Source organism: Camelus bactrianus, chromosome 10, assembly GCF_048773025.1.
Source record: "Camelus bactrianus isolate YW-2024 breed Bactrian camel chromosome 10, ASM4877302v1, whole genome shotgun sequence".
Lineage (NCBI taxonomy): Eukaryota > Metazoa > Chordata > Mammalia > Artiodactyla > Camelidae > Camelus > Camelus bactrianus.
Window position 1 is genome coordinate 46,307,513 of NC_133548.1, and position 72,089 is coordinate 46,379,601.

A 72,089-nucleotide genomic window follows, 5' to 3' on the forward strand; every position below is an offset into this window, starting at 1 on the left:
CCCAATGGAAGCAGCGTTGGTGCTCACAGCTCTGCCCCTTAGCTAGCATCATCTTGGAGAACTATTTCCCACCCCAGGTTTTCCAAGAGCCCAAAGGAGCCAAGTAAAGGCAGCAGGTATAGGAGGAGAGAACTCCCTCAAGAGGTAGTTTCTAGTATTTGATCAGCCTCAAGGGTTTCCTTTACTCAGTACCAACTTTTCCTGTTTTCATTATTGGAAGGAAAGCCCAAGACTTGACTTCTTGTAAATGTTTTGTGAAGAGTGAGATGAAAGAAAAGGGACTAAAATCTAGGGGCCTTATTCATTTTGTCTGTCTTCCCAGGCCCTCTCCCTGAAGCCAAGTAGCAGGAAATTGTTGTTCAAAGAAGGCAGAAGCACAAAAGCAGAGAGAAACAGACCCTGACAGAAAAGAGAATCTAAATTCGGTAACTCCCATGTCTTCAGGTAACTCTTAGGATCACCCGTCTCTTCAGTTCATTCTGTCTGTCCTCCCCCTCCCCGAAGCCAAGCAGCAGGAAATTCACTGTTTTTCAAAGAAGGCAGAGAAAAACAGACCCTGACAGAAAAGAGCACCTAAGTTTGAAAACTCCTTTCTCTTCAGCGAACACTTAGCATCAACCCGCCCCTCAGCTCAGTGCACAGCAGGGAAGGAGGCAAGCTGGCCAGGCTCACCTAAGAGGAAGCTGAGGGAGCCTAATTGGTCAGAGCGGGGAGGCCGGACATGATTGGTCAGGCTGGAGCCAATGAGCTTCCTGGATCTGTTAAACTAGAGGTAAAGTGGCAGCTGAAGACGGGTGCTTACCTTTTTTTTTTTTTTAATTGGGAGACTTCTGAGTATGTCCATCTGTAACTACAGTATAATTCACTAGCCAACAAGGGGGGAAAAAGCTGCAGCTTTTGTTGGAAATGGCCTAGAATCTTAAATTTGATATGAATGAAAATAAACTCAAGAAACAGTGATATTACACCATTCCACCTGAAACGTAGTAAATATTTCTTTCCTTAATTATTATAGAAGAAGAGGCATATCCCTTATCTCTGAGCAGAAAACATCGCTAACTCCCTCAGTTGCATGGCTTCCACGTACAGGTCCATCCCCCTTCCTCCAGAAACCTGTTTGGGCAAAACCAGACTGTGTAACTGGTGGGCATTCAGTCACTTCAGGGTCTCAAACTGTTCCTCTAGATGACGGCACTTGATATCAAAACCCACTTTCCATGGCTTAGAGTTTTTCTCATCAATGCGTCCTCATCCTGATCCTCAGCTGTGAGCTTAGGAAAACTGCTGACATCTCTAATGAGGACAGCTGGAGCGCAGTTACTATTTTTACTCTGACGCCTTAGTACAGGGGTGCTTATGCTGCCAGGAGAGTACTCCTAAGTTCACGAATCTCTCCAGCAGCTGCATCAGCAGCATCACCTGAGAAGTATTAGAAATGCAAATTCTTAATCTTCTGACTCAGCAACTCTTGGGATAGTGATTAGCAACTGTGGTTTAACAAGCCCTCCAGGCGATTCCAATGCAGGCTGGAGTCTGAGAACCACTGCTCTCTACCAGTTCCCTCAGAATCTTGTGGGGGGTGGGCAGGGGTTGTGTTGCTTTTCTAAACACCAAGAGTAGCTTCTGTAAAGTCCTCTGGGTGATTTCTATGTACAGCCCAGGTTGTTAACCACTGCCTTCATCATTCACAAATTCAGTTACCATCTCAGTGCAAACCGAAGGTGATTACCAAATCTTTACCTCAGGTCCTGACCTCCCTTCATCACCCTCAGGCCAATATATCCAGCTGATTTATAGAGAACTAACTTCATGTAGGGCCAAGTGCTGAGTGCTTTACAATTTACCATTTTATTTCATCTCTGTGACGTACCTATTTTCATATCCCTGTAATATTTGAAGAACTGGGGCTTTTAGATATTAAATAACCTACTCAAAAATAAACATTTAACACATGTCCAAGCCCAGATTCAAGAAGGTGACTTGCTTGATGATAACCACACTCTGTTATTGTCCCCGCCACTGCCAGCAGTTCATCACTAAACAGAATCAGCCGACTTGAAGTGTGACATGACTGGTGATTTAAAGTAACTTATGGACTGCTGGAAATTATAGAGGAGCTAGGATTCACACAATATAGAAAATTCTGAAAGGAGAGTGTCATAGAACATAAGCACAATTCTACATGTAGGAGACCACAGTTGAGGCATTTCTTTGTCGTGTGAAGAAAAGACCTTCTCTCTGGACCACTTCTACTTCCCTAGCTAAACAAGGAAGATTTTAAACTATATTAACCCGAGGTAGCCTCCTAGCACTGTTTTGTTTTTTATTTTCCTAAGATTATCTAATTTGCTAGAGATAAAAGGAGCAGGCCAGCAGCTCAACAGCAGCACTGCAGAATTTCTTGTTCAATTAGTTATTACATCAATGAATGATAAGTAGACATTCAAACATCTATGTAGCAAAAACTACTAAGCATAGACAAAAGGTAATTTCTATGGAAAAATTTTGATAGAAATTCAAAGGGAGCCACCTGTAGAATATGTTAAATATAGAAAGCTTCACAATTCACTTTATGAAGGTAACATCATCCTAAAGTCGAAACAGAACAATAGCATAGAAAAGAAACAAACAAAATTATACACTGTTCACTTATGACAAAGGATACAAAAGTACCCCAAAATAAAAATCAGTAAACCCAACCAAAGGTGCATTATAAAGATAATATATACATAACAAAGATTCTAATCCAAAAATGCAAAAATAGGTTAACATTAGTTAACTTATTAATGCAATCCATTTTTCAAAGCATTCCTGACAGGTCACAGATTAGAAAAAATGAGATCGCATATGTATTTACTATAAATCTATTTGAAACCATGATTTCCCCCTACCTTGGAAGTAGAAATTTATCACAGATTAAGCGTCTGGATTAAGAGTATCCAGAGAAGAAGTGGATACCCATATCTCAGAAGGGTTCCTATTTCGGGAAGGAGGGAATCACACTTAGAATACCCCTGGATCTGGAAGCTCAAAACTTGTTGCACTGGAACTTTTGATTCGGACATTATATCACCACTCAAGAAAAATCTTCAGCAACAAACACTAATTTATGTACATCATTGAAAGGAATGTTTGTAAAATCAGGCCCTCTGGCTTGCTGAAGCAGACTCAATGTCAACAAGGCAACAATTTCATCAAGGGCTAGAAAGCAGGGTTAGTGCCCCTGGATCTTCCGATATTTCTACCTTCAGCCTCTTTCATTCTTGAAATACCTCTTCTTTTAAATTACATCAATAGAATTAATGCAACATTAATATTTGTTGAACTTATGCTTATGTTGAACAACTAATATTTAACTTTTTGCTACACAAGCCAAATTTCACTGGGGAAAAAGGGCAGAAACCAGAAAGACACAGTCCCTACCTGCATAGAAGAACATTCTAGAGTAAAAGCTTGAGAAATGAAACTGATTATTTTTGCCTGGGTTCCTCTGAAAGGCGAGCCTGAGTGAAAAGCTTATTTACTGGTACTTAATTAAGGATTGTAATTCAGGAAAGCAGGAGTGAGGAAAAGGTAAAGCAATGTACAGAAGAAAGGCAAGCCAATGTAACAGTGTTTCACCAAGCTGATCACCATTTTGTAACAAGTGTGACTGAATGCTTAGCAGCATGGCAGCATCATGTAGAAGTGCACATGAACGATGTCATATTATAAAAACCTGATTGGAGTAGGGATAGGGCGAGGCGAATTTATCTTCTAGCTTCCATGTCCTGTTGATAAAGGCTGACTGCATTAAGTGTTAACTTGTCCTATTTCTCGGTTGCCCATACATGAGTACCAAGTAGGTTCTACAGGACCCTAAGACAGGGTCAACAAGGAAGCCTAGAGTGGGGATGTAGAGATGAGCCTTTTGGGCATGAGGTGAAGGACTGTGTGCAACTGCCCAGCCCACATGAATTTGAGCAGACCCCACACAGAGCCGTTGCCACAGCAGTGGCTGGAATGAAACAAATGGACAAAGGTCCAGGGAACAGATGACGATGAGAAGAGCCAGAGTGGTGTGTACAAAGTGTTCAATATATTTCTCTCCTTACACCACGCATATCTACCCACGCCATCCATTATATCCAGCGCTCACACCACAGTATGTAGCTTTTCTGTCAAAACAAGATGCTTTCACTTCTTCCTAGAAATAGAAGGTGTGAATTCGGTCACTTATATATTCCCCTTCGAGGTAGTAGGCAGCTGCAATCTCTGGTGGGATTTATGGCTTGAGAATGAGTAAAACAAGCTATAATCTCTAATGTCATAGCTGACCCTAAGGTTGTATTTGATATTCATCTCCTCTTCCTCCACCACTCGTAGATTTCTCTTATTCTTATCTAACCTTTCAACTAGTATAGGTTGCTTGCATGGCGGGTAAACTAGATCTTTACTCCCACGGAGACTGAACTCTTCTATGTCTTGTCCTTGTCAGGCTAGTTGCTTCCTTTGCCCATACAGTATTACCACTGAGCATGGAAAAATCAAGACATGCTGGTTAACCCCCTGGGTTCCAGGTGTGCTCCTCTCTGCCTGCACTGTGCAGCAACAGCCCTAGCTCATCGTGGTGACCAGGGTCAAGTAAGCTTATCAGTAGAGATACACGTTTTACCTGCTCGTGCACTGACATGAAAAAGACAAAGAGACCAGGTGGTAGTTGAGGCTTCAAGCTCAATAGAAGTTTAACCAGAATTCTAGTAGAAATATTCCCTCAAACCAAACAGATCCTCAGACTGCGAGGACAGGAAGTTTAAATACCAAAACTGGAACTCTGGGAGTGATGATGAGAAAATTTAAACCCATTCCCATTTCTTGGTTACTGGAATATGAGTTCTAGTCATTAGGGACATGGTTCCATATGCTGGATGTTGGTTTAGAAAATATTTCATTCTGGAGCACAGCTCCCCAGCTCCGCAAGGCCTTCCCAAACTAACATCTTGGCTAAACCATTGATAAAGCCATTCAAGCATTCAATTCGACCAGCTCCTTCTAAGGAGGTATATGTAAGTTCAGTAAACTCTATAGCCATTAAACTGTCATTGCACCTCCTTTCAGCCACTTAGCCTAAAGATGACGTTATATAGCACGCCATGTTGATGGGTCAAGAACACTGAGGTACACTGATGGTGGTACTGGAGAAGGTACTCTGAGTAAAGAAGGCAAATCCATATGTAGAGAAAGAATATACTTAGCAAGGGCGGATCATTGCCCACTTAAGCCTGGAAGGTGTCTGATGTATTTGCTCTACTGCTTGGAGGCATGGGGTGGGGTGAGGGTATGACACCCGCCTCTGCAGCTGACAGGCTGGGCATTCAACAGCGGCCATAACTGGACCAGCCTTGATGAGGAGCAGCCCATGTTGTTAGGCCCGTGAATAGTCTCCACCTCTGTGACTATGGCCACCCTGTTCATGGACATACTGAGCCAGCATTAGGGGGCCAGAGAGGGAAGCTGGCAGACATTCATTAGGTAAGTCATCTGCCCCTGTAGATGAGATCCCAAGTAGGTGAGAGCCTACTTAAGAGCGGGCGCTCTCTGGTGGGCACTAGGTGAGAAGAAAAAGGCCTGAATGCTCTGCGCCCACTGCCATGGCCCCATTAACAGATCTATTCCCTGACATGCTTGTCCTTAATCCTCCAACCTTATTGTTTCAGGTCCCGGACAAACTATTCAGCCTGTGCTACCGCTGGGTAGTTAGTGTGTGTTTGAACCTTAGGTTACTTCTCCCTCCATGAGATATTGGTGACTGAACGCAGTGCCAAGCTTACTTCCAGCACTTAGGAGCGGCACGTGGGGATATCGTGACGGCGACTGTAACGCAGCGGCAGTCCATTTTCAGCTAGCACCAGCACGTCTCCCAACCCATTTGTGAACCAAGCCTTAGTTCTTTTTCCCGCTGCCCGTTAGTCATAGGAAACACCTCACAAGGCCGTAAGCCTGAGGGAGAAACTCTGCTGTCAGAACATGGCTTCTGATGCTTTGAGTAACTATTTCTACCCGTACGTCTCGGTTTCTGTCTGGATCATTTTCCTTCTGCCTCAAGAACTACATTTACATTTTTAGTGCAGGCCTAATAGTGACACACTCCATCAATTTTTGTTATTACGACCCATCCTTTCATCTTCTTTGTTGAAAGACATTTTCACAGGTACTAGAATTCTAAAGTGGTAGTTCTTATTTATTCCAAGATAGAATTCCACTGCATTCTGTCCTCCACTGCTTATGTTGAAGTCAAATGTCAATCTAATTGTGGATCCCTTGACTATAATGAACCCACCATCCCTAGCTATTAAAACTTTTTTAACTTTCTGCACTTTTTCAATGTGTCTAGGTATAGTTTTATTTCTATTTAGCCTTCCTGGGGTTACCAGAACTTCTTGATCACACAAGGCCTTGTAAGTACCACTGTAAGGACTTTTCAAGGTTCGACCTTTCTCTCAGAATAAAAACCAGAGTTTTAATTCAATAGATAACATAAGTGGACATGTATTTTTAAAAGTTTTTTATGTCTTCTATGATGGGAATAGCACAAACGGTTGAGGGACGTAATAAGGAAATAAGTAAGGAGAAACTACAGTAATCCAGAAAAGAGAAGATGACGGCTCATAACCAAGGTGGTGGCATGTATGTGCTGAGAAGTCATCAGATTTTGTGTGTGTTTGTAAAATGTGCCAATGGCATTTCTTATCAGATTAGATACACAGTGTGAGAGAAAAGAGATTCAAAGGTAACACAAGACTTTTGAGTGGCAGGAAGGAAGGAGTTGTGGGATCACTGAGCTGAACTGGGTCCTACACTTAAGCACTGTCCCTGCTACTTCATGGATGACATGCAGCCCTGCACCCTCATTTAGGATGCTGGGAAGTCCTCGTTAGGTGACTGGAAATGTTGTCACTAGGCCCAGACTACAGCACCAGGTTTCCTAATTTCATATTCCCTGTGTGATGGGAAAATTTTGTGCCTATGGGCTGCATGTGTTCGTGCTTTGTTGGAATGCTAAACTCAAATGAGTGAATACATCAGGTAACAAAATTTCCTTTCATGTTTGTGACTAATCATGGTTGCTCTGGTGTTAGAGGTATCATCTGGCTAGGTGAGCCTTAGAATATTGGACTCGTACTGGAAGCAAAGCCATTCCTTCTTTATGAGTGATATGTGACTTATTGGCTGGTGACATTCCTTGTGTAAGAATAAAGATAAGCAGATGTTTGTTTTGGAAACAGCTTCTTTTAAGGCATGCTACACTCTATGTTTATGTGTTTTAGTATTTACTATTATTTTTAAGGTTTCCATCTATCCCAATTATACTCAAAACAAACAAGCAAAAGGTTTTGACCATATACGAACTAAACGTAGAACATTATTTCTATGTGTGTATGTGTATGCACACGCTTGCTTATAAACTAACTAAACACAAGGCAACTCTGGAGCCCTCTACTTACTATCATTCCCTCACCCCGACTCCAGCATTCAGTCTGTCCCACTCTCTCTCCGCCTGTCCCTCACTGTCCACTTACACATCCTTTCTCAGGAATAGTCCTAAGACTCGCTCACGAATCTGCTTGGTCTTGACCCCATAGATGATGGGATTGACCACGGGCGGGAAGAGCAGATAGAAATTGGCAAGGAGAATGTGTACATGTGGGGCGGCCCGGCGAGCTACACGGTGCATGACCGAGGAGATGACCACAGGTGTGTAAAAGGCTAAAATGGCACCTATGTGGGACACACATGTCCCACAGGCCTTGTAGCGGGCCTCCTGAGAGGCAAGCTGCAGAACTGCACGAAGGATGAAGACGTAAGACAGGACAACAAACAGCAGGTCCAACACCACTATAAACATGGCCACAGCAATGCCATAGATACTACTGAAGCGAGTGTCCCCACAGGCCAGCCTTACCACGGCCATGTGCTCACAGTAGCAGTGGGCAATCACAGGGCCTCGGCAGTAGTGGAAGCGTCTGAGCAGAAACGGGAGTGGAGTCATTCGTGTCACAGCCCGAGTCACAACAGCCATGCCAATCTTGGTGATAAGGGGCCCAGTCAGGACTGTGGTGTAGTGCAGTGGCTTGCAGATGGCCACATAGCGGTCAAAGGCCGTGGCCAGCAGCACTGCCGACTCCACGATAGAGAAGGAGTGGAGAAAGAACATCTGGACCAGACAGGCATAGAAGTTGATCTCCCGATGTCTGAACCAAAAAACAGCCAGCATTTTGGGAAGCGTTGTAGATGAGACGACCGGGTCGATGGCTGCCAACACGGCCAGAAAGAGGTACATGGGCTTGTGGAGGGCTGTATCGGCCTGAATGATGAAGAGGAGGGTGCAGCTGCCAAGAAGGGCCAGTGTATAGGCTGAGCAAAAGGGAATGGATATCCAGATATGCAAGTGCACCAGGCCAGGGATCCCCATCAAAAAGAAGACTGCCGGATGAGTTGAGGTGATGTTGGAGGCTGACATGGCCACTGGGAATTCTTTCTCTTGTCTAATTCCACAGGGCCCCTCCAGGGAGTATCCAACGTCAGCAGAATTACAGTGTTCAAGTTAAAACTCGGATCATTTATGTGGAAGAATTAACCCTTGATCCTATTTCTGGACCTTAAAAGAGATTAGACAATAATCCTAATATACACTGTAGAACATTATACATCATCTCTGCCCTCAAGATGCTTATAAAACTGTTGGGTGGTCAGGACATTACATAGAAATGAGCTGGAAGGCAGCCTTCATAAACGAACTGAGTGGATGAAGAGCTTTCTGTGGTCTTTGTGTGGCCAAGGACAGCTTTATAAAGGATATAGGCACCTGTCTAATTCAAATCTTACCCCAGAACACTCACTGTCTTCCTTCTTCCTCCCATCTCAGCCTCAATTATGAAAGGGGAGTCTCTGTCCTGAAATGTCACGCTTGGTTGTATAAAAAACAATTAAGCCCAGGACCTTCTAATAATTTACTTCCCTCCAAGTTCTATAGATTCTAGGAGAGGTTAAATAGGTCCCTAGTTGATACTCAGAAATCTCGCCATAAAGCCCCACCTCCAGCTAACTTGAGAACGTGAGAAGTCCTATTGTTCTTCTTCAAGCAACTTTAACTTTCATCTCTATAGACTTCCAACTTCACCTACTTTTCTTTCTAGCATTCATGACATTCAGAAGAAGAGATGCTCCACTCTCACCTTTTTGCAAGACTGACCCCTGAATTTCTTGGAATTTCACATTATTCTTTTTCCTTCTGGGGTCCCTTTGTCTCCTTTTCCCCTCTTCTATCATCATTTACTTTGAAAATGCATAGTCATTTGTTTCCCCAATTTTGACCTGTGTCCCTTCTCTTTTCTTCTCAGTTCCTACATAAAAAGATTCTTCTGAGGATTTTTTGAGATAATGTTTTAAAACACTTAGCACAATGGATGAGTGGATAAAGAAAATGTGGTATGTACACAATGGAATACTATATAGCCGCAACAAATAAGAAAATCCTGCCATCTGTGACAATGTGGAGGGACACTGAGGGCATCATGCTAAGTGAAATAAGTCAGACAGAAAAAAAAATGCTGTGTGATCTCACTTATACGTGGAATCTAAAAAAATGAACTCATGAAAATAAAGATTGGTGGTTGCAGAGGTGGGAGTTGGGGGAAATGGGTGAAGGTGGTCAAAAGGAATAAAATTCCAGTTATCAGATAAATAAGTTCTGGGGATGTAAATACAGCATAGTCACTATAGTTAACCATGCTGTATTGCATATTTGAAAGCTGCTATGAGAGTAGCTCTTGAAGTTCTCATCACCAGAAAAAAAATTATAACTATGTGAGGTGACAGATGTTAACTAGTGGCAATCATTCTGCAATATATACATGTATATCAAATCAATGTGTTTACTATTACAATGTCATTGTCAACTATATCTCTATAAGACGGGAAATTTTTTAACTAAAAAAACATAGTGCAAATCTAGAACATTAAAAAGGGCTCAGTAAATGTGAGCATATTTTTTTTAATTGAGAAAACTAAAGGTTAATTTACCTCCTGACCATCACATGGTTGGTAAACTTGAATTTGGAGAATTCTGCTTCCCTGCCTTCAAATTCAGTGTCTTCAATCACTATACTCTTCTGCTTCCACCTTGTTGCTCCACAAACAGTTCAAATCCAGAGTGATCATGTTAAATAAATAAAACTCTAACTCATTACCAGAATACAGGGAAAAGCTTTAGAATCTAAGGACTTGGGCCCATGTAAGGCCATCAGCAGAAACTTACATTAATCATTGATATTTTTGAAGTTGTAGCTTCCTCACCTATAAATAAAGGCAATAACTATACCTCCCATGACCACCTTACTGACTTTCATCATGAGGAAAGGTGCCATCACGCGTGAGAACAGACCCTGAAAACTGTGCGGCACTGCACACATGCTCTCTGTCCTTACTCTTTTCCTTCCTAGCACAAGTCTGCCTGTTTTCTAAAAGGCTTATCTTGATTAACACCAGCACAGTCCTGTATCCCTTGGCTTCAAATCTTCCTCCATCTAACACCCTTTATTTCTGTTCCTCTTCACAGCACAACTTGCTTAAAAGTTTGACTGTATTAAATCTCTGCTTCCTCGTCTCATTTAATTTCCAGTCATTTCCAACCTGGCTTCCATCTCTATTACTTCCTTTCCGTCCACTGTCATCACTTCCTTTCCCCCCAACTCTCTCCTTCTCCCTCCTTCTCTTTTTATTCTCACACTTCTCTAGGTGTTCTCTTTCATTCCTCTTGGCATCTTTACCATCTCTGTTCAGGGAATTCCCAAGTGCACAGCTTCTACTCTCTCTTTCAGACTAGTACATCCTACTGCCTATGCGATATCCCCACCTGGATGTTCTTCAGGCATCTCAAACAAAGCTCAGCCAAAACAAATCTTTTTATCTCCCCACAAACTATTTCCTCCCAATGACTTGCCCATCTTAGTAAGTGTTACTGCCATCCATCCTGTAGCAGGTCAGAAACCCAGGGATAATCCTTAATTTAATCCTTTCCTCTTCATACCTGGTTCATTAGCAAATCCTATCAATCTGCAAAATGTGTTTCCCTCCCTACTCTTTTCCTTTTCTCCTGCCATCATCTTTATTGACTCACCATCACCTTTCATCCAGACTGCAAAAGCCTCCTCACTAGCCTCCCTGGTCTGAATCTTGGGCAAGCTATAATCCATTCTCCGTGCTGCAGCTGAAGAGACTACTAAAAAGGCAAATTTATATTATGCCAGGCCTTGCCTAAGACCTTCTTGGAATTACCACTGCACTAAGGATGCAATCCACACTCCTAGCCCCGGTTTACAAGTCTCTGCCTGGTCTGGTACCTAACCACTTTTCAGCTTCAATCCCTTCCACCTCTCCCTTCTCTGTTATGCTCCAGTCACACAGCCTTTGGCCAGCTCTTTCTCAATAATGATGCCCTTTTATCCTTACCCTGAATTCTCTCACACTGCTTCTCTCTGTGCCATTTTGTCTTCCCAAAGCCACATAGTCTCTTGCCTGTGTCATTGTAAAGTCTTCCCCTATAGTTTTCTACCCCCACTCAATCTATCCACCACAGTGTGACAGACCTACTGAAAACCACCTGAGATCTCATTACTACGAGGAATATTTAAGACTATTCAACGTATTTATAAATTTGTTCTTGCCTAAATTATTAGCCTGAATTCTAGTACATTCTAAATATTCATCCTAGGTTCAGCCACATTGGATTGTCTGCCACTTGCTGAAATAAGTCATGCTTGTAAGCTCACAGTTATTTCTCTGGAATATTTCCTTCTGCCCACTTCCACACCAGGCCAAGATCCTGCCACCTGCTCGGTGAAGCCGTCTCAGACTCCTCCCGGCAGATTTTCTCCGTGTTTTCGGTGAGGACTCATTAATAGGCTGAATTAACTAACACAAGGAGACTATGATCTATGACACCAACGCACTTACCTGTCCATTCACTGGACTGTGAGAGTTTTACAAGGACTGTGACTTATTCATGTCTACTTTCACAGAACATGGTTGGTGCTCAGTAAGTGCTTTTTAAATAAATGCATGAATGACTCCCTTCCTGGAGAAACTGCCTTCTTTCTGCTGTTGTACAGTTCATCACCATCTAATCCAAACTGAGACTCACTGGGTATCTCGCAATTTTAATTCCCTCCACAGATGGAAGTTCTATGAAATCTTCCATCAGTTTTGATTAACTAGATTACGAAGAAAGCCCACTTTTTATTAGAAACTCCTCCTCCAAGTCTAATGGATATCTTCATTTTCTCTAGGACTCAGCATTGGCATGGACAGCATGGAAGCCCCATGACAATGGGGCTGTGTTTACATTTACTGCCACTATATCCATCACATGGATATAGGCACTTCCTAAATACTTCCTAAATGAATAAAGGAATAGCATTTTATACATGTTGTCACCCTTATCCTAAATGAATGTGCTTTCTCCAATTCCAGACAGGGCTCTCTTCCTCCCTGAGTGCCCCTGTCTCCCTTGCAACCTGAGTGTTTCTGCTGACCATCACTGGCCCTCCAGTTCATCTGCCCACACCTCAGTCTCACAGTTCCCTATTCTGCTTAGAATGCCTAATAATCCACAAGCTTCCCTCTTTCCAGATGCAACAAAGATATACCTATAATTTCATTCACAATTCAACTCTGCTTATCTGGTCTCCTCTCAGAGTCCCAACACTTGTCACCCTGCTTGGCATGAGTGTTTTGTCTGGTCCTTACATGTTCTTGTCTTTCATTTCCTGCCCCCACAGCCAAGATGTCAGCAAATGACATACGAAAGCCCCTGTCATTTCTTCCCCAAAGTGGATGTGGCTCCCTACCTAGAGACTATTCAGTCAGAGCTGTAAACCACTTGGTGGGCTGCACCTCGGTCCTGAGAGAACTTTACAATGGCATATTTGGAAAACTGAGTCCCCAAATGATCATGGTGGAAGTAAGTAGTAGATAAAGGACTAAATTCCACATCTTCTGACTCCTATGCCAGGATTCTGTCTATAGGACCGTAATGAAAAGATACAGCTGGTTGTTGCTGAAATCTTCAATAAGCAAGATAACTAACCTGTCTCTTCTATCTCCTTATTTTGGATTTCTCTCCCCCCCCCCCCCCCCCCGCCCCAGACTATTACAGCAGCTATGGCGGAGGTGGGGCAAGACTGTGAAACAGGAGGAGAGCAGGTAGCCCTAACAGGAAGGATGCGACTACCCTGGTCCAGGTTATTTAGAGAAGGTCTTCTTGAGCTGCTCCCTAACACACAGTACAGGAGAACAGACCTGGGAGACAGAAAAGTGTTTCTTCTAATAGTGGTGGGATGGAAGGATCTGAGGCTTGTAGAAGATAAAGCACTTGAGGAGGCTAAAGAGAAAATATCCTGTTAGATGGAGACAGACTTACAAGGATAAGGATGACAGAAGACAAGAAAATCAGGAGATGAGGTGGTGCCAAAGACAAGGGTAAACGATCTGTCTGGGCATGAATGGTACACGAGAGATGCCTCTGCCCTGTGCATTCCACAGCTCATGCCCTGACCGAGCCTACTCCCCTCAACCATTAAGCATTCTTCCTTCTATGGGCCCTTCACTCAGCCTTTGGGGACTCCCTCTAGTGACTACTATTTTCAGCCTGATTTCTGCCATTATCCTGGTTGTCCTAGTTTTTCTTGCTGGCTGCAGCTCACACAGCCTCTCTCCCTGCCCTGGGCCCCTTAGGTCTCCTGCTCCAGCCCTCTAGCAGCCAGCAGACCCCAGCATAAGTCCCCCTCCCTGGTCTGCTTGCCTCTCACCCGAGTTGAGCCAGCTCCCTCCCTGTGCCCTGTGTACCCCTGGTCTTCCCCGACCACTGCAGACCCAGCATGCTCTCCCCCTGCAGCATGAGGCTCAGGTCATTTTCTGCAGCTTCAGGACAAGCTGATGCCGTTCTCCTCTCTTTGTGAGAGAAGGGTGGGGAAAACGGAGTTATAAAGCGGTCTGGCTGCGTCCCCATAATCAGTTACTCTTTTCCCAAAAGAAAAAGGAAACAGCAGGCCTGTCCCCAAAGCACATCCTGAAAGGGACCCACGATGGGCCTGGTGTCCTCCTGGGGGTGGCTCTGGGGACTTTCTCTGTCCCAGTCCCTAGTCTTCCGGGGCTCTTGCTCCTGCCCTCCCTCACCATTCTACTGCGTCAGTCACGACTCCCTTGAGGCACAGCGTAGTCTCCTTTCAGCAACCGCTGAGCCTCCCTCCACCCTCACCCTCCTTCCCTGCAGTGCCTGCTGAGAAACAGAGCCTCCTCAGAACACGCAAACGGACGCCTGCTGTGGGGGCTTTCTGAGTGCGACTTATAAAATGGGGTGCAGGCACAGCTAGCTCAGGGTTTCCACTCACTTTTTTTATTTGATTTGGACAGAGCTGTGGGCTAAGGTTGTGAGTGACAAATTAAGTGTGAGTCAAGTATCAGGGAAATGATACAGTATTGGTAACTACAAATAATCAGTTCTTAAACCCCATCTTACCCAGCTCTCTGGCAACATGTGGCAGACACACACACTCCCTACTTCCTTGTTTCCTAAATGACTGTCTGCTAAAGTTTTCTTCTTACCTCACTATGTCGTCTGAATACTCTTTACTGTCTAGTTCTCGTCCCAGCCTCTTATGTTGGAGTCTCTTCTCTCACTATATTCATTCTTTTGGTGCTTTATTCATTTCTCATGGCTCTATTGATTCTTTGATGACTCTCAAATGTAGAGCTTCAACTCAGGTATCTCCCCTGAACTGCAAGTTGGTAAATGCACTTGCTTACTTGAAATCTATTCTTCATAGACGAGTGTATATTTCCAAGCTTACATGTCCAAAGCAGAACTCTGATTCCTTTCTTCCTCCATCTTTGTAAACCTACTTTAATCTCACTGTTTCCCATTGTGCTAAAGCCCTCCGATTCACCCAGTTCTTCAGGCTGGAAGTCCCCAGTCTGAAGTTCAGCATATTCTCATACCCCTACATCCAATCAATCCATCAATAAGTCCTATCCACTGCCTCTTCAGAGGATATTCCAAATATAATCGATTTTTATTGTCTTTACCATTGCTTCGCTGGCTCAGACCATCATTTCACTCTTTGAGTATAATAATAACTTTTGAATTAGCTTCTCTCTTACATCCTTGTCCCCCATATAGAACTCAGAGTAGACCTTTTAAAACTTCAGTCACAGCATAACAGAATCCTGTTCAAAACTGTCCAACAGCTTTCCACTATACTTCAAACAAATTCTAGTTTTCACCATGGCTTACGATACCCCTTCTTATCTGAATCTTGGCTGCCTCTCCAGTTTCATCTCCTACCTTCTCCTCTCAGTCGCTTCACTCAGTAACTGGACTGATACTGTCCCTCAAATTCACCAAACACAGACCTCAAGGCCTTTGCATCTGCTGGTCCCTCCACCTGGCACATTGTCCTTCATTCAGCTGTATGTCTTGCTCATGTGTTTCATCAAAATCTCTACTCAAATGTCACCTCCTCAGAAAGGCTGCCCATGACCAATCTGCCTAAAAACGTGTTCCATGTCATTTTCTATCTTCATCTCCTATTTTCTTTCTTACCCTGTCTCAATACTTTTTTATTCAATACTTATTAATGTGATGCATCTTTTTAAATAAAACTCTCTTACTAACCTGGAAGTTCCAAGGATTTTGCCTTCTCTGTTCACTACTACATTCCTAGTACTTAGAAAGACGCTGACACATAATAGGTGCTCAATAATATTCTGTAGAACAAATATCATTAGTTGAATAAAGATCTGCCCGGTCAAATCCCAAGTTAACAATGAGTAGCCATGCCTATCCCCGAGCCCCATCAAGATAATGGAGATCCTAGGCTCAGCTCTGAGTACTGTGATGCTCACGTAAAATTTAAGAGTCATCTCATTTATCTCCCATTGCCACGTATCCCTTTTATTAGAATCAGTTGTATTTCTGAAGGAACTAAGTGGGAGAATGGCCAAAACTCAGGATACCTGAAAGTTAATTCTTGAAGGATGAGCTCCTCTCTATCATCTGGGCCATGCTGACCCCCACTAGCTTTTCCCTCCACCACCTACATGAAAGCTCCTTAAATCAGGAATCGTTTCAATCCTTTGTATCTCCAAGACAATGTCAGATACATACTGAGTCATCATTATATATCTGTTGACTTAATGATTGTCTGAAATCAAGCTTCATGTCCGCCTGGCCTACATCTGATTAGAATCCCATCTGTTCATTCAGCAGTCTTCTCCCAAAACCTAACTTCATCATGATCTTCTTTCAAGCACCATCAGATAAAAATATGGACTACCCTGATATGTGCCTTCACAAAACCCACCGTGTAGGAAGATGACTGAAAGAGAATAACGTAGAGATCGTAACAACAGTCTGTTGAGAATTTACTATATTCCAGGCACCGTGTTAAATATCTTATGTGTAATACGACAACACCCCCCATTTTTACAGACGGGAAACTAGAGGCTAAGAACTGTTACTTAATTTATCTAAGGTAAAGCCAACAAGATTTAACATAGACAGTGTCACACAAACAGCATTTGATAAGATGTTGTGTGGACAAGAGAGGAGAAAAGACACTCACTGGGGCTCAGAGTATCAGAGAAGACTCATAAAAATGTAAACTTTGAACTGGGCTCGGTGGTTCCCAGGAAATACTCATTGGGCCTCGCCTGTCGTGTTTGACACATGCCGTCTTCTCCCCCTGTGTGCCCCTTCCTCCAAGTCCACCTTATACTTCTAAACCGTAAATCATTAACTTTGACAGAGCTAGCTCCTTCCCTGCTAAATGAGTCTCTGTGTCATTTCTATGCCTACATGTATCTCACTGAGTTGTAACTAACTTGTATATGTCTGTCCATTCTCCAATCCAGACTATGACCTCCTTGAGAACAGGGGCGTAATCCTTCAACTCTGTGCCCAAACAGCTAGCATAGTCCCTCGCATGTAACAGATGCTCAGTCAGTGATCAGTGAATTGGATAAAATAATTTTTAAAAACCCTACTTTTTATTGAGTGCTTGGCATAAGCCAGGCAAATGCTATGTGCCCTTATACCACCTCATTTAATATTTATTACCTCCCTATTTTACAGATGAAGAAATGACATCAGAGAAGTTAAGTAGCTTTCCCAAAGGAAACACCAAGAAGCAAATATTTGGGACAGATGGAAGGGACCAAGAGGAAAAGCAAATTAGTGCTTCTATGCCAAAAAGCCTTTAGCATTATTTGTGCTCAGGGGTCTCTCCACCTACCCCCATCCTACCCACACTGAACGTTCAGGGTAGATCTTCTCTGCTGTCCTGTTCTTCAGCTCTACCCAACCACAGCCCAAATTTCCCAGCTTCTATTTTCTGCCTCTTTCCAGCATCCCAGAGGTCTTTTTATTACCTTCATCCCCAAGGAAGTTGTACTCTGAGCCAGGGCCCTAATTACAGGATAAATACTCCAGCTCTTTTGCTCCCCACACTCTAAGCCCTGCAGGACCTGACGCTCCACTGCCACTCCCCTTCCCTGGTGAGTCTGTCTGTCTGTGCGCTCAGCCCTGCAAAAGGCACACCTGACTGCCTCTAAGGTCACTTTCTCTCTGAGGTGGTCTCCACTTCAGATAAAAGGGGCTTACAAATGAACCACAACTTCTGATCATTGCTGTGTGCTGTGTGCTGAGTGGTGCTACTGCTCCAGACAAGTGTCTCCTGTAATGATTCCTCACAGCAGCCTGTGAAGTAGGAATCCTCCTCTCCGCGTCACAGATGAGGAAGCGGGTTGAGAGAGGTTGGGTGACTCGATCGAGACCAGACATCTGGTGAAGTCTTGGCAGGGAGTTTCCAGATACTCGTGAGAAACCTCCAGTGACAAAGAACTTGCTCCTCCCCTCATGAGACAGCCTTATTCCTGGTACTTTAGCTCCTATTTTTAAGTAAAGCCTTTCTTGTGCCACACGTTAAGTAATTCAGGACAAAGAGAGGTGCGGGGCATCAAGAAAAGTTATTCTGGGCAAGTCATCTGGAAGAGGCTGACTTTCTCCTTGCCACCCCTGAGATAGGGGAGTCAGGAGGAAACAGCAGAGCACAGCAGAAGAGGGTGGACAGGCAGAGAAGAAAGCTACAGCAGCCTGCAGCTGCTCAGCCTCACCAAGGAGAGCGCTCCGCAGCCCCGCCGCCCACCTCCCCGCCCACAGCCCAGAGGCCCCGAGTCACAGAGTGGGACGGCTCAGAGCACTGGTGATGCTGCCCCGCCTCCCGCCTGCATCATTTCCCAGATGCCCAAGACACTGTGCTTGAGATAAAATACCCCTGCTTCATGTTCCCCATCTCTGCAACTGGGGCTGAGGCTTGTGGTCACTGTGCTGTGTATCTACCAGGCTGGAGTAAAAGTTCTTTGAGTGGCAGCTTCGGGACTGAGGAGACTAATTATTAAAAGACTGGGTGGAAAAATAAAAGAAGGGAAGGGAAGACAGCAAGGCCGTCCCATTGATATCTGGATTATTCATCTCTCAATTTTCTCCACACCAGGAAAGGGCCCTGAAGCACGGACACTCCAAAAACAATCTTACCTAGATATGTGGACCTGTGTCTTCTAAGTACAGCCTTGCTCGCGCATTTTGCCCAGTGACATATACAGACACACATAATCACATGCTCAGCCACACACACAGTGTGTCCCTTCACAGAATGGAACAGTTTTACATATACCATTTCACAAGTTTCTCTCCACTAAGATTTTTCTCTCCCCCTGACCCTTCAGCCACCACCAAAACTAAAATCCCCTCTGGATAAACTTGGGCCCAGGCTAAAAGGTGGAAACTCAGAGAGGGAGAGAGCACAGAAGAGAAAGTAGGAAGCACACAGAGGAAAAGATGACGAGACAGAAAGGTGCAAGGGGGTTTGTTCACTATCACAGTAACAGAAGAGCCGGCACTGGGATGGAAAACCAGGCGTCCTGGTCCAGGGTTCCTTCCCCCAGATCACATTAGAAGACCTTATCCTTTCTCTCCCTGCCTCTTTCTCTCTGGGTTTGGCTATCTGATGCAAAGGATTGCAAGGAATACTGCAACTTAAGTCAGGGATACAAATGGGCTATCTCCACAGGACTCATTAGTTTCACTATCTCTGTCCCAACCAGCAACCAGAACACAGTCACACACCATTATCTCAGAAACCAGCGTGAGCAAGGCAGCTTTCCCTCCTCCACTCTTTTCTACTCTCTTCTATGTCTGTTTGTGTTTCTCGTTCTCAACCTTCTTTCCTTTTCATCCTAATCTCCTCTCCCTCTAGTGTCCCCTTCCTGAATTTTCTATTTAATCTCCCCTCTCAAATTCTCAGTTACTGGTTGGCTAGTGGATAAGGGGAAAAATGAGAAGGCGCATGTAGGTGAGGGAAAATCAGGAGACACAGACAAAGAGCTGGGATGGAGACGTGTGGAAGCTCAGTACTACTGTGTGACCAAACTTGGTCTCTGTACTTGCTTAAAGTGGATGATTCTTTATTTCCAAGGATGAAAATTGACTTCTCATCTCCTCTTTTTTTTCTCAAGTGCCTTTGATTTTTATTAGAGATAATACTTTGTATGCAATCATCTCTCAATAGCCTTATCAGATCAAATTATGGACAAATCATCCTGATGCCTACCACTGACAAATTTTGCATGATCTCACCTCTTTTCTGCCCACATCCATATCAGAAACCTACAACAAGCACAGGATTCTAAGACTAACATTACTCAGGCAGTGTTATGGCTAGAACTGGCTACCAGAGTTTCAGCCCCTCAACATGTGCTTTGCTGTTCCCAGTCAGAACCCAGGTTTTAAGCTTCATCTGAGGGTAACCATGGGCTCAATGACTTGAAAAATCCACCCAGAATCTCCCTGCTTTCCCTTCTCTTCCCATCAGTCCTGATCCTCCCATCTTGAAAAGTAAGCACATCTGATTCATTTGAACAATGTATTACCCTTATATTGTCACATAGGTAGATGATTCAGAAGAAAATAATGGTAGAATGCAGGCAGAAGAGGATTCACAGGCAGAAAAAAGAAAGCGTAAGAGTTTCTAGCCACTCAATCTTCATCATGGAGAGAGTTCTGCAGCCATGCCGCCCACCCTACACCCCAACCCTGATGTCACTGAAGCAGACACAACTGGAAAGGCCTCTTTGAATCCTGGTTATGGTAAGTTCACCTCCTGCTTTGCATCATTTCCCAGTGCTCTACAATCTTCTCATCCCGGGTGTTTTCCATGAGGTCTAACTCATGTTTCCTGCTGCAATTTCAGTTTCAGCCACACCATAAGGATGCATCCCAATTGCTTCGTCTCTCAGGGCTTCTTAGAGCTCAGATCAAGGCATTAAACTCTTCTCTACCCATCCCACCTTGACCTCAATATGCAATTCACAAACCACAGCCATCAGAACCCAACCTCCTTCCTGCTCATGGGAATTCCTGGCCTGGAGGCATCCCACTTTTGGATTGCGTTTCCCTTCTGCTCCATGTATGCCCTGGCAGTGCTCGGCAACATGGCAGTGCTGCTGGTGGTGCATTCAGAGCCTGCACTGCACCAGCCCATGTACCTGTTCCTGTGCATGCTGTCCACCATTGACCTGGTGCTCTGCACCTCTATGGTGCCCAAGCTCCTTGCACTCTTTTGGGCCAATGCTGCTGAGATTGCCTTTGGGGCCTGTGCTACCCAGATGTTCTTCATTCATGGCTTCTCAGCTGTAGAATCTGGTATCCTGCTAGCAATGGCCTTTGACCGCTACTTGGCCATCTGCCGGCCCCTGCACTATGGGTCATTGCTGCCCCTAGAGGCTGTGGGCAAGCTGGGGGCTGCTGCTGTATTTCGTGGCTTTGGACTCATGACCCCACTCACCTGCTTACTGGCAAGACTGAGCTACTGTAGCCGAGTGGTGGCCCACTCCTACTGTGAGCACATGGCTGTGGTGAAGCTGGCTTGTGGGGGCACACAGCCAAACAACCTCTACGGCATCACTGCTGCCACACTGGTGGTGGGCACTGATGCTACGTGCATTGCTGTCTCCTATGCACTCATCCTCCGGACTGTGTTAGGCCTCTCCTCCAAGGAGACAAGGACTAAGACCTTTGGCACTTGTGGCTCCCACCTGGGTGTCATCCTTCTCTTCTACACACCAGGACTCTTCTCCTTCTACACACAGCGCTTCGGCCAGCACGTGCCCCGGCACATCCACATCCTCTTGGCTGACCTCTACCTTGTTGTGCCACCCATGCTCAACCCCATCATCTATGGCATGAAGACCAAGCAGATCCGGGATGGGGCCCTCCGACTGCTAAAGCAGGGCATTGTTCAGTCATAAAGTCTTCGACCTCACCCTAGGACACTATCCTATTCTCCCCATATCCTTTGGGCAATGTTTAAGAGACCAGTGGCTCCCAGTAGGATGGGGAGACAGAAACCCATATGCAATGGTATCCTTACTTTGATAAGGAGGCATAGCACAAGTATGATGGAGAAAGGACCATCAGGTGTTTCCCACTTGTGATGCAGATATGGTTAGAAAGCCCTGTCCAACAGGAAAATGGTTACCAAGCAGATGATGGCCTCCCAGGGAATCCCATTCTGCTGTACTGACATGGCTCCTACCTCCCAGGAGACCTCAATAAAGTGAGAAAGATATGACTAGTGGTCTGACAAGGAGAAATTGCCCTCATCCATAGTCAAGTGTTCCTACTCTGATAGCAATACATGGATACGTCCCTCAGTGAGCTCTAAGTCTGATGGGAGAGACACAGTAAATTAGAGAGCCTCAAAGACGGAGCACTCAGCAGTGGGCCATAAGGACAACAAGTAAGAATCATGGGCAAACTACTGTACAGAGGAATAAGCAACATTATTGCCAATAGAGGAAGTTTCTTGGGAAGATCAAAGTTTTTATTATTTTTTTTTCACTGAGCATGCACTATAGGCCAATTATTTTGCTAAACTCAAGCAGTATGGAGTTGATTACATCAAAAGCCCTCCTCTTATGATGACTGCGCATCGTTAGAGGAAGCATACATGTAAGGAGACAGCAGGCAAGCCAAATTAAACTAATATGATAATGGTAACCACAGGGACTGCAGGTACTAAGTAAGGGCACTTAACCTGCTCAGGGAAAATGAGGTCCCAGAGCCCACCTCATCTCATAGGAAGCATAGGAAATGCCACTTCCTCGGAAGCCTTCGACCACGCCTGAGTATAAGGTGTGGGAACAAAGCCTCAGGCTGGATGATGTCAAGTCTGAGCATCCTTAGTCTTTCTTTCTGTTCCCTGGGAGTGGCCCTATGGAACTCCCACTAAGCCTCAAAGGTTTAAGGAAGAGACCAGACCCCTTCTTTGGAGAGAAAATTGATAAAGCAGTCCAATGGGACCTCCTGAGCAGGTTTATAAAAATGAAAGTGATGTCTGCAACTTGGGCTCCAGAGTTCTCGGGGGCTCTGGTTCTGACTTGCTCAGAAACAGCAGGCAAACTAATAGGTAATGATAGGTATTTGTCCTTCTGTTAAAGCATATTAATGATCTCAGAAAGAGCTTACACGGGAGAATGCCTCTAGCAGGCTCAGGTCACCAGAACTTCATCTGGTAGCAGCAATGGATGAGCTCAACCCTGCAGTGCACCAAGAGGAAATGCATCATCTTACTGTATCTTGTAACCATCTGATGAGGAACATATAATTAACTACCCCCACTTTATGGAGCCAGAGGTGGAATATTAGGAAGACAGTAACTTGTTCAAGAAAGCAAGTAAAAGCCAGAAGTCAAACTCAGATCTTTCTAATTCTAAATTCCATGCTTTTTTACTTTTTCCAAGTAAACTCTTATAAATCTAGGCCCCATGACCAAGAATATAATAAGGTTTAATCTAGGAGTGAGGGGATGATTCTCTAAATCACTGACATTTCTGAGAATATGCAACATGTCAAACACTATTCTGGGGGCCTAGAGATGTAATGGTGATTCAGGAAGATAAATCTCTGACAACTTGAATATGAGACCTCAGCAAAATCCACCCCCACAATGTATTGTCAGTGACTTATGTTACCATAATAATTCTTCCTTCACTCCTGGACACAGCACACATGAAATAAGTAGTTCTAATTTGCCCACGGACAGCCCAGGTTGCCAGACAATCAGAGACCTCAAATTGGCCAATAAATTCTAATCTCCAGAATATTTAATTCAAGCTATGGGGGAAGTCAAGAAAGTCAGCCACATCCTATTTGGGATTACACTGGTTATGGGTGGATTTATTTTTCCCAAACCATTCTTTTTTTTTAATGAGGTATAATCTACCTAAATAAAGTGCATGTATTAAATGTATAGTCTGATGATTTCTGACAAATGTATGTATTAGCATAACCACTATTTAATTAAGATAGAGAATATTTTCATAATCCCAGGAAGTTCCCTTGTGCTCCTTTCAGGCAACATACTTGCTCCCCAACTGAGACAACTACTGTTTGATTCTGATTACCTTGGGTCAAACTTACTGTTCCAGAAGTCCATGTAAGTGGAATGATAAAATATATTCTTGGTTCAACATTATGCTTTTGAGATCCATTTGTGTTGCTATGTGCATTTTGAGATTCATTTGTATTGTTGTTAGTTCCTTTTTATTGCTAACTAACATTCCATTGTATGAATATACCAAAGTTTAACTATTTGTTTTTGGACACCTGGGTTGTATCCTATTTGGGGGCTATTATGAATAAAGCTGCTATGAATATTTCTTAACCTAGGAGTGGAAATTCTGCGTTAAACAGTAGGTGTATAAGAGGGGCAAGATAGAGGTATGGGATTAAGAAATACAAACTACTATGTACAAAATAAATAAGCAACAAGGATATATTGTACAGCACAGGGAAATAGAGCCATTATTTTGTAATAACTTTAAATGCAATATAACCTATAAAAATACTGAATCACTATGTTGTATACCTGAAACAAATATAATATTGTAAATTAACTATATTCAGTTTTTTAAAAGGTAGGGGTATGTTTAATAGAAACTGTCAACAGTTTTCCAAAGTAATTGTACCATTTTATATTCTCACCAGTGATGCACAACAGTTCCCAGTTGTGGCACATCCTGGTCAACCCTCTATACTGACACTCTTTTCTTAATTTTAGTCATTCCAACATGCGTAAGCTAGTAAGTCATGGTCTTATTTTGCATTTTTCTGACAACTAATGACGTTGAGCAACTTTTTATATCTCTACTGTTCATGCATACACCTCTGTGAAATGTTCAAGTCTTTTGTCCATTTTTATCAATTTTTTGCTTTGTTATGGATTTATACCAGCTGTTTCTGTATTCTGAATACAAGACACTTGTCATATACCCAGTAAAAACAATTTGTCCAATTTTGTGTCTTGCTTTTTTAATTTTTTACTGTCCTGTTTTGATAAAAAGAAATTTCTAGTTATGGTAAAGTCAAAATAATCAATTTTATTCATGTTCAGTGCTTTGTTTTGTAGATTAAGCTTTTAATTTTAGGTCTGTGTTCCAACACAAATAATAACTCTGTATGGTATGAAATAGAAATCAAGATTTATTTTTTCACATATGGATATCCAGTTATTCCCAAATTATTTGTCTGAGAGACATTCTTTTCCAAATTGAATTTCTCTGGCAACTTTGTCAAAAATCAGTCAGCTATTTATGTGTGGATATATTTCTAGATTTTTCTTTTCTTTCATTAATCTTTTTGATCAATGGAATTAAATACATCAAGTATATCAATACTATACTGTTTTGTTAATGATAACTTTATAATGAGTCTCAAAATGAAGCACTGTATGTTCTCCAACACTGCACTTCCACATTGGTTTTGGTTATTCTATGTCCTTTGCATGTCTATATTTCTATTTTAGAATTTATTTTTTAATTTCTATAAAAATTATTGCTGGAGTTTTGATTATATGATTTTTCTTTCTTTCTCTGCTCTTAATGTTACTGGCTATGGCTTCTGACATAATGTTCAATAGAATTAGTAAGGCAAACATCCTTGGCTTGTTTCTGATCTTACGAGAAAAGCATTCAATCTTTCATCATTAAGTATGATGTTAACTATAGGTTTTTCATAGTATCCTTTACCAATTGTTGAAAGTTTTTATCCAGATGGTATTGAATTTGTTCAAATCACTTTTCTTCATATAATTAGGCAACCATATATTTTTTCTCCTTTATTCTGTTAATGGGGTATACTATATCGACATTTTCAAATGTTAAACTACCTTGTATTCCTGAAATAAACCCTACTTGGTCATGATGTAATATCATATTTATACATTGCTGGATTCAACTTGCTAATACTTTGATAAGAATAATTATGTCAATGTTCATGAAAGACATTTATTTTATAGTTTTCTTTCTTGTAATTTCCTTATCAGGTTTTTATATCAGGATTTTGCTTGCCTCATAAAATATATTGGAAAGTATTCTCTATTGCTCTGTTTTTTGAAAATGTTCACGTATATTTATTTTATTTGTTTCTTAAATATTTAATTGAATTCCACAGGAAAAATCTGGGGCTGAAGTTTCTTTTATTTTTGTATTTCACATTCAGTTTTTAATGAATACGTTTATTTAGATTTTGTATTTTCACAAGCTTTCTATTTCCTCTAAATTGCCAAAATTATATAATTGTCAAGATAATATACCAATATATGTATAAAATTGTTTATAACCTCCTCATATTATTCTTTTAATTCTGTAGGACTTGTCACCGCTTTTATTTCTGATATGGGTTATTTGTGTGTGTTTGTCCCATTCTGTCATGCTGGTGGAGGAGAAAGAGGAATCAATCTTATTAATTTTTAGAACCAAATTGTAGCTTTGTTGATTTTTCTGTATTGTTTGTTTTTTTCTTTCATTGATTCTGCTCTTTTTCATTTCCATTCTTCTATTTACTTTGGTTTTCTTTACTCTTCTATTTCTAGCTTCTTAAGGTGGCAGCTTAAGTCACCTTATAAACTTCTCTCTATGCATTGCTTTAGCTGGATCCCACAAATTTTGATATGTTGTGCTAAAATATTTTGTATGACTGTCTAATTTCCCTTATGATTTTTTGCAACTCGTGGGTTACTTTAAGTTTGTTGTTTGATTTTTCAACTGTTTGAGAATTTTCTATATATATTATTACTATTAATTTCTAATTTAATTCCACTATGGCTGGAATCATACATTTTTAATTTCAGTCTTTCAAAATGTACTCAGACTTGTTTTACGGCCCAAATATGGTCTATCTTGGTAAATATTCCATATGTACCTCTAATCAATGTTTCTGTACTTTGAGGAGTATATTATTTTATGATTATCAGTTAGATCATGTTGATTAATGGTGTTCAAATTTATCTTTACCAATTTTTCAAATCTGGCTCTTTTATCACTTACTGACAGAACTACTAAAATCTAACTACAGTTGTGGATTTGTCTATTTTTCCTTTTAGTTCTATCAGTTTTTTTCTTTGTGTATTTTGAAGTTCTGTTATTAAATGCATACACATTTAGAATTTTTATATATTTTTGATAAAGTGACACTTCTAGCATTATAAATGGTCCTTTTCATTCTGGACAACATTGTGCTTTTTAAGTCAATTTTGTCTAATATTATTATAGCTACAATCGACTTTAGTCTACTTAAACAGCATAGGACATCATTTAACATTCCATCCTTTAGCATTTAAACTATCTCAGGCTTTATTTATAGTTAATTGTTTGCAGACAGCAAAGAATTGGGCCTTGCTTAAGTATCTAGCCTGACAAATTCTGACAGTCAGTTGGAGCATTTAGTCCATTTACATTTAATGTTATAAATATGCTTGGGTTTAAGTCTATCTATTTATTTTGTGTTTTCCTCCTTTGTTCTTTATTTCTCCTGAATTGCATTTTTGGGGTTACTTGAAAAGATACTGAAATGCCATTCTAACCCCTCTACTTGACTTTAGCTAAACTTTATATTTGTATAGGAAGCTCTGGGGTTTATCCTATATACCCCAAACTTATGACAGTCTTCCTTGAATTAATGTTATACCACATTATGTAAAGTTTAAAAATATTATAACAGTTCAAGTCTATTTACTCTGTCCTTTGTGCTATTCTTACATGTTTTACATAAAATATACACATATATTTACATGTAGTTCATATACATTATAAACTTCAAAATTTTTATTTAAACTACTTTAAAGAATTTAATAAGAGAAAAATAGTCTATTATTTTATGCATATGTTTACTGCTTACAGTGCTCTTCTTTTCTTCCTACAGATCCAAATTTCTATACAGTATTACTATTCAGCATTAAGAACTTCCTTTAGCATTCTAGTATAGGTTTGTTGGAAAGAAATTCTCTCAGCTTTTACCTGAAAATATCCTTATTTTAATTTCATTTTTGACAATTTTTTGCTAGCTTTAAAATTCTAGATTGACAGATTTATTTTTCCTTTTAGCACTTTAAACATGTTGTTCCTTTGGGTTTTGGCCTCATTTTTTAATGCAAGTCAGTCGTCATTCTTTTCATTGTTCATATATTTGTAATGTACCTTTTTCAACGTATGTTACTTTTTTTCTTTTCTTTGGTTTTCATCAGTTTGACTTTGATATGTCAATGTGTAATTTTCTTTTTATTCAGTTTGCTTGGGGCTCACTGAATTTTCTAAGTCTACAGGTTAACTTTGTAATTAAATTTTGAAAAATGTTTTCAGTTAGTTCAGCAAGTATTTTTCTGCCCCATTATCTTTCTACTCCTCCTGGGACTTCAATCACATATATGTCAGACTACTTGATAAAGATTTCTTTATCCACTTATTTTAATTCTTTTCTCTCTGTGTTTCTATTAACTGATTACTAAAATATTGGATACCTTCTATTGATTTGTCTTCAGGTTCACTGACCCTTTCTTTTTCATTGTCCAGTCTGATTTCACTCCCAACTATGACTTTTTTTACTTCAGATATTATATTTTCAGATTTAGAACTTTTATTTGACTCTTTTATACAGCTTCTAAATTTCTCCTGAAATCCCCATATCATCACCCATTTATGCATCTTTTCCCATAGATTTTTATACTATTTTTATAGTCATATTAAAATATTTGTCAGCTATTTACAAAATGTGGGTTATCAAAAGTCTCTTTCTGTTGACTTTTTTCTCTTGATTATGCTTTTTTCATATGTTTAGTAATTTTCCAATGTATACTGGACATTGGTAAATGACATATTGAAAAGTCTCTGGATCCTGTTATCTTTCTTTGGGGAGTATTTAATTTTTGTTAGCAGGCATAGTTAACTTATTAATAGGTCAATGATCTTGATCCTATAACGTTTAACTTCAGGCTCTGTTAAAACTAATCTATTTCATTTTTACTCTTAGTCCAAGAGCATAGATAGCCCTTAGTACTGGGATGTACTTGCCCTTAGCCTTTCTGGGGTTTTAATCAGAGACTAAAATGTTACCAATTTCTCCCAACTTGGTTTATTTTAAGTATCAAATTCTGTCTTCATAATACCAGGAATTGAAGGAAATTGCTGAACGCAGGGACACTACTCTAAATAAAGATACAGTTCAGTGACATTCTTACTTGCAGTCTCCTTGACCTTATAATACAGGAAGAATTACACCTGGTGGCCAGGATCATTGCACTTTCTTCTTTCATCCCTGTCCAGCTGATCCATCAGAACATGCACTGCTTGACTGTCGCATCTTCTTCTCAGATCTACCAGTCTCCCCCACCTGAGGGTCAGCTTTCTGGCCCCCTCGGTCCCTTTATCCATTCTGGCACCCACTATTTAAGCATCCTCCCAGCAGGATTAGGAGTCCAAGACTTTCTTACTACACTACTTTTCTCTGTTTTGTAACACCAATATGCCAGGGGCTAACATTGTGTCTTATTTAAATGAGCGATTAGATGGGCTTAAACAGGTTACTGCTTCTAATAAATGTTTTGAAGAAAGGAGGGGCTATAAGATTACTGCCTGGTCCATCTCAAGAATCAAAAGACAGATACTAGATGTCTTGGTGGCTGGAACTAGAATAATGTCCTTGTGAAGCGGATCAGGACAACATCCACTGAGTTTTTCCAAGAAATTACGGTAGTTTCCAAAGTCACATGATTGGCATACAGAGCCCAAGCCACACCAGGATATAAGGTCAGAAGAGGAAAAGACAGTGAAAGAAAAAGAGAGAAAGAGAGAGAGAGATAAGAAACTGATGACATAAAAATACGCATAGGGGAGAGAGACCAATGTGGCAGCTCACCTTCTCCCATAAATACATCAAAAATACACCTAATGTGGGACAATTCTCACAGAATATCTACTGAACCCTGGCAGAAGATCTTATACAACCAAAGCTGCAAGAAAGATCAGCAGATAACTGAGTAGGACAAAAGAAAAATAAAGAAATCAGGACAGGACCTGTTCCCCTGGGAGGGAGTGTGAAAGAGGAAAAGTTCCCTCACCCTGGGAACCCCCTTCACTGGCTAGGAGATTAGCCAGGATAGACAGGGAGATTCAGAGGCTCAGAGGAGAGTGCAGCAACAGTGGAGGGTTGCAGCAGGCAAAATAGAGAGAGACCAGCATAGACAACGCTGGCCACTTCCCTGTACTGCCCAGCCCAAGACGCATGTCTGCTGGTGTGCAGAGGGAACTGAGTGCTGAAACTCTAGCTTTAGCAGAGGAACCTTAGGAGAGAACTGGGATTGGCTACAGACAGTCCCAAGGGGTCGAAGCATGGTCCGGGCCACAACTGTGAATGTGCTCAAGACAGAGCCCAGGACCAGGATAGAAGTCCCACTGTTAGTGCATACATGGTGGAGAGACCCACCATAGCAGCTTCACTCTCCCCATGCTTACAGAGGGCACAGCTCTACCTCTGAGTGCTGGGAGCCTGCAAGCACCAGCAGGTTGCCCACATGCAGAGGCAGAGCTGAAGTCCAAACTGAAACTGGGGGCCACTGGACTTTGGAAGCAGTATTGAAATCTGAGCCATGTCCCCACTATGGCAAATTTACACCACTGCATGCAGGACATCTGAGCAAATCACTGTTACTCACATGGCTGGAGCGAATCCAACATTAGCAGCTACAGGCTTTGTGGGTGATCACATACAGAAGTGGGGCTGGAGTCTGCGCTGGTTCCTTAGCTCCCAGGTGCATGACTACTGGGAGTCCCAGTGCCTGACTTTGGTGGATCTGCCTGCAGATTTGTGATGGTGGCTTTGATGATTACAGCACGTGAAAGATATCCAGGATGACTGCCTGCCTTCCCACAGCTGAGGCAGGGCCAAGGGCAGTGTGAACAAAAGTGTACGTTGTGAGCTTGAAAAACGAGTGACAGGCAACACCACAGAGTACATCTCCCAGTGGACAGCTCCTGCAGAAGAATACTTAGTGGCTGCCATTCCAGCAGAAGTGTTCCAGTCCTGCCGACCTCACAGCACAGCTCAGAAATGGATATGGGGGCTTCTATTCCAACAACTGGGTAGCAGACCCTACTTCTAACAGGTAGGTAACAACCACAGAGCAAAGAGGAGGCCCCTCTTAACACCCAGAGCAGGGTTTTGTCACCACAATACCAATCACCTCCTTTCAAGGAGATAATGGCCAGCAAACACTGAGGGAAGATGTGACAGGCATCCATACTAAAAACAGCCCTTACAATAAAAATATTAGATGCATGCAGGCTGCAGAGGAATGCTGCCCTTCAAGACCACAGTAGATAACTGTTTCTCCTAAACTCATAGAGTCAGATAAACATAAGCAAAATGAAGCACAGGAAGCATTGCCAATTAAAAGAATAAGAGAAATCTGCTGAAAGAATAAACAATGAAACAGACCACTCCAGTCTACCAGATCCTGAGTTCAAAAAGGAGTTAATTTAAAAACTGAAGGAATTAAGAAAAGCTATCCATAGAAACTCAGATCACTGTAACAATGAACTAGAAACTATAAAGAGGAGCCAATTAAAATTAGAAAACTCATATGCTGAGACAAAAGCCAAGCTAAAGGCAATAAACAGCAAACTAAATAATGCAGAAGAATGAACAAGTGATCTTGAAGACAGAAAATCAGAACAGCAGACAGAAAGAGAAATAAAAATAAATAAATAAAAGCACAATACGAGAACATGGGATAATATAAAGTGAGCCAATTTATCCCTAATAGGCAACCCAGAAAGAGAAGAAAGAGAAAAGGGTATTTAAAATGTATTTGAAGAAATTTTGGTGGAAAACTTCCCAAGCCTAATGAAGGAATCAGATATCCAGGTACAGGAAGCATAGAGGGTCCCAAACAAGATGAATCCAAACAGACCTACACCAATACATATTAAAATGACAAAATTTAAAGATTAAGAGAGGGTTCTAAAGGCAGCAAGAGAAAAACAACGAGTTAGTCACAAGGGACTCTCCATAAGGCTCTCAGCTGATTCCTCTACATAAACATTGCAGGCCAGATGAGAGTGGCAAATATATTCAAAGTCCTGAAGGGAAAAATCTGTAACCTACAGATACTCTACCCAGAAAGATTATCACTTAGAATAGAAGGAGAGGTAAAACATTTCTCAGACAAGTAAAAACTAAAAGAATACAGCAATACTAAAGCTATATTAAAAGAACTATTGAAAGGTCTTCTCTAAACAAAAAAGAAGCAAGAATCCATAGGAAAGAGAAAATCACAATTGGAAAGGAAATCACTTAAATAAGCCAGTACACACATGGAAGTGACAAGAAAGCAGGGGCAGCAATACTTATATTAGACAAAATAGACTTTAAAACAAAGGCCATAAATAAAGACAAAGGACACTATATAATGATAAGAGGATCAATACAAGAAGAAGGTACTACACTCGTTAACACATATGCACCCAACATAGGAACCCCTATACACATAAAACAAATACTAACAGACATAAAGGGAGAAATTGATGGAAATCCAATAATAGTAGATTTTTAGCACCTCACTAACATCAATGGAAAGATCTTCCAGGCAGAAAATCAATAAGGCAACAGAGATCCTAAATGATACACACACACACACACAAACACACACACACACACACACACACATACATACACATAGACCTGAATCACTTTGCTGTACACCAGAAACTAACACAACATTGTAAATCAACTATACTTCAATAAAAATAAACAAATAAAGGCAAATGCCTAAAGTGGGCATTGCTGCAAACCTACCCAGCCTCCTGTGATAGAAGTGCTCAATCAGATTGATCGGGTTCACATCTCAAAAATATCAGGTAGATGACACCAATAAAATTAAGGGATCTGTGAAACCATCACCCCAATCTAGGCCATAAACATATCCATTACCTCCAAAAGTTTTCCTCTTGCATTTTTTATTTGTTATTATTTTTCTCTTTGATAAGAACACTTAACGTAAGATCTACCCTCTTAGAAAAAATTTAAGATACAATACGGTATTGTTAACTACAGGCCCTATGCTGTACAGATGATCTCTTATTTCCAAGCTCATCAAGATGTATGCATTAAATATGCACAGCTTTTTATATGTCAATTATACCTCAATAAAGTGTTTTTCTTTAAATGAATCAATAAAAAGAAGCATCCCAAAGGAGAAAGGAAAAAAATAATTAAGATCTGAAAAATCCGAGCTGTTAATGCTGCAGAAATTCATTTCATTGTCTCATGCATGGGAACGGCTCACCCGTCAGCAGTTACTATGTACTGGCATCAGAATAATTGTGAAAATTAATATTTACATCTTTACAAATCATAGTTGATAGAGTTGGCAGTTTTAAAGATGTAGAAACTTAGTAAATCTTGGGTGAAATGCTTTCTTAAAAGATAAAATCATGGAACCTAGCACCAAGTGTGGGTTTTTCCCTCATGTGGCTCTAGTGCAGGCTAAGAAAGTTGATCTAATCATAATTTCAAATACTTAATCATAAGAAAATCTGAATAGTCAGTGAGCAGCTTTCCTGGGCTTGGCTTTCTCTCTAGCTCAAAGCAGAGACACACATGAAGAGAACCACAAGAAAACGACCACGCCCTAAGATACAAATAAGTGCTAGAGAAATTTAGCGTGTACAGTGTTGTCCTAGTGTTTCCCACCAGCCACTCACTTTTTGTATTTCTTGGTGTATGAGCTGGTTTATATTAAATGGGGGAGAAGAGTGCCAGTATTAAGGTGATTGTAGCTTACTTATACACAATATTCTTATTACACATAATATAATAGGAATATAGTTCTTCCTTGAAATGAAATAGTCGGGGGTGGGAAATCCAGTGGGGAAAGGAAAGAAGTGTCTGCACAAATAGATATGCACACAAATCTTCTCAGTCAGTGTGGTTAAGTCCCCTAGGCAAGGAGACATTGCAGTATATCTGAATCTGAAATAGTCCAGCTCTGATTGGAGCTATGGGAGGATTAGCAAGGTGATACTTCACTATGCTTTCCACTGGTCTCAGTCCCCCAAAACTATGATTATAGAAACTGACAGTGCCCCACAAAAGGCTCAACAGTAAGATCTGAACCATTCAGAAACCTCAAAAATTAACTCTCACCACTAGTCTTCCCCTACCCCAAGACCCAGGTTGACCCACAAGGGCTGTGTGCCACGGGTCCTGCTGTTCTACGAGACATCAACCCTTTTCTGCTGCAAGCGCTTTAGGAGGCCCCGGCGGATCTGCTTAGACTTGATGCAGTAGACAATGGGGTTCATGAAGGGTGGAACCAAGAAGTGCAGGTTGGCCATGAGCACTGCCAGAGCAGGGTAGTTGTCCTTCTCTACTCGGTGCAACACAGACAGCCCCAGTTTGGGCAAGTAAAAGATGAGAACAATGCAGAGGTGTGAGATACATGTATTGAGTGCCTTTAGTCGTTCCCCAGGTGATGCAATGCTCAGCACAGTCCGTAGGATCAAGACATAGGAGAGCATGATAAGGGAGGAATCAAAGCCCAATGAGAGGAGGATGGAGACCAGGCCCACCAGGCTGTTGACCTGAGTGTCTGAGCAGGCCAGTCCCACAAGGTCACAGTGCAGGCAGTAGCAGTGAGAGAGTACACTGATCTGGGGAAAGAGCAGACGCCGCAGGAGGAGGGGTCCCGGGAGATTCAGCAGGACAGCCCTCACCATGATGGTAGCCCCGACTTTGGCCATGGCTGAATGGGTAAGCATTGGGGCATAGTGCAGAGGGTCCCGGATAGCAACAAAGCGATCAAAGGCCATGGCCAGCAGCACACCAGATTCCACATAGGTGAAGGTGTGGATGAAGAACATCTGTGTTGCACAGAGATCCAAGGGCAGCTCACGAGCACCCAGCCAGAAGAGCTGCACCATGGTGGGGAAGGTGGAGGCACAGAGGCCCAGGTCTGAGGCTGCCAACATGGACAGGAAGATGTACATAGGTTCGTGTAAGGCTGGATCTGTGCGGATCAGGAAGAGAATGTTGCTGTTACCCAGGATGGAAACCACACAGACAAGGTTGATGGGAATGGACACCCAGTGGTGAGAAGCTTCCAGGCCTGGAAAGCCAGTGAGGAGGAAGGTGGAATGACCAGAAGTGCTGGTGTTGCAGGAGAACACAGAGATTCCAGGAGGGAGTTGTCCACCCTGTAAGTAAGAGGCATTCATTCATTTGATCACCATTTATAAAGTCTCTACTAAGCACTAAGGGCTGGAAGGAAGAGCTGCCCCATTTTCCTCTCTCAGGCCATGAGAGAAACCTCATTCCTCTGAGGAGCTCCATTCCCCTCCACTCCCTGGATGATTCAATCTTCTCCTCAAATAAAGTGATGTTGAAAAAATTTTATGAACTGATCTCTGCTTATTGCTTTAGCCACTCAGTATCTATCTTCTCTCTGCCCTAAACAACCTCCTTATTTACTGAAGCTATACCCAAAAGCCTATCTCCAAAATGCTCTCTCAGACTACATAATGAAGAAAGGAGAATAATTGTCGAAATTTAGGATGACTCCAGTTTAGACTCCATTTCTACATATTCTTAGAGGCAGGTTTTCCACAATCCAACACATCTGTTAACAAATACACCAAAAGGGACATATTCAAACAAATGACGTATATTCAAAACTATCCTCTGAGGAGGCTGGTTGTTTTTACCTCTGGTGCTGTTATGGAAACATTTTCTGTATTTCTATTCTGCAAAAGCCTTTGGGGCCCAAAGTTCTTTCCAATGGGCTCAATGGTGACAAATTTCTCTCCTGTGAAGGTGGGTTGGTCTAGAGGAAGTATTCAGGAGTTCTTTAAAGTTAAATCTGGTAAACCAGATGGGAACTCAGATGACTCACTTTTATTAAACTCCTCTACCCCAACTCCACCTCCACCTCACTAGATGCTTAAAACTTGCACATTTACTTCTGACCCTGCCTTTGAGACAGTCCTGTGGCCACAGACTTCATTAGAAGGCACTCTCCTCTTAAATATCTTTTTCCTCCAGCCCTCTTACCACAAAATCTGTTATGACAGTACCAGAGTTGGAGGCAGAAGGGTGAAGAAGGTCTTGAGGGGTACCACCTGAAGGGTCAGGCAGAGAAGCATGAACAAGGACGCAGAGTGTCATGTGTGCCCTCATCTATTCCCATTACTTCGCATAATACTTCTGGGCTACACCGCCTCCCCAACTTCTTTCCTCTGCAACAGGAGTGTATCTCCATTTGTCTATTAAGTATCTTCACATTGCATTGTAAATTGAAGGTCCTGCAGAACCACAAACTATAATTTCCTCTTTCCCCCCCACAACTCACCCTCCAATATCTGTTGGGCCTTCCTCCCTTTCCTATTATCCATAAAATCTCCAGAAAAAAAAAAAACAGTATATCTTTTCACTCTGTAATGTATTTCCCAATTCAACTATCTTTGAACTATCCCCTCCTTTCAGATCCCAGTGAAAATAATCTAGCCAAAATCACCATCATCTCCCCAGATACTATAACAGCCTCCTAACTATCCCACTTTCTTCAGTCTTTCTGTACTGATTCACTTTCCAAATTTCCATTAGAATCATGATCAGAATACTTAAGAAAAGGCAAGTATGCACATTTAAATAAGTGCATGCATAGAAAGGAAATCCAGTGATCAGATCTGTTTGGGGAAGTTGTCTCCTATCATAACTTTGTTTAACGATCCTCACTGGTGCCTGACGCTGCATACCCAAGTCTAAGCTAGGGCTTTACACTGGGTCCCGAAGAGGAAGGACCTTGTTCATCCTCCATCTGTAGCCTACTTGGTCACCTCTCCCCTAAACATTATAAATGCTACTTATAAGACATCTTTCTAGTCACCAAATTTACCATATATGATCATTCTTAAAATATCTTTTTTGTTGAAACATAAAATACACAGAGAACAGCTTGATGAATTTCCTCAAAGGGAACACACCCATGTAACAAGCACCCAGCTCAAGCAACAGCATATCGTCAGCCCCTCCAAGAAACCCCTTACGATCCCTTCCAGTTACTCCATCCTCTCAATGATAACCACTATTCTCACTTCTAATACCACAGATTAATTTTGCCTGTAAGAATCATGTATCTGTCCTCCTTCATTCAACTTTACATCTCTGTATTAAAGGAATGAATAGATGGTTTGATTTATGTTTTACAACCACTCTCTTCCTAAATTGACTTTCCATTATGTGTCAAGTACTGTGCCAGGAAAGGCTTATAGCAACGGAAGTTCACGTAAGGCAGGAATACCCTAAAGGAACGTGCTTGTATGTTCCAGTATGAGCGTGTGCGATTCCACCCATTGGTTCATAATGATGAAGAAGATTTCCATGGCAACCAGTGCCCAAGGGGATGTAAGGCTTTAAGCCTCTGGATTTGCCAGCTGAATCCTGGGACTGAAGAAGCCCCAGTCCTGGGGCCAAAACGGAGGTTACAGAAAAATAGGCCCTGATACTGCAGCCCTAGCTTGGTGAAGACCATCAGGAGCTGGGGACCCAAGTTTTCCCCAAGCCCGTGATGCTGCTGTGCTTTAACCAAGATTAGCTCTAATAACGCTTTGCTCAGAAATAAGCTTAGCATAAACCTATCTAGGCCAGGCTCCTGTAACTGGGCAGTCGCAACCTGTCTGCAGGGTCTCTAGACCCCCAAAAACAACTCAGCCCCCCACCTCCTCCTCCTTTCTAGCAGTTTGAAGCTTTATTATGTCCTAGGGATAAACAAGGGATGTGTGGAGAGATGACCTCCCCACACTGCATACAAACTAAGAGATGCTCAGAGGCCACTGCTTTAGTACAAGACTTAAATCCTGAAAGCTGTCAATGAAACTGAAGTCTGAGTAAAGGAATAAAATTGGAGTTCATTATAAGGCTTTAGCTTGCTTATAGATTTAAGATCCATATAGGAAAAAATAATGATTATTAAATAAACCTGATCCCATCTGTCTTTTAAAAATTCTTTCCTGCACTTAATCTCTTTAAATGTTTTTATACAGTAGATGCCCTTCAAATCTAACCATTGAAGTGTTGCCTCATTTCAAAAGTTGGCAACCAAAATCATTGATTAGATTTAACTAGTGAAGCCTGGTTATTTAAGGAAGAGATTCCAGGGTCTGGAATATCTCCAGTATTGAATAATATTCAATTTAAAATGATAGGTAGGTAGGAAGGTAGGTAGACAGTATCAATCTGGTTTAGAGGCTTGTTTGTGTAAATCACCAGGACCTGTGAATACATTGTAACTCAGCCTTCTTTGATTTTCCCTCCAGGGTTAACACAGAGAAATCTGCTAACGAGGTCTGAGATATCTGCAAATGTGATATCTCTTTAACTTTCTTGAATGTCTTAAATAGCATGCACAGTGTATGTTCTATTAAAATCATGTGTCTCCTCATATTAGTATTTCAGAGGTTGGGATACGTTGGCCTCTTACATGTATCTTACGCAGGGTAGGCTGCACAAAAGTATGTGCTCTAAACCCAGACTGCCTGGGTTAAAATCCTGGTTTTACTACTGATTAACTGACCAAGGGCAAATTTCTTAACCCCTCTATGACCTAATGTTCTCACTGGTAAAAGAGAAAATGAGTTGTGGTGAGGTTAAGTGAGGTCATCAGGGGAACTATATTCAATATCTTGTAATAGCTTATAATGAAAAACAATATGATATGGAATATATATGTATATATATATAACTGAATCACTATGCTGTACACCAGAAATTAACACATTGTAAACAGACTATACTTCAATAAGAATAAATAAATCACAATACCTTAACAAATGCTAACTCTGACCAGCTGTTACATAGCTGCCAGCCTTCTCATCTTGAGTAAGCTAAGGATGAGACAGAACATGACCCCCCCGTGCCTGCTCCAACTAGTCCAAAGATGCTATCTAGGGGGAGATTTGGTCACACTGCTGGACTCCAGATTGAGGCAGAGTCTCTCCTCTATGACTATCTCTGCCCCATAACCAGAAGCCCCACAGTGGGATGCAGGAAACTTGCTAGTTGCAGCCTGTGCAAGGAGCAGCCCCTGCCGGTGAACCTGGGGAATCATCTGGAGCTTGTTTTGCTGGCTTTGCTCATTGGTTGAGGACTGAGAAGGAACAGTGCTTCCTTTTATCATGAGGTGAACATGTTTCTCAGCAAGGAACAGTCAAGCTCAAAAAAGACATTGATGTAACAGGAACTCATTACGGATGCTCATCCAAGCCCCTCACGTTATAAGAGGGAGGATCACCAAAAGCCTTGAGGGAACTCTCACCTCTCAGGTTATGGGAAGACCTGGAGGGTAATTGCCAATCCTAAGCAGAGGCCGTTTGGTGCTGCCCAGAGGCAGACACGCTGAGGGACGGCAGTGTGTAAGGCCTCGGGCTCAATCTCCTCACCTGAGGTGCTGGCTTTGACACCCCAGTTCCAGCACTCACCATCGCTCCAGAGCTGGGTCTCCTCTCATCCAAACCTCTGTTTGTGAGAAGCATTTTTTTGCAGTGTCAATAAAGACCAGTGCTTTATAATCGTCCTGGTGGAGGTAGGGAAATAACAGGTCTGCTGGGATCTGAGTGCAAATCCAAGAGATTTTCATAGTTGAACTTCCTGAACCCCCTGAGTGCTGGGCCAGGCCGCTGGGGGACTTGAAAGGAAGTATCAAGCAGTACATGCTGATGATTTTTCCTAGGGGGCGCCAGAAGGAGACTAAGGTGCACCTGCTCTTTCCCAAAGAGCCAGCCCCTTGAAGAGCCTGTAACAGATGGAGGTAGGTGGGGACTGAAAGGATGGTTAGAGACTGACACACACTCTGTCCTTCTGGGGCAACAGAGGCTGTGAGGAATTTCCATTTCTAGAGAGAATGAGAAATCAGGCCTGTAACCAAAAAAGATGTGCTTTAAACATGGAGAGCATGTTAGAGAGGAGAAAAGTTTTCTATCTAACTTTACGCCTGTACCTAGGCAATGGAGGTGGTTGAAAATAAAGCTATAATAATGAAGCAATACATCTCATCTGTTAATATCCTCAGAGATCAAACATCAAGCATGACGTAGTTGAAAGGCTGTGATCTATTTCTGGATCTCTCACTCATCAACTTTGTGATAATGAGCAAATGACTAACTCTGAGCTTTTCATGCTTCACCTATAAACAGGGAATAATGGTTATTTTATGGGATCATTGTTAGAATGATGTTAGAATAGTTAGCCACTCAGAAAGGAGTTTGGCACATCATATAAGCGCCATACATGCTCCCTTTCCTTTCCAATAGGAAATTGGGAACGGCCTTCAGTAATCTGCCTGGACTCCTCTGCATTGATTGTCGACATGCCACCTCCTTCACCACTCATAGAGCTTGGGGTTTTTAAAATAAACTTTTTATCATGGGATAGATTTAGAACTTTTTACAGAAAAGTCACAAAGAGAGGGTAAAGAGTTTCTGTATATCCTTCACCCAGTTTATGTTAACACAATACATAAACATGGTACGTTTGTCAAAACTAAGGGGCATTACTTACTATTGGTACATTACTGTGAACTAAAGTTCAGATTTTACTTGGACTTCACCTGTTTTTCCGCTAGTATCTTCTTTCTGTTCCAGGATCCAACAGTTTCCATATTGCAATTAGTTATCATTTCTCCTTAGTCTCTTCTGGCCTGTGATGGTTTCTCAATTTTTCCTTGGTTTTCATGACTTTGAGAGTCTTGAAGACTATTGGTCAGTTATTTTGTAGAAGTTCAGAGCTCTTAATTCACTTACTCCAACCATTTCTCCTTCCTTCCTCTCCATCAAGGAGAGGTGACAGGCTACACTGCAGGATTCCACAACTCCTCTTTATTCCACCCCAGATCCCAGTGTGTCCTGCAGATTAGAGAACAGGATATTTCCAGGTTCTATCTGCTTGAGGCCATTAGCAGTTCCTGAGGTTTTCAAGGTGGTTCTTCCAACAAGGAGACCAATCCCTGTCCTCCATGGACTGCACCCCAATATAAATCCTCCCATAGCTACCACACACCCTTTCTTCATTCTCTGAAATTTTAGAAAATTTGCAGTTTCTTTTTGTGTTTCAGTTTCTAAAGGTAAAGATTGCTTTTTAACAGATTCTTAACTGTTTTGTTGAAACACTGACATCACTCTGATGTTCTTTAGCTTTTCTAGTACCTAATTCTAGATTGCTTTCTCTGCCTTAAAAGTAATAAATGTGGCTAATGCAAGGTCTTGTCTCAAACCAGGGATGGGAGAGGAAAAGGTAAGTGGAAGTAGATGGGTGAAACTTAAGAGCAATTCTATCTGCTTATGAGAGACTGCTCCACAATCTATTCATTTTAAAATCTACATTAGCCAAAAGTCTTTGAAATGATTCACAAAATTGGGGTTGCCTTATTCACTGTGCTTTACCCAGGGCCTAATTAGGCACTAATCCTATTCTGTAGTAGCTTATGCCTCTAAAAGACAGCAAAGCATGTGTAGAAATTAAACTGGTGTATTATTTTCTACTTACTAGACAAGGAGAAATAGAGAAGGCTTTATTTAAAAGAGGATAGTGTATGAGTTGAGATTTCAAGGAAAGTTTGGCCTTAAATATATAAAAGTGAATAGCTTGCCTGGATTATCATTAAGATCGTTCTATATGGAATCAAGCAGAACTTTATTAAACTTCTTACTTTTAAACTAGGTACCCTGTTGCCAGGTACCTAAGACTCTAAATGCACCAGCATCCAATTAAGATGATAAGACTATCCAGAGAGGTGTAAATGAGATGGTATATAAACGCTAAGCCAGTTGTTTGCATGTTTGCTCTCATATATATGCCTTCCCCCTCTTCATGGCAAGAGGTTAATTCCTGAATGCTTGGTTCCCAAGGCTCCCTTGTGATCTGGTTTCTAAGGATTTAGGCATTGCAAATATTAAAGGAAGATTAACTAGATCCTCTAGATGAGCCTGAGGTATGATTAAATTAGCAACCTTTATTCAGTAGGCAATGAGAATAAGAAAAAAGAGAAGTGAGGCAATCAGAGTTGGGAGAGAGGGAAGTGAGGCAAGGAACAACACAGAACAATGAAGTTCAATGCATTACCACACTGGATAATGATTCATAATGAGCTTCCAAAAGACAGGGTAGAGCAAGGATACTGATCCTCAGGAACAAAGATTTGGGTCACCTCACCAGGAAAAGAACACTGAAGTACTAAGTACTGGCAGTGAAGGAGGAGAATTTGGAATGAGTGGCAACTTTGCTCTTACAGCCATTTGCCAAGGCCAGAACTGGTGCAGCTATACATATGTTATGTTAATTGATCTGTGTGTATATTATTGAATATATACCAATTCTGTAATGAATGTATTAATATCCTTGTTTAATAGATGAATAAATTGAAGCTCAGAGAGATGGCATACAACTAGTAAATAGCAGGATTAGCACTGAATCCATGTCTGCTCCATCATGAAGCCCATGCTTTTTTCTACCTCTTCCAACAGTGGCCTCCTCTGTGCCTGCAGGAAACCATGGAGGGTCTGCAGTGATGTGAAACAGTGCTATTTTCTGAGTGTCTGCAAATTCACATACAGGTCTCTTCTTTCTTCTTCTTCTTTTTTTTTTTCCTTTTGTGCTTTTTCCACTTTGCTTTCTGGCACTATGTTCCTGGAATCAAATCTGAGTACAGTGGTACAATTTGGACATTAGATGTCACCTGATAGCTTTCACTGAGCAAATTCTCTTAAAAACAGAGTTGGAAATTTCAAAGCATGAAGTGTCTTTAGGTCTCCTAAATCTATAGAAAATATTAAGCAAAGTTCAACTGATGTTTTGACCTTAAGTTATACAGGGACCAAAAAAAAAAAAAAAGAATAAAGAATGTCTGAACAGGAAGGAATTGAGAATTCTTCTAGCTTCCTGTTTTCTACTTCCTCCTCTACAGCCTATGACCACATCCCTATCAGCTGCCCCTACAGTCACTGCTTGAACTGTCAGGGCAGCCCTGTTATCTCCTTCCTGGCTGTCCCCAAAATGAGGGTCTTCCCTGGGCCTTTAACTCTCATGTACCTATGTTTCTGTGTCACTTCAAGCTAGTTATCCTACTCCATTCAGCCTCAGGGTCCTCTCCCGTAATATGAGTAATAACCCTGGATTGCTAAGCTGTTGTGTAGCTGAAATAACATAACCTGACATAGCAACACTATTCACAATAGCCAAAGCATCCATCAACAGATGAATCCATAATCAAAATGAATATCCATGGTGTCACGAAAACTAGACAGCAGCATGTAAATCAATGAAGCTAGAACACTCCTTCACACCATACACAAAAATAAACTCAAAATGGATTAAAGATGTAAACATAAGACGAGACACAATAAATCTCCTAGAAGAAAACACAGACAAAACATTATCTTACATACATCTCAGCAATGTTCTCCTAGGGCAGTCTGCCCAAGCAATAAAAATAAAACCAAAAATAAACAAATGGGAGCTAATTAAACTTACAAGCTTTTGCACAGCAAAGGAAACCATAAGCAACAAAATGACAACCTACAGAATGGGAGAAAATAGTTGCAAAAGATGAAACTGACAAAAGCTTGATCTCCAGAATATATAAACAGCTCATACGACTTAATAAGAAAAAAACAAACAACTCAATCCAAAATGGGCAGAAGACCTAAACAAGCAATTCTCCAATGAAGACATACAAATAACCAATAGGCACGTGAAAAAATGCTCAATATCACTAATTATCAGAGAAATACAAATCAAAACTACGATGAGGTATCACCTCACACCAGTCAGAATGGCCATCATTCAAAAGTCCACAAATGACAAATGCTGGAGAGGCTGTGGAGAAAAGAGAACCCTCCTACACTGCTGGTGGGAATGCAGTTTGGTGCAGCCATTGTGGAAAACAGTATGGAGATTCCTCAAAAGACTAAAAATAGACTTACCATATGACACAGCAATCCCACCCCTGGGCATATATCCAGAAGGAACCCTACTTCAAAAAGACACCTGCACCTCAGTGGTCATAGTAGCACTATTTACAATAGCCAAGACATGGAAACAACCTAAATGTCCATCAACAGATGACTGGATAAAGAAGTTGTGGTATATTTATACAATGGAATACTATTCAGCCATAAAAAATGGCAACACAATACCATTTGCAGCAACATGGATGTCCTTGGAGAATGTCATTCTAAGTGAAGTAAGCCAAAAAGAGAAAGAAAAACACCATATGATATCACTCAAATGTGGAATCTAAAAATAAAAAAAGAAGAAGATAAATGAACTTAAATATGAAACAGAAACAGACTCACAGACATAGAATACAAACTTGTGGTTGCCAGGGGGAGGGGGGTGGGAAGGGATAGGCTGGGAGTTTGAGATTTGTAGATACTGACAGATATATATAGAATAGATGAACAAGTTTATACTGTATAGCACAGGGAAATATATACAAGATCTTGTAGTAGCTCACAGTGAAAAAGAATACGAAAATGAATATATATATATTCATGTATGACTGAAAAATTGTGCCATACACCAGAAATTGAGACAACATTGTATATTGACTATAACTCAATAAAAAAAGATAAAATAAATATCCATATTCATGAATAACCAATGGAACATTATTCAGCCTTAAAAAATGAAGGAAATCCTGTCACTTGCTATCACATAGACCAAACTTGAGAACATTAAGTGAAATAAACCAGTCACAAAGGGACAAATCCACAAATGATTCCACTTATAAAAGGCACCTAACATAGTCAAACTCATAGAAACAGAAAACAGAATAGTATTTGCCAGAGGCTGAGGGGAGAGAGAAACGGGGAATTATTGTTTAATGGGTACAGGGTTCCAGTTTGGCAAGATGAAAAAAGTACTGTGCATGGATATTGGTGATGGTCACACAACAACATGAATGTATTTAATGCCACTGAAATATACATTTAAAAACGGTTAAGATGGAACTGCCCTCGGAAGGAGAATCAAGTGAGCACCTGACTTCACTGCTGACCTGAAGAGAGAGCCGGCTTGCCGCAGCACCAGGCAGACTCCCTAGGCCCGAAGTGACTCAATGCCGGCTCCCAAGAACACAGCCTCTCCCCAGCTCCGGCTCCTACTGCCTCAGAGACCTCGGCAGCCTCCAAACAGGGCTCCCTGGGGGCTCCTGGAAAACCAGGCCCCGTCTCACCTGGCGCTTGCTGGCTCCAGCCGCCTGAGGAGTCTCCCGTGACAACAAGCCAACAACGGCTTTCCGTGAATCAAGAAACTGGCTCACCGTGCGTCTCCCCACCCTAGGCCTTCCCACACGCCTCGCCCCTTGTGTACCTGCCACTCAAGCAGCCTCAGGTGGCTCCTTGGCTCCAGGCTCTCAGCAGGCTCCAGGGAATCCAGGCGATTCAGCCGGCCAGCTCCAGGAACCTTAGGTGGCTCCACGGCACCAAGTCCACGGAGGGCTTCCGCCAGCCAGTCGGCTCACCGAGATGCCTGCCGGCCCGCGAGGCCCCACGCGTCTCTCACGGACCAGGCGGCGTCCACGAGACCAGGCTTCCGCAGGTTTCCGCAATCCCGCAATCCTGAGGGCTTGGTCTCCCAACCGCGCCTGCGCACGCATGCGGCTCCCGCAGCCCCGAGCAGTTTCGGATGCGGCCCGAGGCATCTCCCAGCATAAAGCCAACCCAGAAAAGCACAACATCACCATATAGATTGAAGTCGAGAGAGGGCATCATCAGAAGAACCCACTGGTATTATAGAGCAATGGTTTGAAAATTCTTGGAGGTTAGGGCATGACCCCTCCCCGCCCCCCCCAGAGGACTGTCTAACCCTTACCTGTGGGTGTGATGAAAGCTTTGGGTGCCAGAGATGATGGCAGAATGAGTGGGATAAAGTGCTGAAGATCAGAGGTGGTGGCATGTGGTTGAGAGAGCCAATTCACTAGCTTACAGAGCTTCTCAAGCCCAAGGGTTGGTGGTGGAATTTCATCATCAGTGTATTGAACTCACATGTGTTCAACATGAGTGAGCATCACAGCAAATCAGCATGATTGGGTCATTTTAGTGATCCAATCTCACACAATCTAGTGAAAGAAATACTGTCAGTCATCAGGAGCAAAAAGTGTGTTAGGCCTTCTTTGTAGAATCTTGCAGCCCTTAGACAATTCCATAAACATGAGTGCCGAAATCCTTGTGACTTTTAGTGGATCCCATGCATAGGAAGTTTCTTAGAGCCCTAAAGGGAGAAGTGGGGACTGAGGCTCACACAATTTCTGGGCAGGGCTCAAGGAACTCCACTCATATATCACTACCAGTTTCAGCTGTTCCTAGGCAATGGGGGAAACCTTCCTCTGAAAAATCAAAACATGGGAACCCCCTAAGGAATGGGGCCAGGGGCAGGGCCACTGCCTATATCTAAGGACAGTACTTCTTTTATGCTAGTACAGAGTTTCTAGCCTCAGCACTAGTGACTTTTTAGCTGAATAATCCTTTTCTGTGGGGAACTGTCCCATGCGTTGTGGGATGTTAATCAGATCCCTGACCTCTACTCACTGGATACCAGTGGTATCCCTCTCTCCCCAAATGTGACAACCAAACATGTTTCCAGACATTATCAAGTGTCTTCTGGGGAAGTAAAATCAACCTTGATTGAAGGGGAATAAAAGGTTCAGATGGCAAATTTTATGTTATGTATATTTCACCACAATTTAAAAAATAATAAAACAATCTGAGAAAACCCCTAGGTCAGTGATAAGCACACAGTTGGTGCTCAATAAATGTTCACTCCCATCTTACCACTCACTCGTGTGATGCTGCCTTGGGGAGCATGGGGAATAAATCTCTCCCCATGTTAAAAGAATACCAAGTCTCCTGAAGAGGAAATGTTTCTGGGAGTAGGAAACAGAAGGTGGCCTTCGCAGGAGAGCTCTGGGCACCCCTTCTGTCCATCCAAACCTCCTTCAGAGCAGCTCCCGCACGTGGGCGTGGCAGGTAGGCCTGCGTCAAAGGAAGTATCATGACGCCCCCACGTAACAAATACGATATTTTCCTCTATTAGACAGAGAGGACATGGACGGGAGCGTAAAGCAAGGACTGAATGCTGTGGCGCTTTCACACAGTCCCCGCCTCGAAGAAACCCGAGCCCGAGGCTTCTGACTCTTGCAACGCCTTAACTCCTCCCTCCTCCTCTCTTTGCCCCTCCCACTTTCCCCTCCCTTCACCCTCCTCCCTCTCAGACTCGCCTTTGACGGGAAATCGAAAGTGAAATAAGGAACCAGCTGCTGAGTCCTCTGAAGAGGTAAGTGAACTTGCCTAGATCGAGGTACCCCAGCCCTCCTTGAGGGACCGCTCTACCCTGCCCCAGATCTGAAAAGCCCCCTCCAACCAGTTCCCTCCCCTAGAGCCTTTGGTCTCAGTTTTCCCTCAGCAGGGCCCCCTCAACCCTAACCCAGCAGTTCTTCCGGTGCCGCACGTTTGCCTGAGGGGAAGCTAGGCTGTGAACTTGACTTCCAGGTGCCCCAGAAGGAGCTAGGCTGCCCTGCTGCTGGCACCTGAGCCGGGACAAGAGGCCTGGGGGAAGCCAGGAGAACTAGCACTGAAGGCAGCCTAGCTTGGAGGATGGTCCAGAGGAACCCAGTGTGGGGTAGACCTGCAATCTCCAAGACTCCCATCCCCAAAAGTACCCCCTGGAGGTGAAAGGGGCAGGGTTGCTCAGGCTGTTAGAAATGTATGGATCTATGCCCTGGGGGAAACAAAGACAGGTACCAGGTTCAGAGTAGTTGAGAGAAGAGCCCAGGGTGTACTCAATCACCCACACATTCGTGTGCGTATACACATATGTATATACATATACACATATATGCCCATACAGATATACATATGTACTTATGAGAATATATAAGAAAAAATATATTCTTATGTATATATTCATATGTGTATATGTGTGAGTATATATATATTTTTTGCCATTATTGCAAAGATTAATGAAGATGTAGATGAAGTGTCTAGCACCTGACACATGGAAGGTACATGGTAAATGGTCACTATTATTAGGATTAGCTTCTCAAGAAAGTGGAGGACTGGTGGCCTGAGATGGAAGATTGGTGGGTAAAGCCTGGGCATGAGGGTTTAAGCAGAGAAGGACATGATGAAAGTAGGATTGTAACAGCTTCATCTCAGCTTCTCAGCAATTTTCGCTGTCTCGTTTGGGGACTCAGTTTCTCCTTCTGTCTGATCAGTGGACCAGACTGTGACGGAGGAGCTTGTGTTATTCAGGTTGACGTCCTTGACTTTTCTTGTTTTCACTCCCTCCTGTTTTCCTTTGAATTGTTTGTTTTTCTCTCACCACTCTTCTCTCCCCCTTTCCTTTTCTCCTCTCCCCACTGGGCCCCTGCAAGATCTCCCCAGTGCTGCTTAATAGGTACATTACCCCCATGGCCTCAGCAGTGCCCTTGGCGATGATGTGGGAGGAGGTCACGTGCCCTATCTGCCTGGATACCATGGTGGAGCCCGTGAACATTGAATGTGGTCACAGCTTCTGCCGAGAATGCATCTCTGAAGTTGGGAAAAATGGGGGCAGCGTCTGTCCTGTGTGCCGGCTCTGCTTCCTGCTCAGGAACCTCCGGCCCAATAGGCAGTTGGCCAACGTGGTGGACAACCTTAAACAAATCAGCCAGGGTGCCAAGGAGGGCACACAGGGAGAGCTGTGTGCGGTGCACAGAGAGAGACTTCACCTGTTCTGCGAGGCAGATGGGAAGGCCCTTTGCTGGGTGTGTTCCCAATCCCGGAAACACCGTGACCACCCCATGGTCCCTGTGGAGGAGGCTGCTCGTGAGTACCAGGTGAGGCCTTAGCACGGAAGCACAAACAGGTAGAAAGGAGATGGGGCCCTGATGACTGCTTTGTTACTCAGAGCTGGGGATGGGAGAGAGTCACCCGTGGAGTTGAGGGGTTGAGGAAAGAAAGTGTGTCTCCTGCCTTCTATGTCTAATTTAAGGGGAGAATTGCAAGCTCAGCACAATTTTTTCATTCCCCAAGATCAGCGGATATGTTATGGGAAAATGCTGTAAGGATTGTGTTTCTTTGTGGCCTCCTGGAATGAGTAGCATCCCCTCACCACCCTTCCCACCCCTTCCACCCCAGTGGTGTGGCTTTGTTTTGTAAGAAATATCAGACTTTTTCCAAAATCTTCCCATCCACAGAATTCCTACCCCAGTCAGACTGGAGTCCTCCCTCCTCCTCTGCACTCACACTTTTCAAGGAACCAGTATAATCTTCCCCCACCTCACACCACCCTACTCTACTTCTCGGTCTGACGGGGCTTAACCTGCTACCTTTCTCTGCAGGAGAAGCTCCAGGTGGCATTAGAGAAACTAAAAAATGGGCAGCAGTTGGCTGAGAAGCTGGAAGTGGATGTTTCAATGAAGAGAGCAGCCTGGAAGGCAAGAGTCACATCCCGAAGGGAACATGAGATCAGAAGCCTGGGGAGGGTCCAGGGTCCTGGACTCAAGAAAGCCCTAACCATAGCAATGCCTGTCTGAGAAGAGTCCCTATCTCTCACTCTCCAAGAACCAGCCATCCCCTAGGTCTTCCGATAGAGGGGAATAAAAGGGTGGCGCTCAAAGAGCTCCAATTAGACACAAAGATCAAGAGTCTTAGGAGAAGGTGCTGAGGGACAAGACATACCCTAAAGCTCCTGCTCCTTGAGCCCAGTCTTAGGGGATGACAGCACCAGTTCCTCAATATCTGGGACAGAGAAATCTAAGGAGAGATGCCCAATGGCTAGGCCTGTCAGGAAATGACGAGGGCTGCAAGGAACAGACTTAAGGGAACCATCAAGACCTTAAAGTAGGAAAACCAGTCCAACCAGGTGGTTGCTGGACCTTGTCCAGGTCACTGGTCAGAAGTGTAATGGGGATCTACAGCTTGTTTTGCACCAAAGATTAGGAGGTGGGGTGGGTCAGGGACTAGAGAAGAGTGCAAGGAGATCATTGACCAGGTGATCCCAGAAGAGGAAGATTTGGGAGTGGGGAAGGGTGAATCAGGCTGTGGTAGCAAAAGGGGTCATCCCATGTCATTGAATGACCCTCCAGTCACAAGCAGGAGAGGCCAAGCAAAGAATACCTCAAAGACTCCTTTTCCCCAGGACTTAGGAATGGTGTTGTGAGCCTGTCTTTGTGACATTGTTGTGGGTGGAGGCAGGTGTTTCTGCTACTTACTGAGATATGAAGACAAAGGGGCAGGTCTGTGTGGTGACTTAAAGGATGTGGAGGAAGTCTCTGATACCATAGGCTGATGCAGCTGTGGTTGTAGGGCAGCTGTGGTGCACCCCCCACACCAGTCCCATTTCCCTCTTAGGCCCAGAAGCCTCACCCACCAGCCTCCCCAGCAAAACCGTGTGGGTGTGGGTGTGGGTGTGTCTGTGTGCGCGTGCTCACGCGCGCTTATTCCCAGAGGGAGCCAAGCGGTGCATCTACAAGGAATAGAAACAGATAGGAACACTTCCTCTCCCAAAGCTTAAGAGATTTTGATTTAAAAAATAAAAACAACACCTCTTTCTTTCCATGGACACCAAAGGGGAAGGTTGAAGCACACAAATTGAGGATTCATGAAGAGTTTGTGAGACAGAAAAACTTCCTGGCAGAAGAGGAGCAGAGGCAACTGCAGAAGCTGGAGGAGGATGAGAGGGAAAAGCTGAGAGTCTTGGGGGCGACAGAGGCCAGGCTGGCCCAGCAGAGCCAGATCCTGCAGGAGCTGATCGCAGAGCTGGAGAGGAGGAGTCGGGGCTCAGCGCTGGAGCTGCTGCAGGTGAGGCCTGAGGACAGGCTCTGCTCTGAGATTCAGGCAGTAACTGAAAAAAGCCAGAGCTCCTAGGGGTTACCTTAAGAGCACACAGAAACTCGGTCCCTGGAATTGTCTTAAGTAGAACAGACTAGAATTTGGACCCATGAGTGGGTTGCACTCGAGGCATGGAAAAGTACAAATTTAGGAAGGAATATTCCACGCAGAAATCAAAAGAAATGGACATCTCTGGAAGGTGCTTGCTCTAACACGTACCAGATCCATGACCTAGAGAAAGTTCCTTAATCTTTCTGAAGGTCAGGTTTCTCCTGTGCTAAATGCGTATTATAAGATTACATATCTCAAAAGGGTTTTGTAAGGATTAAATAAAAGAATCCAGTAAGGCTCTTAGATGAGTGTTTGGCCATGGGAAGATTTTCATAAATGTAACATAACTAAAAACACTGAATGGAAAATTAAAAGACGGCAGCCCAGCCCCAGCCCTGCCACAAATTTCTCTCCGTAACCCCAAGTCATTTTCCTTTCCTCAACCTAATTTCTCCATCTGTGAAACAGGGGTAGTGGGCTCAATGACAAGGGTTCTCCAAACTTTAGTCATAAATTACCATCTTTACACTTTCTGCTATTTCTGTGAACTACCCAAATGATTTTAGCATGTTATTTTTTTCTTTAAATTATCTCACGATTTTACCTGAATAAATAGAATTTAAAAGGAAATTTGTCCCAAGCAATAGCAGCCAAGAAATTATGTGTTGATGTTACTATTTTTCCTAATTTGTTTCATAACAGTAATATTAATGACTGCAAATTCTTAAGTAGCACATATGCCAGTGTTCAGTCCCTCGTGACTATGCAATGAGGTGGATGCTACTATTATATTATTCTTATTTCATCGATGAGAAAACTAAGGTGCAGAGATGTTAAGAGATTTAGTGAGAGACTCAAACTAAAAATCTGAACCAAGTTCACCAGAATAGTAAGAGGTAAAGCTAAGACTAAAATAAGCACATAATTATTTTTACAAATTCAGTGATGTGTTTTCCCACTTACAATCATCTCACATCCGCCGATGACAGGCGTTTGCTGGCCTCACTTTGGGAAACAATGGACGAGATGGTCTCAGAAGTCCCTTCTGCTGGGACATTCTGTGGCTCCTCTTTTCCCCACATCTTTCCACTGTCTCTCAGTCAGACGAGGTCATGAGACCATTTCTTTCTGGTTTGTGCACAAAAGCTAATGAGGTTGACATGACTTCTCAGGATCTCTTCTTCCCATTGTCTAAATCTTGCTTCTGCCCAACATCGAGCAGAGCTTTCTCAGGCATGTTTGACAGGGCCTAGGAGCCTGCCCACTCCCGAGTAAGGACCCCCAACCCCTGCAACAGTATATTTGCAGATGTTTCAGTATCACATCCCTGTTTCACATACAGCATGGGACAGAGCTTTAACTAGTCAGCCCTTCCTCCCCGGACAGTGCGACCCCACAGCGAGAGCAGGTTCTGTGCATCCTGACTTGGCCATTCTTTCTCCGTGACTGTCTCTGGGCCTCAGCCAGGCTGCGCTATTTGCTCCTTTCCACTCTCCCACCCGCCCCCACCAAGGAGCCGGTCCTTCTAATATTTTTTCTGAGTCACCTCCCTTCCTCTAGCTATAGGTCACATGCATGCTAGGTTTCTGCTTACCTTACAAGCACCTCCATGTCCCTTTTGTTCCAAGCTGGTCAGAAATGTCTTTTGGGCCTTGGCACAGAGGAATGCGGCAGAGCACTGTCCGTGCACCTCAGGGTTGTATCATGTCACCACAGGACTGAAGTCTCAACCATAAAACCAGTGTCTCCAGAACTTACCCTGTGTCTCTTTTCTCCTCAGGAGGTGAAAAGTGTCCTGGAAAGGTAAGGAGAGGTTTTCTTTGTTAGAGGAGGGGTTGGCAGGAAGCATATATACCTGTTAAAAAAGATTTCTGAGTTAGGAAACATCCACTGAAGTTTTCCCCATCCTCCTCCTTGTCCTCGAAGACCCAATCCTCCATCAAATATTTGCTGGTCTCAGAAGGCTAATTCATGGACATCTCAATTGGTGAGCTGCCCAAAGTAATTGGACTGTAACATCTTCACAATGCAAAGTTAGACAAACTGGGGAGTTCTGAGCCTACAAACCACTGGGACTTCTTTAAAAAGAATCTAACCAGTTTCAAACCTCCCAGAAAGAGCCATGGGGAAGACCCACGGCACAGGTGAGACTTCTTGAGGTTCCTCACAGCAGTGATTTAGACGATATCAGACGACTTGCCTGTTAAATGAAACAGAATGTGCTTGCGGGCTGACCTTAGGTTTGGAGAGGAGATACAGGCTGTCCATGTGCTGCAGAGGCTCATGTAACCAGCAAGGCTTGGAGAGAAACTGAATCCTACTTCCTTTTGCCCTCCATCCCCAGGATCCTAACACAAGAGGTGTTTGCAAATTTGCACTGAATTAAATCTATCATGAACAAGGGTGGGTAGAGCAACAGGATTTGGGAAGGGTGATGTAGGTGTTGGATATAGAGTCTCTAACTCTTTTTCCCCCAGGAGTGAGAACTGGAACCTGGAGAAGCTAGACATTGTCTCCCCAGACCTAGAGAGTGTGTGCTGTGTGCCCGGGCTGAAAAAGATGCTGAGGACGCATGGTGGTGAGGCCAGCACCAGGCTGTGGGTCTGACCTGCTGGGGAGCAGAAGGGGATAACGAGGGTGCGCAGTGCATCCCAGAGTTGGGGAGAGGTGACAGGCTACAGTAGGTGGGGCAGGGGTGGAAATACCCCAAAGGTCAGGGCAAGGGTCGGAGTTGGCTGGGCAGTCATTTCCTCACACAGTGAGGCTCAGGATCACCCCTTCATCCTCATGTCCCCACCACAGGCACAGAATTACTGACTCCCCACACTCTTCTGGTCCTCTCTCTGCAGTACACATCACACTGGATCCACGTACAGCCAATCCATGGCTCATCCTTTCGGAGAATCGGAGAGAAGTGAGGTTTGGAGACATCCAGCAGAAGGTGCCTGAAAATGAGGAAAGATTTGATACTTACCCCATGGTCCTGGGTTTCCAGTGCTTTGACTCCGGAAAACTTTACTGGGAGGTAGATGTGACAGGAAAGGAGGCCTGGGACCTGGGGGTCTGTAGAGACTCTGTGCGGAGGAAGGGGCATTTTATGCTCAACCCCAGCAATGGCTTCTGGACAATCTGGCTATGGAACAAACAAAAGTATGAAGCTGGCACCTGCCCCTCTACTCCCCTCCACCTTCAGGTGCCTCCATGCCGAGTTGGGGTCTTTCTGGACTATGAGGCCAGCACTGTCTCCTTCTACAATATCACTGACCATGGCTCCCTCATCTATACCTTCTCCGAATGTGCCTTCGCTGGACCTCTAAGGCCCTTCTTCAATCCTGGTTTCAATGATGGAGGAAAAAATGCGGCCCCTCTGATCCTCTGTCCCTGAGGATGGGCTGATAGGGATCCAGAGACTGTCAATGGCTCTCTCTGGACACCAACACACCTCTATTGGTTCCCCTTCTCAGCCACTAGCCCTGCCTCATTTGCCCACGACCTCTGAACCACCTTTTTCTCTGCAGAGGTGTCAGGATGCCAGCCAGCCAACTTTAGCAGGGAGATCACTGGAAGTCTATGTCAAATGACCTTCACCACCAATATTCCTGCCCTGCACTGCTTTATGACTCCCTCCATGAAACATGCTACTTGTAGATGGCCCCCAAACCCATCTGGATCAATGAAAACATGCTTCTGCCTTTTTTATGCGACTCAAGTTTTGTTTTCTCCTCTCCTTCTCTAGGCCTTTGGTCAGATCTCTACTATGTATCTTGCAAAGGACTTCCTAAATAAACTGTGCCTCAACCTGTTCCGTCTTTCCTTGCCTCGTACACATCTAGGATTATCTTCCCAGCATACACTCATTTGATCATGAGTGGCTCCACACTGCCTATAGAAAAACATATTTTAAAACAAAGGCTGAATTCTGCATGCCTTAGATTGCCATGTTAAATATCCAGCCTGCTGTGCTCCCCCATTTCCACCATTATCTCCCAACCACATCTTGTTGATAGTGGAGTTGGTTAAAGGGTGTATTGATATAAATGGCAGGGGTGATGGTATTTTGATGTGCCAACTGCCTAGGCTATAAGCCCCCAGTTTTTCAATCAAACACTAATCCCAATGTTGCTGTAAAGATGTTTTGTAGATGTCATCAAAGTCCACAATTATTTGACTTTAAACAGGGGAGACTGTCCTTGATAAGCAGGGTGGGCCTAATGTTCAATCAGGTGAAAGGCCTTGAGAGCAGAACTGAGACTTCCCTGAAGTCGAAGGTATTCCACTTATAAAGGGCAGCTTCAGCCCATGCCCAGGAGTCCCAGCTTGTCCTTCCTGAGAGCCTGCCTTGTGGGTTTACAACTTGCCTTGCCAGCCTTCACAGTTGCATAAGCGAATTCCTTGCAATAAATAAATAAATCTCTTAATGTTTATCTCCTGCTAGTTCTCCTTCTCCAGTTGAACCCTGATTGGTATGAAAGCCAGGACTGAGGTAACAGCATCACCTGGTTTCAGCACTTTCTTGAGTTTAAGCTTTTAAGGTTGGAGCAATAAAGATTTACACCTGAGCAATAGCGGGCTGTGTGAGAGCCACTACCCTTCCAGGAACCCTGATTCCTCATTGAAAATAGAATCTCAGATTTCCCTTAGCACATCTACTAAATATTTCATGAAAAACTTAGATACTATACAAAGATGTCAGTGACCTTTAAAAGACCTTATTGGTAAAAGAGTTATTTCTAGAGATAAGTAATGGTCTATCTTAACACTGGACAGAAAGAAGATACTTAAAAGGAAAGATAAAAGGAAGAGTATCCTTGGGCAAGATGATGACATTACACAGCTAAACCAGTATAAGCTGGCAAAGTCAACCAGTGCTTTGGTTGATACACTGGAGGAAGAATATGGAGAACTCAGTCCTATATGAATGGAATGTACTGGCAAGGGTTGGATTCGTATGTATCCAATGTGGGTCATGGAGAAATACTTTTTAGTAGAAGGGTAAGTTATGAAACCAGCTTTTCTGCTTCTCTGTGTCTCTGCTTTGGGGTTGACCAATGTAAATGATTTTTTTTTCCCCTACAATTGATACACTGGTGAGAGGAGACTACCATAATGATATAAACTTAAATACTCTCATTTCTCAAAAAGTACCTTGGCATACTGGGTTACCCTGATACTTAGAGTTGTACATTACACAGATGACATACTACCATCCCCTTGGTCTCCACCAAAAGGTATTAAATAGTAGATACTTCATAGTATCTCAACTTTTCTCCCCACCAATAATTACTAACAAGTCTTCCAGGTACACCCCAGCATGGCACACAAAAATTCTCTTGAGAAATGAAAGATTCTACCAGCAGCAATTCTAATTTTGATTAATACTATCCTTTAAAATTCAAATAAGGCCTACTGACTTTTGTGATCTCCTTTGATTCTACAAATTCCTTTTGAATTACAAGAAGTACTTATTACACCAAAATTTTAAGGCTAAACGAGCTAAGGCAGAAAGAAGTTAAAAATGTACCCACTGCTGTCACCTGAGAGGGGCTGAAGGGGGATTCGAGGAGGTAAGCTGCCCAACCGGAAAAATGTGTGAGGAGCCGCCGTACCACAAAACAAACTGCGCGAGGAGCCGGCAAGGAGCGAAACAGCACTTTATCCTAGTTCAACAAGATGGCGCGCGCCCGCGTGGCGCACTTGTCCTGCTTTTCTCTATCCTGCGCGCACATGCTCATTCCTTTGTTCATACTACTTACATAATGCTACTAGCGCATGCGTACCTTTACTTTCTTCGTTCACAGGCTTACATAACTGGCGCATGCGTACATTTACCTCTTACCTCATACACAGGCGAGTTGTGACCTTTGACCTGGGTCCCACGGCCTACTCACTTAACTGCTTACTCTGCGTGAAGTATGTTCCAGATCCTGCTAATATTTTGTATTTCTTAGTTCTATCTATGGTAAAAGTATAGTCAAGAAATGTAAAGATTATGGTGCCCCTTCCTTTTTTACTTATGAAACTATCTTATATTTAAATTTTTCCAGCTTTATTATGGTATAATTAACAAATAAAAATCGTGTCTAAAAAGGTGTACACTTAAATATATGTATACCTGTGAAATGATTAATTCAATCAAGCTAATTAACAGATTCATCACCTCACATAGTTACTATTTTGTATGTACAGCAAGAACACTTAACATCAACTCTCAGCAAATTTCAAGTATACAATCCCATATTTTAACTATAATCACCATACTGTACATTAGGTCCCCAAACTGAAAGTTTGTACCCTTCAGCCAGCATCTCCCTATTTCCCCTACCCCTGTGCCTCTGGCAACCACCATTCTGCTCTCTCCTATGAGTTCAATTTTTTTGGATTCCACATAGAAGAGAAATTATGCAGTATTTGTCTTTCCGTGTCTGACTTATTTCACTTAGTATAATGCACTCCAGGCTCAACCATGTTGTCACAAATGGCAGGATTCCCTTCTTTTTATGGTTGAATAACATTCCATTGTGTACGTGCACCACATTTTCTTTTTTTCTTCCAACTTTATTGAGGTATAATTGACATAACATTTTGTAACCTTAAGGTGTAAAACGCAATGATTTAATATACATATATATTGCTAAATGATTACCACAATAAGGTTAGTTAACACATCCATCACCTCATAGTTACATTTGCATTTCTGGTGAGAACTTTTAAGATCTACTCTCTTAAGACTTCCAAATACACAATACAGTACTATTAACTCTTGTCATTATGCTGTACATTGCATTCTCAAAACATATTTTATAACTGGAATTTTATACCCTTGACCACCTTCAATCATTTCCCTCACCCGCATCCCTCATGTCTGGCAGCCACCAATCTATTCTGTTTCTATGAGTTTGATTTTTTAGATTCCACCTACAAATGAGATCATACAGTATTTGTCTTTCTCTAACTTATTTCACGTAGTGTAATGTTTTCAAGATTCATCCACATTGTCACGAATGGCAAGATTTCCTTATATGGCTGACTAGAATATATATCACATTTTATGTATATGTATATCACATTTTATTTATCCATTCTTCTTTCAATGAACACTAAGGTTGTTTCCATCTCTTGGCTATTGTAAATAATGCTGCAGTGAACATGGGGGTGCAGATATCTCTTTGAGACGGTGATTTCATTGTTTTCAGAATCGGAATTCCAGAAGTGGAATTTCTGAATCATATGGTAGTTCTATTTTTAATTTTTTGAGGAACCTCCATACTGTTTGCCATAGTGGCTCCACAGATTTACATTCCACCAACAGTGTACAATGGTTCCTCTTTTTTCCATATCCTTGCCAGCATTTGTTATCTCTTATCTTTTTGATAATAGACATTCTAACAGGTGTGAAGTGATATCTCATTGTGGTTTTGATTCACATTTGTCTGATAATTAGTGATATTGAGAATCTTTTCATCTTCCTATTGGCCATGTGTATGTCTTCTTTGAAAAATCTCTATTCAGGTCCTTTGCCATTTTTTAATCAGGTTATTTGCTTTTTGTGGGCTTTTTGCTATTGAGTTTTGCTATTGAGTTACAAGTACTCCTTACATATTTGAATATTAACCCCTTATCAGATATATGATTTGAAAATATTTTCTCCCACTCCATAGGCTGCCTTTCCATTTTGTTGATTGATTGTTTTTCTGTAGAGAAGCTTTTTAGTTTTTTCATTATTAGACAAGCTTTTTAGTTTGATGTAGTCCCACTTCTTTATTTTGCTTTTGTTGCCTCTACTTTGATGTGAAATCAAGAAAATCATTGTCAAGACCAATGTCAAGAAGTTTTTTTTTAAAATATTTTTGTCTAAGATTTTTAGTTTCAGATCTTATATTTAAGCCATTATTCCACTTAAAGTTAATTTTCATCTGTGGTGTAAGGGTCCAATTTCAATCTTTTGCATGCAAATATCCAGTTTTCCTAAAACTATTTATTAAGAGGCTATTCTTTCCTCACTGAGAATTCTTAATACCCTTGTCAAAGAATGCATGGGTTAAATGCATGGGTTTATTTCTAGTTCTCTATTCTGTTCTTTGGTTCCACTTCAAATTCAAAATAAGTTTATAGATAGACATAGATATAGATTTCTCAAGTCTGTATATGATGAAATTAAATATATATTCTGTCTAGATGCTTTAATTGCAGTGTCCTAGCTAAGCTCACTGTAGGAAATAATTCTCATTGTTTAATATGATTTAGTTTGGTTTTGGTATTCCTATTTTTCAGGACACTATGCATGTGCTAAGAAAAGTCTCTAAGAGGCTAAGTAACTTCAAGATCAAACACATCACTTTTGGTGAAACCAGGGCTCAAATCTAATCTGATCTGAAAGCTCATGCTCTTTTCTAAACACTGCCCTTCTTAAAGTAACATGGCAATCTATCTTTCAAAGTAATGACAGATCCCTTTGTTCACAGTCAGTATAATCCTTAGTTCATAAATCTCTACAAAGCAGGCAAAAAAAATGCAAGATTCTACGTTGATAAACATATCACCTGTCACATAAACTCAGCAGTATGTCCACCATGAAGACAGAGTACTAACCAGACGCTCGCGAATCTGCCTGGTCTCGATGCCATAGATGATGGGGTTTAGCATAGGAGGGGCTGACATGCAGACATTTGCCAGCAGGATGTGGGTATGGAGAGGAACATGATGCCCAAACCGCTGAGTAATTATGGTAAAAATGCCAGGCAAGTAGAACATGGAAATGACCCCAAGGTGAGAGCCACATGTGCCCAGGGCCTTTTGCCGAGCTCCTCGGGAGGGGAGGCAGAAGACTGCACTGAGGATGAAGGTGTAGGAAACCAAGATGAGCAAGGCATCTATCACTACAGTAGAGAGAAGAACTGACAAACCATACCAGACATTGACATGAATATCAGCACAAGCAAATTTGGCAACAGCCATGTGCTCACAGTAGGTATGTGGTAGCACATTGCTATGGCAGAAAGGCAGCCTCTTCACCAGGAACACATCTGGGAGTATCACAGAGAAGCTTCGCAGGACCACAGCCAGGCCAACCCTTATGATTACTGTGTGACTGAGCACTGTGGTATAACGCAGTGGGTCACAGATGGCCACATAGCGGTCAAATGCCATGGCCAACAGAATCCCTGAGTCAGCAATGGAGGAGGCATGGATGAAGAAGATTTGGGTGACACAGCCATCAAGGGAGATCTCTCCAGCATGGAACCAGAATATGGCCAGGGCCTTGGGCACAGTGGTAGTGGACAGGATGAGGTCAGCCACAGCCAGCATGATGAGGAAGAAGTACATGGGCTCATGGAGGCTGTGTTCAATGATGATGATGAAGAAAAGGAGGCAATTCCCAAGGACAGCAACAAGGTAGGAAATAAAGAAGGGGAGAGAGATCCATGTGTGCTGGTCTTCCAGGCCAGGGATCCCCAGCAGAATGAAGAGTGAGTGGCTGGTACCAGTGTGGTTGGGGGTTGCCATGCCCAGAATGAGTCATTTGGGTGTTGATGTATAGGATTTGGCAGTCATCTCTTCTCCCCTTCCATAAAGGTGAATGGGACTGGAGCAGGGAAGTGGAGACAGATCATTTTTCATTGGTTGAGAAATGGAAAGGCTCTGGTCAGGAAATCAGGAAACATGGGTTAAAACTCCTTGCCATTCTATTCACTAACTATGCGATCTCAGTAAAATTACTTCCTTACTCTGGGTCTCTTTTTTCATCACCTTAAAACTAAAGTTGATGAGAAGTTGGATTACATATCTCTGGCTATTATAAACAGTTAAGAGCTGTGAATAACACTGCAGTTTCCACTTGGACCATCAAAAATGTGATCTGCATCTCCAAAGAAAATGGTAACTGAGTTAACTATCAATTTAACAAACCTTACTAAGCACCTACCATGGTTCCTGAAGGACCTATTTCAGGGAGAGACAGACAGTTAAATAAACTATCTATACAATACAGAGAGTATAGAGGAAAAGTTCAACACAGGGAGCTGTGGAACACATGGAGAACTTCCTAGGAATTCAGAAAAGATTTTCTGAGAGTGTCACCCTGAGTTGAACCTTGAAATATAAGTAAGAGTTTGCCAAGTAAAGTCATACGAGGGGGGAAGAACATGAACAAAGTCACAGAGACCTGAAAGGACATGGAGTTTGGAGGAAAATTATAACAATTCAGGGTTACCATAGCATAGAGGACATAGCACGAAATGGTAGGAAATAATGTCAGACAGTGACGTCGAGGCCAAAACACTGAGGGCTCTGGTTATTAGTCCAAAGAGTTTAGAATTTATGTTGAAGCAATAAGAGCCACTGAAGAGTTTATAATGAGAGAATGGCACGGTGAAGTTTGCATTTTAGGTAGCTCTCTCTGGCAGGACTGCGTAAGAAGGATGGGGAAGGGAGAAGGCAGGTTGGAAACAGATCAGTTAGGAGCGGCTGTGTGTAAGGGCTGCATGTGCATTATCTCAATCACCACACCCTGAGAGAACTGTAGTCATTCCCCCCATTTTACTGATGGGAAGAAAACAGAGTTAGAGAGTTTAAGTCATCCTCCACCCAAGATCACCTGGATAGTAAATGGCAGAGCTAGAATTTGGCAACCCACATCATCTTTGAATCACATCATGTCTGCCCTACTCCACCTTCATCCCCTTCATCAGGTGATTGTAATTTCCTGACTCTTGGCCCAGGGAGAAAAACAAAACTCATCCGTCGTTCATTCCCTTCACCTCCCCACCCTCACTCTGCCATCTACAAATTTATATTTGAATTGTCTTTTCCCTCTTGCTACTATTCAAGGCTTAGCCTTCCATCTGTGCACTGGACCCCAGCCTTCTCTTCTTTTTAAGTACCTCTCCCCATTAATCTGTCATGGTGGTCATTTCAAACTCTCCCTCTCTGTTGGCTCCTTATCCTTAGTGTGCAGATATGTCCAGGTGTCTCTTCCTCCATTCACCTTTGCTTTACAAAAGGAGGGATGTGTTCTCTCTTCATCTAACCTCTTACCACCTTCCTGATCTTTACCCAATGCCATTTTACTTGTAACTCCAATATGCTACTAAAGCTTCCTTTTCTAAAATAATCTATCATACTGCCATATCTAATACTACTTTTCATTTCTTATTATTAGTAATCTCCAATTTCTATTATTAATATATCTTTGATAATATCAACCATTAAATATCTACCAAGTATTAGATATATTTATTATTTCTAATCATCACACCAAATCTGTGAAATTAAAGTATCACTGGTTCATGCATGAGGAAACTGACTCTCAGATAAGTAACTGCCCAAAGTCAAACAACCTCTTAGTAGCTAAACTGGTATTTGAATCCAGAACTATTAGGGTCAAAGCTTCCATTAGCTTTAGAAACTTCCATTTTGTTTTGTTGATTACCTAGTCACCTTTCTTTGGCTTCCTCTCCACTCCCTTCTAATTCTCTTATTTCACAAGAATGTCTAAGACATGTAAGACAATGTAATATAGGAAACATCATATGGGCTTTAGACCTACCTGAGTTCAATTCCAGCTCTGCCTGCTACAAATCCACGTATGTGCATGCGCACGCGCGCACACACACACACACACACACTTCCATTCATATTACCATATTATCATACACATTCATTTATACAGGCACAACACACATATTTGCTCACACAAATTTTGATGAAGATCTACACACTAACACACATTTTTCCTGTTCACACAAATAGCCCTTCACAATGAACATATACACTTTTAAACTTCCCTTCATGTATATATCCACCCAAATTGACACGCAGTCATTTCCCACTCAAACTCACTCACAGACATAAGTTCTGACTTATCTAAGTCATAATTTTGCCTATGCATTCAGCATGCTGACTCTCCTCCCATTTAATCAGTTTCCTTAGGGAGGTGGAGCTTCCAGAGGTTACTCAACTCTTATGCCTGCCTCCAGCCTGACAGTTCCCTCACCTGTACCAGAAAAGAGAACTCTCTTTGTGAATGCAGTTCACAGGACAACACCCCCCGCTTCACCAGTTCCATATGGATTCACCCAAACATGGGTCAGAGACATAAAATACCAGCGATGGTTGGCACTTTACACCAGGGGCCATCAAACTGCAGCCTGTGGGCCAAATCCTGCCCACTACCTACTTTTATAAATAGAATTTTATTGGAACACAGCAGTGCCCAGTTATTTACGTATTGTCTATGACTGCTTTCATAGGACAGACTGAATAGCTGCAACAGAGACCATGTTCAAAACTTGTAAAAAGAGTAAAATATTTGCTCTTGCCCTTTACAAAAACCATTTTGTCAATCTCTGCTTTAGAATAATCCTGTTGTATGACTTATTATTTACAAAGGCCACAGAAGGAATGGCAATTTTCCCAAGGTCACAGAGGAAGTGAGTTAAGATGTCTTGCCTCTCATTCCACCATTTCCACCATGCCACAAAACTTCTCCAGAAATATTTTGGTCTGTCCTCTCTGACTGCTCTCAAGGGATAGAGAATTCCAAATATAGCTCCATTTGGTGACCAAATGATGAAGGCAATCCATTATTGTTTCCCATGTCTCTCATCAACAAATTCATCATTTCCTACCTCCTTTATATTCAGTCAGTCACCACCATTCCTGCCTGTGGGCAGAAGGGCCCACAGAAGCACCAGGCTATCCCAGTGAGTACCAACCTACATCTCGGGTCACCCCAAACTGTCCAGCATAGCCATCAGGAACCACAGGCTAGAGCCATGCCCCTGCTCCAGGGTGTTTCCACAACCAGCAGACTGTGTGCAGTGGCCAAGGGACCAAGCCAGAGGAGGAAATGAAGGCAAATAATTTTCCTCTGAGCATCTTTGGGGACCATGGGCTTTTTCATGTGACTTTCTTCTCCCCTAGGATCTCCTCTAAAGCCAGTGACATAACTGTAAAGCTCTTAACCCTTTCTTGTCTGAGTGCCAGGGCCTCATGTGAAAAGTATGCCTGAGAGCTTATATGAGCTTAGGAGAGAAAAGGAGGTGGGAGAGAAGTTTGAGAGCGAGAGGTCAGGGCAAAGGATGAGAACGTGGCTAGGACCCTGATCAAGTCCCAAGCACTTATTCCAGTGCATTCTCTTCAACCCTGATTTCCAGAAGGCACGAAACACTTCAGGAGCCAGAATCCTAGATTCTCTTAAATGTTCATTTGTTCATTCACCATCCATTCAAGCCAACGTGTATAAAATTCTAACAATGTTAACAGCCCCATAATAAAATGTTGAATAAAATCAAATCCATTTTAAATTTATTTGTATTGTATATAGATCTAATGCTTTGATTCTTTCATTGAGGAATTTTCTCCCTTTTTATTTATCTATTTTTTATCGAAATAGAGTTGATGTGCAATATCATGTAAGTTACAGGTATACAATATAGTGATTCACAATTTTTAAAGGTTATGTTTCATTCATAGTTTTTTTTTTAAATATTGGCTATGTTAATTTCAGAAGAACCTGGGCCAGGCCCACCTGCTAGTTTTGGAAGGTCTCCTGGGGACACAGGCGGTGGCTGCTGCTCACCCAGGGGACATAAAAGCTGGTAGCAGACATTCTGGGAGTGTTCATCTACATGAGCTTTCCCGGACACTGACATCTTGACTGGATAATTGACACCAAGACCTAGCCCCACCCAACAGCCTGTAGAGAAGCCTCAGGCCAAACAACATACAGGGTGGAAACACAGCCCCACCCATCAGCAGACTTCCTAAGCCATAAATTCCTCTAGACATGGCCCTACCCACCAGAGGCCCAGGACCAAGTTTCACCCAGCAGTGGGCAGGCACCAGCTCCTCCTGCCAGGAAACCTGCATAACCTCTAGTCCAGCCTTATCTGCCAAGGGTAGATACCAGAAATAAGAAAACAATCCCAAAGCCTATGGAAGGAATCCACAGACACAGGCTAGACTCTACACTGGACCCTGGCCCTTGGGTGACAAGAGAGGAGTGTACTGCTGGGACACATAGGATGTCTCCTACAGAGGGCCAAGGTTGAGAAATGTAACTAACCTACCTAAAAATATAAATAGAAGGACAGACAATATGAGGCAGCAGAGGAATATCTCCTAGGCCAAGGTACAAGATAAAATCCCAGAAGAAATAAATGATGAGAAGATAGGCAATTTATCTGAGAAAGTTTAAAGTATTGATGTCAAAGATGTTCAGAGAACTCAGGAGGAATACAGATGCACAGACTGAAGTTTTTAACAAAGAGTTGGAAAACATAAAGAATACCCAAATAGAGTTGAAGAATAAAAATCATTGAAATGAACAATACACTAGAAGGAACCCAGAATAGACTAAATGAGGCAGAAGATCAGATCAATGAGCTAAAAGACAGATTAGCGGAAATCACTACTGCAGAACAGAAAAAAGAAAAAAGAATGAAAAGAAATGAGGATAGTTTAAGAGAACTCTGGGACAACATGAAGCACACTAATATTCACATTATAGGGGTCCCAGAAAAAGAAGAGAGAGAGAAAGAACCTGAGAAAATTTTTAGATACATAATAACCCAAAACTTCCCCAATGTGGGAAAGGAAACAGTCACCCAAGTCCAGGAAGTGCAGAGAGTTCCACACAGGATCATCCCAAAGAGGAACACACCAAGGCACATAGTAATCAAATTGACAAAAATTAAGGATAAGGAGAAAATATTAAAATTAGCAAGAGAAAAGCAACAAATAACATACAAGGGAACTCCCATAAGGTTATCAGCTGATTTTTCTGCAGGAACTCTACAAGCCAGAAGGAAGTGGCATGATATACTTAAAGTAACGAAAGGGGAAAATTTACAACCAAGAATACTCTGTCCAGCAAGGCTCTCATTCAGATTTGACGGAGAAATGAAAAGCTTCACAGATAAACAAAAACTAAAAGGATTCAGCACCACCAAACCAGCTTTACAACAAATGTTAAAGGAACTTCTCTAGTCATCAAACCATAAGAAAAGAGAGCAAAAAGAAGAAAGAGAGAGAGAGGGAAAAAAAAGACCTACAAAAGATTGCTTTGGAAGTTCAGGGTCTTTTATGGTTCCATATAAATTTTGAAATTGTTTATTCTAGTTCTGTAAAGAATGCCGTGAGTATTTTGACAGGGGTTGCATTGGAGCTGTAGATTCCTTTGGGTAGTGTGGCCATTTTGATAATGCTGATTCTTCCTATCCAAGAGCACAAGATACCTTTCCATTTTCTTTGTATCATCTTCAATTTCCTTCATCAATGTTTTAGTTTTCAGAGTATAGGTAATCTCCTTGCTTAAGTTTATTTCTAGGTATTTTGTTGTTTTTGATGCAATGGAAATGTTTATGCCAGTTATAAAGTTCCGGTTTTTGAAGTGAAAAAAAAAAAGTGAATGAAGGGCTGCAAATGGCAAAATTTCCTTCTTTCTTATGGGTGAGTTGTATTATTACGTATGTATGCTGCATCTTTACCCATTTATCTATTGATATGCGCTTGGGATGCTACATATCTTGGCAATTATAAACAATGTTGCTGTTAATAGCAGGGTATATGTATCTTTTTGAATTAATCCTTATTTTGTGGTTGGCTTTATTCTTTTGATAACTAAGTTTAAAGAGCTAAAACTCTAAACATTCTTAGAAACAATGAACAGTACATATATGTAAATTTAAAAAATATGTGCAGTATATTGTGTATATATATTTACATGCAATATATTGTATGTGTACAAATTGTAACAATTCTACCTAATAAAACTGAAAAATGAAAAAAAAAGATACATGCATCCCAATGTTCATAGCAATACTATCTCTATGTACAATAGTGAAAACAAGGAAGCAACCTAAATTTCCATCGACAGCTTACTAGTTAGAAGTTGTGGTATATTTATACAATGGAATACTACTCAGCCACAAAAAAAGAATAAAATAATGCCATTTGCGGCAACATGGATGGACCTGGAGATTGTCATTCTAAGTGAAGTACACCAGAAAGAGAAAGAAAAATACTATGTGCTATCACTTATATGTGGAATATGAAAAAAAAAAAAAGGACACAAATGAAAATATTTACAAAACAGAGACAGATTCACATCATAGAAAATAAACTGATGGTTACCAGGGAGGAAAGGGGGTGAGGAGAGATAAATTGGGAGTTGGGGATTTGTAAATAGTAACTACTATATGTAAAATAGATAAACTATATATAAACTATATATAAAATAAATAAACAACAAGGTATACCACAGGGAATTATATGCAATACTTTGTAATGGCCTATAATAAAAAAGAATATGAAAAGAAATATATATATATATGTACAAATGAGTCACCATGCTATACACCAGAAATTAACACAGCATTGTAAATCGAGTATACTTCAAATAAATAAATAAATGAATAAATACAATAAGATAAAATACTATCATCATTAAAAGTATCTAAGGGACCTTGGAGAAGTAATTTATTCCATGTCTGAGGTAGAAAATTGTAAGATGAATCTGGAACATCTTGGGCAAAAATGTAAGGAAGTTCTCAAAAAAAAAAAAAAATGATAGAGATATGGCAAAGGTTACCAGAGCCAGTTTGATGTGGCTTTCAGTAGTTAAACTTGGGAGAATTTGAGTAGCAAATTGAATTATCATAGCACTGGTTTATACAAGTTATTGAAGAAAAAAGAATCCATGAGTCCATCCTAATACTAAATAAACAAACAATAAACATGGAGTCTCTTATTTACAACAGAATACCAACTAATAAATGTAATGGGAAATACTGAGCTGCCAAAACACCATTTGCAACTAGCAAAATAAAAATTGATTCAGGCAAGAATCATCAGGAAATGTTAAAACCCCTAAATGTAGGTTTGTTGGGGAACAATGTATCTCCCAGGCTCAAGGAATTGCCTCAACTTTTTTCACTGATTACACGGCTTGCAAGGGTGGGGAAATACTTCTAGAGTGGAGAAATCTGGAAGACCCATTCTATTTATAGATCAGTGATAACATCACCTATAAGACTTACATCAGGTACCTAACGATAACGATACAACAGCAACACTTACGTATTATTCTGGGCAAAAATGTGAAATCTGAATCTACTCATGAGGAATACATCCAAATTGAGGCGCAATCCATGAAACCTGGGGGCCTATAACTTTCTTAAAAGTGGCATTTTCATAAACACAGTAGAAAGTTAAAGGACTGTTTCAGATTAAAGGGGAGTAAATATACGGCAACTTTAAATAATATTTCATCCTAAATTGAATGAAAAGAAAAATAATAATTGCTATGAAAAAGAGTTTGGGGAAAACGAAATTTGAATATGTGCTGTATTTTGGATTAAAACATTGTATCAATGTGAAATGTGAATTTGGTCATTGCACTGCTATATAGGTAAGAGACTGTCCTTAGAAGTTAACATGCCAAATATTTAGAGATGAAGGCTCATGATCTCTGCATATTTTACTCAAATGATACAGCAAAAATTTAGACTAAGAACAATGAGAGAGAGAGGGCAGAGAGGGAAATGTGGCCAAATGTTAATAATGGCTGAATCTATAGGAAAGTTTTATTGGAATTTATATTTAAGTAACTCTTCCGTGTTTTCATTATCTCTAAATAAGCATTTAATGGGAAACTAGTTTTATCGAACACTTCCGTAAGTTAAGCAGGCAGGGAGTCTTCCTGAATAAGCTCATTCCACCATTTTAAATAGAAATCTATGAATTTATCATCATATGCACACACACATAGCAGTCTCTTCTTTACAAATATATACATAAGCACTTATTTGGGCTAAATGAATGAAGAAAAACAGAGAATATTTTAAAGTGTGGAGATATATTACCAGCAAAAAGCTATAGGGAAATGTGCAAACTAAGCATTTACTTGTAGATTTGCTGGCAGCCAAAAGAGAGGAGCACAGAGATTATTTCTTCATTATGCCCTGACTCACATAAGTACATAACAGACACTGAAATTTTAATGAAGACATTAAAATTTTCTCATTAGCAATTAAAATCCATTACTTCAGTTTCTAGAATATGAAATGATATGAAAATAAGAAACAAATTTCATTTAAAATTTGTCAAAATTATAAAGAAAACCATTAGGAATAAGTATTTTTTTAAATCTAAATACTTGGTGGTTAATTTATTTGTACCAATATAAGATAGGATTCATAGTTACCAATTCTCATTCAAATGAAAACAGGAATATTTAGTGTAATGACATAAACATTCTATTTATTGGAAATAATATATGTGCACACCCAATCCGAGGATGGAGTTATGGAGGAGAGGATGGTGTTGACAGACATGGAGAGCCATAATAAAGTGACCCATGTGTATGCAATGGAGGGGGTGCTGTTGGAAACACAGTCTGAATCCGGGTTTCCTGGGGGATTAGCTTCCCCTGGAGTCTTCAGGAAAATGCATAAAAATCCCTGCTCCCTGGTACCCAACACTCTGAGTCCTCCTTGAGTCCTCACATTCTAGGCTATGAAGACTGCATTTGGGGCAGGTGAGTAAGTTTTTTACTGGCATGGTGTAAACTTTTAGGAAGGAAAAGGAGAGTACCCCATCTACACTAGAGGGTTATGGGGACTAAAGTAGATGTTTGAGAATATTAAGATGTTTCTCTGGCACTAAGTAGAATGATATCTAATGCTCTATAATTTAAAAACGCAGTGATCAACTAACTCCTCCCACGATAGCACCAAATCCCTTAACTTGTAATCAGAGCCAAAATACTTTTGTTTCTTTCTTACCATTGTGTGATAGATGTAATCACACAATCACACAGGGGTGCAAACTGTTTTAAATGCATTAAATATTTGTATGACAACAGTTTATCCTTAAATTCCCAAATAACTTCATCCCATCCTCCCCCTAATTTATATCCATCCAATGACATCCAACAGCCAAATAGACTGAATTATCCATTCCATCAGGTTCCCACAGGAGTTTTCCTTTGTACAACTAATATGTTCTCTTAACATATTAATTTAGTTAGATATATAAATGTCCATCTTCCCTCTAAGATTGTTACCTCATTAAAAAAAAAAAAAGCAGATGATATGCAATTCTTAACCCTATGTTTCCATCACCCCTATGGAAACGAATCAGGTAGGTGCCATAAGCTCTGAGTACAGTCTAAAAGTTGAACTGTGTCTATAAACAGAAAGTGAGGTCCCAGGTCATCTGCTCCAGGTATGACGACCTTAAACCACATTGGTGTTAGCCACACAGTCTTCCGCTTGCTGGGCATCCCCGGCCTTGAGGACCAGCATTTGTGGATTTCCATCCCCTTCTTCATTTCCTATACCATCGCCCTGCTTGGGAACAGTCTGCTCATCAGCATTATCCTCACGAAGCGCAGCCTCCACGAGCCCATGTACCTCTTCCTCTGCATGCTGGCCGGAGCAGACCTTGTCCTCTCCACGTGCACAGCACCTCAGGCCTTGGCCATCTTCTGGTTCCATGCTGGGGAGATCTCCCTGGATTGCTGCATCACTCAGCTTTTCTTCATCCATTCCACCTTCATCTCTGAGTCAGGGATCTTACTGGTGATGGCGTTTGACTGCTACATTGCCATATGCTACCCACTGAGATACACCACTATTCTTACACATGCACTGATAGGGAAAATTGGTGTGACTATATTCCTGAGAAGTTATGCTACAATTTTCCCCATAATATTTCTTCTGAAAATACTGACTTTTTGCAGAAATAACATTCTTCTACACACGGCTTGTAAGCACATTGTCTTGGCCCGTGTTTCCTGTGATGACATATGAGTAAACATCTGGTATGGGTCTTTTGTCCTAATGTCCACAGTGACCTTAGATGTTGTGCTAATTTTCATTTCATATGTGCTTATTCTCCATGCTGTTCTCTGCATCCCTTCTCAAGATGCTCACCACAAAGCTTTCAACACATGTGGCTCCCATGTCTGCGTCATCATTCTCTTTTATAGGCCTGCCATCTTCACAACACTTACTCAGAGGTTTGGACACCATATCCCACTCCATATTCACTCTCTGCTGGGCAATGTCTGCATTCTGGCTCCTCCTATGCTGAATCCCATCATTTATGGGATCAAAACCAAACAAATCCGGGACCAGGTGACTCAAGTTTTGTTTTCAAAAAAGGTATGACTTTCAGAATGGAGGCAAAAGTACTGTTTTCTCCACATTTCTCACTCAGAGTCTGAGAAACAAATGAGTTCACCTTTTTAATTCATTGCTAGTCGATAGCTCTAGATAGGCGTTTGGAAAGAGATGAATTATGGATAATTGCTAGACTAATCTTTCCTGGTTTGTTCTGTGCCTTGATGTGGTGAAGTAGTCCTCATTCCACTTACCTACCTCGAGACATTGCTCTATATATTCTTCCCACTGTCTGCTCTATCACAAAGTTTTCTTTTTCACAGGCTCACCTCTATCCACATAATTCTGCTATTTATCCTACAGGAAAGAAGGGAAGGACGGAGGGAGGAAGGGAAGGAAGTCAAACATGCAAAAATCTCTGGCATCCACATTCCCTTGTAGCCTTACCCCTTTCCTCCAACTACTTTCCCCTTCTCCTTCTCTTCTCCTTCTCCTTTCTCTCTCCCTCCATCACAGAAAAACACCTTAAAAGAGTTGTCTATACATTCAGGATTCAATACTTTTCCCTCTGTTTCCTTTTGAATCTCACAACAATCAGGCATTTTCCCTTTGCCATTGCACGCATGTCACAGTGACTTCCACGCTGCTGGATCCAATGGTCAATCTTCATTCTGTACCTCACATGACACGTGAGAAATATTTGACACAAACGCTCTCTCATTCTTGAAGCTTCTCACTTATCCCATCTTAGACAGTATATTAGAAATAAAGTTTCTATAAAATACCCATTTCTTCCAAAATGGAGCTATTCACTCCTAATATCTTATAAAAGATTGTGTCTTAACTGGAACCGTGTCTGTCTACTCACGAAACCACTGTATTTTCAATACGGCACATGGAAACCTTTATTTCCCACTCCTCATGGTTAGACAGGTAGATATTGATAGTGACCATTACAACTTCCAAACATAACTTCCTCTCCCTTTAGCAAAACTACCAACACTCGTGGAGTTAACACCAGCTGGAAACTATTTTCCCACTGTACCAACTAACACCTGATCTAGCCCCATTGTCCCCACCCCATGATTTTTTTTTAATGGAGTGCCCCTGAGCCCCGGGCAGAATTTAGCAGCCTTCTGGTCCCAGCTCTGGCTTGATTTCAGCAGATCCAAACCTGGAAAAACACTGCCACAATGAGGAGCATCATAAGATACAGATAAAAGGGCCAAGCAATAATGAAGATCAGGACTCTGCATCCTGGGACCACACTCACCACGAGTAAGACCACGAACCACCTGTGGAATGCTGCCAGCGTTCACCATCCTGGCCAAACAATGTGGTAACATCCACAGCTCGACGTAAACCATCTCTGAGCTGTGATCATTGCCTCTAATCCATCTCAGAATTTTCAAGCAACACAGGCCCAGGCACTGGGGGCTCAGAAAGCAACACGGGCCCCGGGCACCCTCTCAGGCGTCCTTTTACTCGACTACTACTCTAATTTTTAGCAGCTCCATCAAACAAAAGATTCCCCACTCAATACCCACAATGTTCAGTGTTTTGACC

At 42.0% G+C, this 72,089-nt stretch overlaps 6 protein-coding genes across 6 annotated transcripts; 3 read left to right on the forward strand and 3 right to left on the reverse strand.

Annotated features, from left to right (window-relative positions):
• Window positions 1-7,506: 7,506 nt before the first annotated feature.
• On the reverse strand, window positions 7,507-8,500 carry LOC141578976 (olfactory receptor 52K1). The gene has a single exon (XM_074373073.1). The coding sequence runs from the start codon at window positions 8,498-8,500 to the stop codon at window positions 7,556-7,558; it is 945 nt and encodes a 314-aa protein (XP_074229174.1). The 3' UTR covers window positions 7,507-7,555.
• An 11,728-nt stretch (window positions 8,501-20,228) lies between these two features.
• LOC105083334 (olfactory receptor 52P1-like) lies at window positions 20,229-28,473 on the forward strand. The gene has a single exon (XM_074372508.1). It carries the CDS (start codon window positions 20,455-20,457, stop codon window positions 21,400-21,402), a length of 948 nt encoding a protein of 315 aa, XP_074228609.1. The 5' UTR covers window positions 20,229-20,454; the 3' UTR covers window positions 21,403-28,473.
• Window positions 28,474-33,699: 5,226 nt separating this feature from the next.
• LOC105083335 (olfactory receptor 51G2-like) lies at window positions 33,700-34,701 on the reverse strand. The gene has a single exon (XM_010973157.1). The coding sequence runs from the start codon at window positions 34,699-34,701 to the stop codon at window positions 33,700-33,702; it is 1,002 nt and encodes a 333-aa protein (XP_010971459.1).
• An 11,955-nt stretch (window positions 34,702-46,656) lies between these two features.
• Window positions 46,657-54,199, forward strand: TRIM21 (tripartite motif containing 21). The gene is made up of 7 exons (XM_010973037.3): window positions 46,657-46,807; window positions 47,907-48,350; window positions 48,855-48,950; window positions 50,086-50,316; window positions 52,178-52,200; window positions 52,875-52,975; window positions 53,247-54,199. The coding sequence occupies exons 2-7, from the start codon at window positions 47,943-47,945 to the stop codon at window positions 53,780-53,782; spliced, it is 1,395 nt and encodes a 464-aa protein (XP_010971339.1). The 5' UTR covers window positions 46,657-46,807; window positions 47,907-47,942; the 3' UTR covers window positions 53,783-54,199.
• Window positions 54,200-58,950: 4,751 nt separating this feature from the next.
• On the reverse strand, window positions 58,951-59,901 carry LOC105083336 (olfactory receptor 52B4-like). The gene has a single exon (XM_010973158.1). It carries the CDS (start codon window positions 59,899-59,901, stop codon window positions 58,951-58,953), a length of 951 nt encoding a protein of 316 aa, XP_010971460.1.
• A 9,725-nt stretch (window positions 59,902-69,626) lies between these two features.
• Window positions 69,627-70,571, forward strand: LOC105083338 (olfactory receptor 52B4-like). Its single transcript, XM_010973159.2, is given in 1 exon segment — window positions 69,627-70,571. A coding segment is annotated over 1 exon segment (945 nt).
• Window positions 70,572-72,089: the final 1,518 nt, after the last annotated feature.

Excerpts from the sequence above, each read along its gene's own strand:
- TRIM21 (XM_010973037.3), top strand. The coding sequence starts at position 47,943 with ATGGCCTCAGCAGTGCCCTTGGCGATGATGTGGGAGGAGGTCACGTGC. Across the intron at positions 50,317-52,177 it reads CAGCGCTGGAGCTGCTGCAG|GAGGTGAAAAGTGTCCTGGA; the intron begins GTGAGGCCTGAG and ends TTTTCTCCTCAG. Across the intron at positions 52,976-53,246 it reads GATGCTGAGGACGCATGGTG|TACACATCACACTGGATCCA; the intron begins GTGAGGCCAGCA and ends CTCTCTCTGCAG.
- LOC105083334 (XM_074372508.1), top strand. The coding sequence starts at position 20,455 with ATGCAATTCACAAACCACAGCCATCAGAACCCAACCTCCTTCCTGCTC.
- LOC105083335 (XM_010973157.1), bottom strand. The coding sequence starts at position 34,701 with ATGAATGCCTCTTACTTACAGGGTGGACAACTCCCTCCTGGAATCTCT.
- LOC105083336 (XM_010973158.1), bottom strand. The coding sequence starts at position 59,901 with ATGGCAACCCCCAACCACACTGGTACCAGCCACTCACTCTTCATTCTG.
- LOC141578976 (XM_074373073.1), bottom strand. The coding sequence starts at position 8,500 with ATGTCAGCCTCCAACATCACCTCAACTCATCCGGCAGTCTTCTTTTTG.